General features: G+C 42.2%; 1 protein-coding gene across 1 annotated transcript; it reads left to right on the plus strand.

Moving 5' to 3' along the window:
* Positions 1-1,410: 1,410 nt before the first annotated feature.
* Positions 1,411-47,890, plus strand: KDR (kinase insert domain receptor). Its single transcript, XM_027056992.2, has 30 exons — positions 1,411-1,787; positions 6,004-6,097; positions 8,089-8,285; positions 11,519-11,649; positions 11,875-12,043; positions 12,632-12,771; positions 13,460-13,637; positions 15,066-15,180; positions 15,272-15,435; positions 17,573-17,729; positions 18,599-18,722; positions 19,256-19,364; positions 20,447-20,788; positions 22,871-23,017; positions 23,344-23,475; positions 27,164-27,270; positions 27,704-27,839; positions 28,211-28,315; positions 29,636-29,749; positions 30,326-30,414; positions 31,471-31,624; positions 33,525-33,622; positions 36,018-36,140; positions 36,292-36,403; positions 36,570-36,669; positions 37,070-37,175; positions 38,276-38,427; positions 43,484-43,583; positions 44,314-44,399; positions 46,214-47,890. Exons 1-30 carry the CDS (start codon positions 1,721-1,723, stop codon positions 46,434-46,436), a joined length of 4,071 nt encoding a protein of 1,356 aa, XP_026912793.1. The 5' UTR covers positions 1,411-1,720; the 3' UTR covers positions 46,437-47,890.
* Positions 47,891-72,089: the final 24,199 nt, after the last annotated feature.

The raw sequence follows: 72,089 nt of genomic DNA on the forward strand, positions 1-72,089 counted from the left end.
ACTTTTTCATATGATAAGAAATCTTAAGCATAGACATTCATTGTATTTCAGAGTTAAAGTGTTTCAGTTGTTGAGCCCGCAAAGCAGAAGAGTAACTACAGCAAATATAAACATAGAAGAAGAAAAGCAACACTTCACGGTGTATATTTCAGGAAGCAGGGTTTGGCCTAGATGCAGAAATAATAATTCTACCTCTCCATCTCTCCTGAAGGATGGTGCCTTAAGACAGAGGGATCTGCAAGATCCCTATTTAATGAAGTTAGGGGTTGTTCGATGTCACTTGCTAAGTATGGGGAGGCATGGAGAGAAAAGAAGGAAAAAAAATGTCTAAAGGAATCTGCCTTCTCCAAACAGCTCCACAAGGAGTCAACACATGCAGAGAGAGTCGTGTGAGGAGAGGTTTGGTAAGCTGTTCTGGATGCCCCTGGTCTGGGACCAGGGAGCATTCTCTTCATTGCTTCAGTGAAGCCGGCCTTCTTCTCCTGGGCCTATGGGTATCTTGGCTAGGAGCTCTGTTCTGGAAAGGGGCCTGCTTAAAAGCCCAGGAAGAGTCATGTAGTCCTTGTCAGGTAACACGGTGGACAAAAACCCTTTCTCAAGGAGAACGTCACTCACTCACTCACGGATGGGTGGCTCTCATGCCACGATGCTAGGGCCGTGGCTACTGACAGCTCCCTGGAGTCCTGATGCAGGTTTTTGGTGAAAGCCAGGGTCTCAAATTTAAATGCCTTTGGGGGCTAGGCTGGTAACTTAAAAACATTTGAAGCTGCCAGGTATAAGAGGAAATAAGGGGAACTTTGGAGAACTGAGCATGTGTATATTCTGACTACAGACATTCAGATTCAGATTTTTAAACTACAATTTTACTGGCCAAGCAAAACAGTACTGGCTGGAGTCACTGCCTGCCGGTTTGCGATCCTGCATTCGCCTGGGTTCTGTATCTGCTTTTCCCTGGTTGCTTCAACCTGCTGCTGCTGATCCACAGCCTGTCGCCCAGTCACTACGGGAACGCGCGGGCGCTGAAGACGGTCCCAAATTCTGGCGCGCCTCCTGAAGCTCGGTGTCCCTCGCCTGCGCTCACGGCGCTGTCCCCTCCGTCAGCACCCCTACCCTCATCTCGGAGGGCCTCAACCTACTGAAGCTTGGAGTTTCTCAGAAGCCGTTACGGGCTACATTTTATCTCTACGGAGATAAACAACGGAGTTGTTGCACCTGGGACGTTCTGCCTCGGGCGACCCGGGGGCAGATGCAGTCCCAGGCCAGCGGGGAGACGGGGAGATGCAGTGGGCAAGGGGAGCGGGGGATCCAGGCCCGGTACCCGGCTGAGAGGCGGGACCTGCGGCAGAGGGGAGCCCCGCCCCGGCCCCGCCCCTCAAGACCCCGCCTCCAAGCTCTAGAGTTTCGGCCTCCGCTCCCACCCGGCACTGAGTCCCGGGACCCCGGGAGAGCAGGCGGTGGATGGTTGTGTTTCCTCTGCCCGCGCGGGGCATCACTTGCGCGCAGAAAGCCCAGAGCTGTAGCGCAGCCGGGATTTCCTCTCCTCCTGGCACCCGCAGACGCCCCTGCAAGTCGTGGCCGGAGCCAGAGCACCCTCCCCTTTGCGCCTCACAGTCCTGCGCTGCGGCGCGCGTTCCACCTCCGCGCCTTCTTCGCCCGGCAGGCCCGGGGAGAAAGAACCGGCGCCCGAGTTCTGGGCAGGGCGCCCGGCGCGAGGTGCGGGATGGAGAGCAAGGCGCTGCTGGCCGTCGTTCTGTGGTTCTGCGTGGAGACCGGGGCTGCCTCTGTGGGTAAGGAGCCCACTCCCCAGAAGGAAGACGGAGAGGTCGGGTGCGGGCGGAGAGATGGGGATGCGGAGAGGTCCTGGAGGCCGGATCTAACTCAGACTCAGAGAGCTGGAGAGTTGGAAGTGACTTGACACTTTGTGGTGTTTCATTTACCAGTGAGGAAACTGAGGCTCTTTGGTGGGCCCAAGATGATCCAGAGAGCCGGTAGTCTCCGGAGCGCAGTTCCTTTTCCACGACTTTGGTCTGCGACAGGGGCCTCGGCTGGAGCAAGTCCTGCGGAGCCGACACACCCTCGGGCTTTCGAGAGGCGGGGGGTGGGAAGGCGGGCGCCCGGGGCTGGCAGGGGAGAGGTGTTCCCGCAGGCGGGAGCAGGCTCTGGAACGCTGTCCGGCTAGGCGCACCGCACTAGCCCGGACTCGGGGAAGGAAGCCTTGCAGGGAGCGCAAGCCGGTTCGCTCGGATCTAATCGTGCACTAGGCTCTGCCTCTGTAGGAGTCGAGCAGGGACCCCGGTGTGCCGTTCCCTTCTGGCTGGAACCCACAAACACACCCACTGTATGAGCTGCATTTCGGGGAGGGAAACTTTTTTTCCTTGCTTGGTGTGGGATGCCGCTCTCCTTGCAGAGAGAAGGTGAAATTGGGCTCGGACTCGGGATTGTGACAGCTTCCCAAAATGTCTTCAAGAAACACTCACCTTCTTATGTAAAAGAGTGACATCTTTTAAAGCTTTGGTCTTTGGGATAAGCGCATGATCAGAAGTTCACGATCTGAAAACTTACTCTGCGGGACTCCGTACCTGGATACATCGCCACTCGCCACTTTCCTTGCCACCTAAAATTTCAGTCCCCTTCAGGATTAGGAACACACATGCTCTTGGTGCAGTGAATGTCTGTCTTTCTCTCTTCGCGCTCCTCGTCACCCCTGCCCGCTCTCTTCTCGTATCTCTTTTCTGTAGCCACAGTTTGCGGATTTCCAGATTTCCACTCTTTGGAGGGTGAGAAAGGAGAGAGGGTGGAGAAAAGGAAAAAAAAAAAAAAAAAAGAAAAAGGTCAAATGATTCAGGGAAAGTTCCTTATATTGAAATAAAAGAGTCTTAAAAAAGACACACTCGTACACTGTTAAGATCATCTGTCTATAGTTATTGAATTTTCTTGATAATGACTTGGTTCATCAGGGCCAGCTTCGCCTTGGACACTCATTTGTCCCTGACAAGACGTCTCTCTCCCCCTTTACAGTGTGGAACATGTGGTTGTTCTGTATCCCACAAAGAAGTGAGTTGCTTCTAAGCCTGGGGTGTTTCATAGCGCAGCAGTGTAACTGTAATCGGGTTGCCCTGAATATAATGATGAGGTTGCCCTTTTGGAGTGTGTGACTTACTTAATTGGATTGGACTATAATTGGTGCCATCAAATTCTAGAGACAGAGGCACTGTTGTTTTTCCTTCCTGTCTTTGAGCTGGAAGGGTAATAGCACACACATGAATTAATTTTGGTTAGGGGATTTGAACATAGAAGGGCTTTTTATGGACTAGCAACATATGCGCTTCTTACAGTTATTTCTTCAGAATTTCTGAAGAGTGGAACTTAAACCTGCCAATGAAAATGAATGAAGCTTAAAGGAGCAAAACAAAATTGAATGTTGGTTGGTCTACGGATATGAATTTGAAATTATCATTATTGATACAGTCTTGCTGAAAAAGATTTTTGTTGTGTGCATGTCTCTAGAATAGCGTGGTGTTGTCTTAGCTTCCTATGAATGGAGAACATATCTTTAATGAATTTTTTTAACATAAGAAAGTGTGGCTAGAGTGTGAGATAATCTGGGACGATAATTTATGAGAGATCTCCAAGAACTCTTGTTTTGGCTGTAGGGTGAACATAACTATTTAGAACTTTGCCTTTACTACCATTTTTTTTCCCTCACATAAATGTGTCCAAATAATGGGCTCTTTCTCATTTGGATCATTGTACAAATTGTCTTAAGTTACTGTTTTCAACACGTTTCTCAACCTAGTGCTTCCCAGTCATGTTTGATATTTGTACGCATCCAACTAAGTTGTTTTCATTTTCCTTTTCTTAAACAAAGTGAGACTCCATTGTTGGGAGGCTTTTCTGTTGCTTTTAAACACGTTGCTTTACTGTTTGTCTACTTTGGGGCAATTATTTCCTTCCATATTGGAAAATGCTGTGCTGATTAACTGATCCTGATATCCCAGATCAATAGCTGTCCAAGAGGGTCCCGTAGACCATGTATGATCAAGTCACCTGAAATACTTGTTAAAATGCCGATTTGTAGGGCTAGGGATATCTTACACATCCTAAAGTTTAAGAATTACTACCCCAAACACAAGGCAGTACCAATACCAATTAGTTTCTGAGATTTATTGATATAACTTAATTTCTGGTTGTTTTTTTTTTTAAAACAAGGATATGGATCAACAAATCTACAATTATATCAGCAACTATTTTGCACATCTGGGTGAGTGTGTAGAAATATGTGTGATCAGTTGTTCATTTTACCTGTAGCTGTTCACACTGGGGTCCGCAGATTCAGTATATTGGGTATTTGCACTCAGTATGTGCTCATTCTGTTTACTCATACTTTTTCATATTTGCTAATACTGTCTTATTTACCCAACAAGATCAGTGCCAGTTTAGGCTTAGAGAATCACTGGTTCTCTTTTGAAAATTATTTATTTATTTATTTTGAAAATTCTAGTGTAATTAACATACAGTGATATATTAATTTCAGGTGTACAATATAGTGATTCAGTAATTCTATACATTACTCAGTGCTCATCATGATAAGTGTATTCTTAATCCCCTTTGCCTATTTCATCTACCCCCTACCAACCATCAGTTTGTTCTCCATATTTAAGAGTGTATGTTTATTTGTCTCTTTTGATTTTCCTTGTTCATTTGTTTTGTTTCTTAAATTCTACATATGGGTGAAATCTTTGGTACTTGTCTTTCTCTGACTTAGTTCACTTAGAATAATACTCTGTAACTCCATCCATGTCCTTGCGCATGGCAAGATTTCATTCTTTTTTTATGGCTGAGTAATATTCCTTTGTATATATACCACATCTTCTTTGTCCATTCATCTATTGATGGACACTTGGGTTATTTCCATATCTTGGCTAGTGTCAATAATGCTGCAATAAGCATAAGGGTGCATGGATCTTGTTGAATTAGTGTTTTCATTTTCTTTGGGTAGAGAGTCATTTGTTCTTAGTTGATATGACTTAAGGACCATATTAAGATTGGTGCTTACCCAGCATCCATCACTTTTTAAGGTGGTGTTTTGGAGATCTGGATATTAGTTAAGGCCCTATCATGGTGGACGGTTTTTCTTTCTCTGACAGTTTTTCAATACTTACTAGCTCTTTGCATTTTGTTCACAGAGAACTCTGTTTTTTCTTGTTGTGGAGTGACCCATGGTGAGAATCTGTCCCGTTGTATTTGTAGGTAAAGACAGCTTTCTTGTGTTACAAGCTTGGTATCAGAAAGCTCAAAGTTTTGTTTAATAAGTTGAGATTCCTCAATTGTAATTCATTAGCATCATACTTTTTTAGTCTCATTCTCTGAGGAAAAGTATATTAATGGGCATATTACATGGACACTGGCAAATGTTTTCTTTTCCTCAGTTCTTCTCATCTAGTTTTAATGTACCTACCATCTTCCAACTCTGGCAGTTCATTTACCAGAGGAAGTGCACTAGAAAATTGATAAAGGAAAATGAGACAATGTCAGGGGCACTCCTCCCCCCTCCAGGGTACATAGACGAACTGTATAGAAATCTCTCCAAGTAGTATTCATTAATCAGCAATTTAGTCAAATGTGTGCATCCTATGCTTTATAAGAAATGTCAGTGGGTCCTTTCCCAAGGGAGTGAGATCATCAGATGAAGGTTCATTTGGTTTCAATGTCCTATATCCTTTTGTAAGACCTTGAAGTTGGCAATGCAGGAAAACAGGAACTCCACCCTAGCTCCGTGAATTGCAGAACTTTTGTGTTGGTTTATGACCATCTGCCCATTCTTCCTGTTATGACACAGCTTGTGAACTTTTACTGGGAATGGTGAAAAGTAAATTCACAGTTTTACACAATGAATTGCTGAAGAGGCCTTTTAAAGTATAGAGTGTGCATTGTTTATAGAAGGTGTTTCCTATTGGGTCTGACTCAATGGCAACTACATTCATTTATTTAATTTGTTTCTAGGTTTGCCTAGTGTTTCCCTTGATCCACCCAGACTCAGCATACAAAAAGACATACTTACAATTATGGCTAATACAACTCTTCAGATTACTTGCAGGTAAGGATTAATTTTAGATTCAGATTTCCTGTGTTAAGTAACTCAGTGTTTATTGAGGGAAAATAATTTCCTTAAGCAGAATTATAATAGAGATGTAATTATACATGATGAGGTCTCTAATAAATGATTTAATAATGAAAAAATGAGAACGCACTTCTCCCAAAATTTTTGTATGATTTTGCTGGCATTTTTTTCTGCTGCCTTCTGCCAACACACACGCGCGTGCGCACGCACACACACACACACACACATAATAGCACCTGGAATATAGTATATAATAGATGTTCATTAAATATTGGATAAACAAGTGGAATTGAGGACTTATCCTTAAGGGATGCAATTGAAGGAATTTGGGCCCTATTTATTATATTCAGGATGGCTCTTGGACATTTTATTTTATGGTTTTCCGAGAATTTTATTTTATGATAAAATTATGACGGGTAGCAATTTAATATTCAGCCATTAATATTACTGAGTATGTGTTCTGCACAAGTAATGGACTTCATGCTTTGACTTGATGTTGTGGAATGCCTCTCTTCTCATTTGGTAGCAAGAAGTCTTGCGCTTGATTTTTGCTAACTGGGGAAGCAGGCTTCTTTGAAAAGAAGAAGAAGCATTTAAGTTTGTCTTACAGCCCCTACCCCGGAAGGAAAGGTAGAAGACTTTGGTGTTTAATGTAGCGACCCAGAGGCTTTGCAGGAACCTCTCAGTGTGTCTTTGGCAGAGACAAACAGGTGGAGAGATGGCTGGAGGTGATGTTGCCCTCTGAGAAGAGAGCTGGGGATCCACAAAGAATCTTGGGCAGCTTACCGCCATTGAGAATGCTTGATGAACACCAGGTGTTCACCACAATGACACAGATCTATTTTAGACTGCAGAGGTGTAAAGGATACCCTTGTCCCCTTATCAAGGGTGGGTCACCAATACCCAGCCCTCGAGGAAAAAACACGGTAACAGTGCTATTTCTCTAGCTTTGCTATTTGAAGACATATTTCTTAGTAGATTTTCCTCGCAACCATCCTCAATAACAGAGGTTATTTAAAATCCCCACAGATCCCACGTTCCCTTTTAAAAGTCATTCAAAAAATTTTTCTTGTGTCCTAAAAAAGCTATGGGGTGTGTTAAAGTAACTTCATTAATGTAGCTGCAACTTCATGGAAATTTCAGATTCTTTGAAAGAAGAGTCAATGATGTTGCATTCTTCTTTATGTGGACTGTCTTTCATAGGGCTTTGCCGGGAGGTGCTGCAGTGAAAATAACCTTTGTTTGAATGCAGCCTGCATAAGATCTACGAGGCTCTTAGAAAGTTGCACCCTCTTCCTTCAGAGCCTCACTTCTTACCGTCCTGTGTGCCCACTCTTATCTGACCACTCTGGCTTCCTTGCCATTCCCCTGATACTCCAGATACTCCTGCCCCAGTGTCTTTACATTTTCTGTTCCCTCTGCCTGGAACACTGTCCCTCCTTACATTCAAATGGCTTCATCAAGCCCCATCCCTCCAGAACTCTTTACTCTTTGCATATTCTATATTTGCTCCATAGTACTTATCACCGCCTTACATTTTATTTACGCCATATATTGTACTTACTTTTAAAGAATTTCGGCTTTAAAGAGGTTTACTCACTAAGTCATTGCCTGTTTCTTCTAACTACACTAAAGTTCCGTAACGGCATAGATTTTTGTCTGATTTGTTCACTGCTGTATCCCCAGACTTTGTCAACATTTGGCACGTAGCACATGTTGAATGAATATTTGTTGAGTGAATGAGTTAATTAATAGGAAACCCAGGAATTCTTATAAGTGATATCTGAAGCTGAGTTCATGGCTTTTTGTCATTGGTGGCTCCAGCCTGTCATTGTTGGTAAAAAAAAAGGCTGTGAATCTGTCTGTTGAGTTTATAGATGTTTGAGAACCAAAACCTTCTGTTTTCTTAGAAACCATCTCCTAGTGTGGCATTTCACATGAATACTTCCCTGGAATTAATTTTTCAGGGGACAGAGGGACTTGGACTGGCTCTGGCCCAACAATCAGAGTGGCTCTGAGAAGAGAGTGGAGGTGACGGACTGCAGTGACAGCTTCTTCTGTAAGACGCTCACAATTCCAAAAGTGATCGGAAATGATACTGGAGCCTACAAGTGCTTCTACCAGGACGCTGACGTAGCCTCGGTCATTTATGTCTATGTTCAAGGTAAGTGGGTAAATGGAATTCATTTCCCAAGTTTGATTTGCCAGTTATAAAACACAAGAGGCGCAAAGCAGAATTGAGTACAATGGAGTACAACAAAAGGCTCGCTCCAAAGGCTGTCTGCCAACAGGAATACACAAAATTCTCTCTCAAGGCTTCCCCCGAGGATAAGACTCATTGATTTGTTCTGGAACTTGGGCCCTGTTGACCTATCTGCTCCCCACTTGGTGTGGTTCTGATCTTTGTTTCTGAGGGAAATCTGTGTTCACAATTGGCTACGGGGATTTATACAAAGCCTTCTGATGTTTGAGAAAAAGAACCTGCAATCCTTGAAAAGGAAGATTCAGGAGTGAGTTATGGAGAGGTTTCAATGGAGAGATAGGTTATCTAAAACAGGGTAGGAGATTTTCCCAAGAATGCACCGGGAAACAGCCAAGGGCGCTGAAGCTTTTTTTCTACCTAAGAACTTTTCTTTTCCCACTTCTACTTTGTGAAAAACAATTTTCATCCTCTTGTGCAAATGAAGACACTACCTCAAAGAGCGTTTCGAGGACAGTGTTTCTTTCCTTCACTTGTGTGGTGTGAGATCTTGGATGATGTACCACATCTTTCTAGAGTTTGCAATTTGGGATTGACATCATGAAGGTCAATTTAACATCCATGTAGAATAAAACACAATGTTACATGTATTAAGTATTTATGATATAAATGATTTTTTCTTTTGTGTTTCAAAAATCTTACACTACCTTAATTTTCCTATGCAAACCTAGTTATAATCCTGTCAGATAATTTTGGGGAAGGTAAGTGTTATGTAGTATTTTGCTTGGATATACTAAGTATTTACAGTGAAAATGAGCTGTTAAGACATTTTATTTATACATTTATATATATTTTTTATATCCCAGAGGATTTGAGGCAGGTGAAGATGGTTTAGACTTATTTTCAGAAGCATCTTTTACAGAACAGGAATTTCATTAGCTTTGGGAAACACACTTGTGTCTCTCCATTTACATTTCCATAGTTCAATATGGTCAGTGCAATGGAAGACCGGAGACTACATCAAAATAACGTATGTCACTCCTGGACTGCACAATATTTGAGAATTATTTTTGCCCATTGTAGGCACAGTCCAAAGTAGATTTCTGTGACCTCCTCCTTCCTTTGCAGAATTTGAGAGAGACAAGGCTCAGATCTTCGAGAATTTCTGGCTCCTTTTGATCTGGCAGTCTTGGGAGATCAGGCTTTCTCAGAAGATTGCAAGGATTTCCTGCTTTTAGCCTGTCTGGAAGTACTACAAGATGAACCTCTCCCATAATATCTCGTTATTTCCTTCTCCCCGAGTCAGGAAACCTGGAGACATGTGAAAATTCATTTCATGAGTTACAGTAAATATTTTATTTTGAGAGGATGGGTGGTTGTTTGGGTTTCTTTTGTTTATTTCCTTTTTTTGGAATACTGAAATAGAATTGATTTACTGAATAGCTTTATTCTTACGTAAGGGGTTAACTTAGCTTCCAAAGACTTGTTCTGTAAGCAAGCTTGGTAATATTTCATAGCATGTGGCTAAAAGGTAGGTAATATTAAGAAGTAGCAATCTCTGGCACTGTTTATTTGTGCACTGCCTGTCTTTGAGTATACCATTAAATTCTGCTTCCTGTCTAAGTCTAATGTTCTAGGAGGTGAGCGGTCCAAGATTTTGGTCATGAGGTTTAACAATGAGAGAGAAAGGATTGAAGTATTCCCTATGGAAAGCCCTTTATTTAATGCCCCCCCTCCCCCCTGCCCCGGTCCCTACCTTACTTCCTTAGTCTTCTGACCCCATTCCCTCCAGCAATGGATGGAGCCAGGAAGTGGGTCTTGGCCTCATAAGATAATGGGTATGGCATGTGGTGGGCTGGATTGGCTGCCTTTCTGTGCTTTCCAGCTGGGAAGGAAATCAAACTTCTGCTGTTGCAGGGAATTAGCTGCCTTTCTCTCCTTGGTTTAATTAACTCTTTCTCTACTTGGACTAACCACCCTGAAGGGCCCCGTCAATGCTTGATCACGTTTGTTGGGCATAGCAGTATGAACCATTATCTCTGTGAGATTTCAAGTGCAGTTTCACACCACAGTGACTCCATCTCTGGGGAACGGAGTAGTTTCCCAGCAGTGTATTAACATTGTATGGACCGGGGCGCCTGGGTGGCCCAGTTGGTTAAGTATCCGACTTCGGCTCAGGCCATGATCTTGCAGTTTGGAGTTCAAACCCCGCGTCAGGCTCTGTGCTGACAGCTCAGAGCCTGGAGCCTGCTTCAGATTCTGTGTCTCCATCGCTCTATGCCCCTCCCCCACTTGTGCTCTGTTTCTCTGTCTCTCTCAAAAATGAATAAACATTAAAAAAAATCAAGAAAAGACCCCCATTGTATGAACAATGTTTGAATGACATGAAAATCTCCTTTGTTTTCTTCCCACTTTTTGCCACGGTGGCTTTTTGAGTTTTTGTCATTGAAGATATTAATGACTGCTGAAATCTAAGCTAAATTCAATAACCATTGAACATTATTTTATAACTAATCTTATATCTAGTCTTCACAGTCTTAAAATACTCACATAAATTTTTCTCTTGAGTAATTGAATCCAAAAATGGTTAGTTATTTTCTGCTTATTTTAAAGATCCTTTGGAAGCCATTAGTTTATTTTCATGGTACTTAGACATTATTCGCCTAAAGAGAGACTATGAATTCTTTTTAACATCAGTAAAACTCAGTAGGTAAAGTGTACACATTTAACTTTAAAATTACTTTAAAATTAAAAAAAAATTACTTTAAGATTTATGTACTTGAAAAATGTTTAGTGTATATGAGGAATGCATATGTGTATATGAAAGTATTTATGAAAAATGAAGTATGCTTCTTCATTTTGAAAAACATGGTAATGATCAATCTGTTTAAATGTGGAGCCTATAAAATATACTCCACTTGTTGACGATCCTAGGGAGAAGAGTCAATTTTATTCTGGGAGTTTTCTTTCAGATTTTTCACACACACACACACACACACACACACACACACACACACTCCGATAGCCACATATCCCTGGAGCTGGCTAGTTGCCAGCAGACCAACCTGTGGATTCCTTTGCCTGGTGTGAAATGTCATTATTAATCGTTCACTTCTCCGGTTAGAGTTTATGAACTTGAAACAAGACCAACTTTTCTAGTAAGTACCATTAACTAATGGAATTCGATTTTCTTTTAGATTACAGGTCTCCATTTATTGCTTCTGTTAGCGACCAACATGGTGTTGTGTACATCACTGAGAACAAAAACAAAACTGTCGTGATTCCATGTCTTGGGTCCATTTCCAACCTCAATGTGTCACTTTGTGCAGTAAGTTACATCTTCTTCAATCATCTCTCATATTGTCATAATAAGAAGGGCAGCCTCTATATATTATCAATCATGTGTGTTAAAGATCCTTTGGGAAGGGCCAACATGATAATAAATAAAGCTGATTTGTATTCTTTATTGATGAATTCTTTAGTGATCATTTTACATGGTTTTCACTTTTGGGTAGTGCTTCATTCAATATTTGGCATTTCTTTCTCTACCCAGAGGTATCCAGAAAAGAGGTTTGTCCCTGATGGTAACAGAATTTCCTGGGACAGTAAGAAAGGCTTTACTATCCCCAGCTACATGATCAGCTATGCTGGCATGGTCTTCTGTGAAGCAAAAATTAATGATGAAAGTTACCAGTCTATTATGTACATAGTTGTGGTTGTAGGTAAGTGGACAGTTTCTTTCTGTACCATTAATATTAGACATTAAAGATTGGCTTCCTATATTAAGATCCTGAAGATTAAAGTATAGGGGGAAGGACAAGGGATATTGAAAAAGATATTAATTCAAGATCTGGTATGGCGCAATTCATTATATCTGCTCTTCTCTACCAAATAAACCTCTGTGCAATTGAGTTTTTCGCCTCTCTTGCCAAGACCAGGGATGGAAAAGAGTGTTATTATCGGAGCGTATTTTATGGAAAATTCAATGTTCAAAGCATTGCTTGGCATCCGTTCTTTTAATTATACCTATTTTACGGAAAATTCAGTAATTTACTAAAGCTGGCTTCATTGGCTTTTGACTACTCAAATTTTACTGCTTTTCTATCCACCGGGCAACATCTTTGAGATTCCTGCAAGTCTGCTTTGTAAGCCTCTTTGGGTGATTTTGCTGGGAGTTACCAAGTATTGCTGAGGCCCCAGGGAAAAATGATGTGGCACGTTTTGAAGCTGCATCATTTTGAAAAAAAATCCATGCAAAGTTATATTTGTTTTCCCCCTCTTTCTCTGTGTTTTCAATTTACTTGCTCCAGGGTACAAGATTTATGATGTGGTTCTGAGCCCCCCTCATGGAGTTGAGCTGTCTGTTGGAGAGAGGCTCGTCTTAAACTGTACAGCGAGGACTGAACTAAATGTGGGGATTGACTTCAACTGGGAATACCCTTCTTTGAAGGTAACACTAACAGTTCAAAGCCAGACCTCTAAATACTTTGATAATAAGCTCCAATGGAGTTTGCTTGAGAGAGATAGGGACTTGTCTGGCCAGATAAAATGTAAGGGCCTTAACTCTCTCTTTCTGTCTGTCTGTCTCTCTCTCTCTCTCTCTCTCTCTCTCTCTCTCTCTCTCTCACACACACACACACACACACACACTTACTTTAAAAGAACTACAGAACGCATAGCACCCATGGAAAACAGATGCAATGCCAAAAACTCGGTTCCACTCTGCTATAATCAGGCAGTGAAGATTAGTTTTTTCTAGGTGATTACATCTTTCCAGGTTGCATTATTTCTCTGTGCTCCAGAGTCTTTGATCTATTTTCCCTTTAAGGGAATTTGTCTTTAAGAGGTGGCATGAGACATACTTCTCCTTAAACAGTGATCATACTTGCTTGTGTTTCTGTGGTACCTGTCCATCTCATTCCCACTATGTGAGGCTTTCAAAATCTTAATTCAGTTGGTTGCATTTATTTCTCTTGAAACCAAATATATTGGTAGCCTAGATGGCGTTAAAAGTTCTGAAGTACCTCTTATTAGCACGAATCGCATTCGCCAAGGGCCAAGACTTGGTCCTGTGGGTATCTAGAAGCTACCAGGGGATGTTATGCTGGACTTTGAAAGTTCAGTAAACTCTTTTTCAGCATCAGCATAAAAAGCTTGTTAACCGGGACCTAAAAACTCAATCTGGGAGTGAGATGAAGAAATTTTTGAGCACCTTGACCATAGATGGTGTAACCCGGAGTGACCAAGGGTGGTATACCTGTGCGGCTTCCAGTGGGCTGATGACCAAGCGGAACAGCACGTTCGTCAGGGTCCACGGTAAGCGACGCTGTCCTTTGGAATCATGCCATGCCTTGAAAAGCGAGATCATCTAAATGACATTAGGTCAGCTAGAGATTCCTGTTTTGTTCATTCAGAAGACATGGCTGAGCTCTTGCTAGGGAGGCCGCACGCCCTAGAGATCAAGAGCACGGCTTGGGTTCAAATCCCAACTTTAATAATGAGATGAGCCGAGGCAGCAAGTGCTCACTAACTTTTACTTGTTACAGTTTTTGTGGCTGCCGTTACTACAGTATACTAAGCAGAGTGTTGTTATCTACGATAGTTTTTACATTTTCGTTTTATTTCGAGGCTGAGGGGTCTGTGTGAATAAGCAAGGGCTTTGCAATTGAGAAAACCTGGGTTTAATTACTATCTGTGGGGCTTTGAGCAAAATAACTTCGTTTCTTTTTTATTCGCCTTCGCTGATAATCATGTCACATAATAACACGTCAGCGTCCCCGGTTAGGTGGTAATTCATTTGGCACTCAACCTTGGGCCCGGGTAATGATTTTTGGATTTTATAATACGGGCATTCATAGAAGGGCTCGAGCCGAGAGAGCCACGCTCTGGTTGACGTTTCTGTAGGATTGCTGCGTCTTTTATGTGATATACTTTAGGGAAGAAAGGGCAGAAGTAGGGAGACCAGATAGGAGGCTTAATTGCATTTATCCCGGTGAGAGCTGGTGAGTGGCTTGGACTGAGTGGTAGAGGCAGAGGTGGGGAGAAGTGATCTGGTTCTGGATATGGTTTTGAAGATAGAGCCAACAGGACCTACCCATTGACTCAACGGCTGAGGGGCCTAAGAGAAACAGAATGCAAGCTGACTTGAATCGTTAGCGTGAGGAGGTGAATGAGTGGTGGTTTTATCGACCGAGATGGGGAAGACTGGGAGGGAAGTAAGATTTGGGGCGACGGTGTTGGGTGTGTTTATTTGGACAGGCCCATCAAACGTCCGAGTGGAGATATTTGATATATAAGTCTGGAACCCGGAGAAGTCAGGGGTGAATGGCACTTTATGGCTGAGCCTGGAGGAAGGTGCAGATAAAGAGAAGGGGTCCGAGGACTGAGTCCCGGGGCAGATGGTGGGTAGGTATTGGGTGCAAGGGGAACGGAGGAGAAGGAGCACCCGAGATTCCTGGAGGACTTAGAGAAAACTTCCCAGGGGAGCAAACGCTTGAACTGAGACTGGAGCAACCAGTAGGCTTGCAGTGGCCACTCAGAGAGAGAGAAAGGTAAATCCAGAGGCCAGTTGATGGGGAGAAGCTGGACTGTGACCAAGGAAAGGCAGTGTGGGGAATCCCTGAATTGTGGCAACTCACACTCCCTAGATCACGGACTCTTCATTTGAAATGAGAAACTAAACCAAATGACCATTCACTGAAGAAGTTGACATTCGTAGGAGTAATTATTTTTACTGTTTTCCAGAAAAACCTTTTGTCGCTTTTGGTAGTGGCATGGAATCTTTGGTGGAAGCCATCGTGGGAGACCGTGTCAGAGTGCCTGTGAAGTACCTTGGTTACCCTCCCCCGGAAATAAAATGGTAACTATTAGAAATAAAGGCAAAGCATTGTTCCCCCTGAAAGCAAACCCTTAAATTATACTAATTCCCGAGAATTTTTTTTTCCCCACAGGTATAAAAATGGAAGACCCATTGAGTCCAATCACACAATAAAAGTGGGGCATGTACTGACTATTATGGAAGTGAGTGAAAAAGATACAGGAAATTACACTGTCATCCTTACCAACCCCATTTCGAAGGAGAAGCAGAGCCACGTGGTATCTCTGGTCGTGAATGGTGAGTTTGTTCCACTTTCCTTCTCGGCCCCAAACCGATTATAAAGGGTACGATTACGGCTTCCTACACAGCCAGGCCACGAGTCCTTTGTCACACCTGCTGCTTCACTCACATCGGGAACAGGCTTCTACGTATAAAAATGATCCAGGGGCTCCTGGGTGGCTCAGTGGGTTAAGCGTCCAACTTCGGCTCAGGTCAGGATCTCACAGTTCGTGAGTTCAAGCCCCGCGTTGGGCTCTGTGCTGACAGCTTGGAGCTTTGAGCCTGCTTTGGATTCTGTGTCTCCCTCTCTCTGCCCTCCCCTGCTCACTCTCTCTCTCTCTCTCTCTCTCTCTCAAAAAAAATAAACATTAAAAAAATTTTTTATAGAAATGATCCAGAGCAGTAGAGTTGAGATGAGGTGTAGGACAGCACGCTCTGGACATACGTGCTTAAGAGGCCACGCAACTGAACTGTTCAGTAGTCACATGCAGCATTGATGTAGATGATACATTCAATGGCTGTATGCTGTGAAATAAGCACCCCTCCGGGAACATTTGTTTTGTTGCCTTTGACCTTGTCTCATGGAAGTGTGCACCTGGCGTGCAAATGTTTAAGAGCATTTTTGAATTTTGTGGGAAGCTGCTACTTTGAGGCACAGGCAGATCCCAGCTCAGAAGGCTTTTGCAGGTTGACATGGGTTGGCTGGAAGTTAAAAAAAAATTTTTTTTTTAAAAAACAGGAGTCTAAGATCTATCTGACTCTGAGGCTCTAAAGGGAAGATAAAAAGTTTTTGATCTAAGGATGATTTGAACTTTGTTCTTTCAAGCTGAAAGTGTCCTGGATGGGGAATAAAATGGTATTCTAGTCAAGGAAGTGTTTGAGGTGCTAAGTCAATGGACAACAGGTGTCTATATAGCAGGACTTATCAGGACCTTTAATATGCTTATGTATGTTGCCATTCTCCAGAGGGAGAGACATAGAGTATTGAGGGCTTAACAAAATTATTTGAGCCAAGCATCCCCCTCCAACCCGAGAAATCCACTCATCTCTTGCTCTAGACACAGTTTGGGAAATGCTTCTCTGTTGGCATTCTTTGTTCTCCCTATGGGCGCAGCACATTACAACTTCAGGATCTTCTCTTGTAACGTTAGGGTGCTTCCCCACATATCCTGCTGCTGCTCTGTATGTCTGCTGAGCTTGACTTCATTTCTTTGCTGGGACATCAGCTTCAGGGAGTGTTTTAAAGAAAATAGGTTGCAAAAATGTCATTTAGAAGCCACTCAGGAGGAGGGGATTTGGGAAAGGTGAGAAGCTAGAAAGCTCATAAGTAGGGTAGGGAGAAGCAAATGGGCACAAAACAAAGATGTAAAAATGGATAGTGTATAAACCCATCTCGAGAATTCATGAAGCCACTAACCATTTGATTCACCTTAGCATTTACCCTGCCAGATAAAATGAACATAAAAAGTCAAAATTTGAGAGTATAATCCGAATCTTTAAGTTGATGATGATGGGAGAATAGTTTTGCATTAATGACTTTGGAGCCAAAAAAAGGAAAGAAAAAAGAAGGGTGAGAAAAAGGAAGGGGGGGGGGGAAGAAAAGGAAGGAAAGGAGGGAGAGAGGGAGGAAGGAAGGAGGGAAAGAAGTGGAAGAAGGAGACGGGGAGGGAGGAGGAAGAGAGGTAGGTGATCTTGGGTGAGTCATTCGACTTTTCTGTTTCATTCTTATGTGTAAAAGGGACAATGATAGTGGCTATGAGGATCGAATGGATTATTCTGGCTAGAGCACTTAGAACGATGCCTGGCACATAATAAGCGTATTTACTGCGTTAGTCACAATGATTTTATGCCTTTCCTGTCCTGATCTCTTGAGACTGGGAGCACAGGGAGAGCTATTCCCAACATGTAGGGATAACATGTAGGGATAACAAGGCAGAGAGAGGGTGGCCAGACTTGTGCAAAGTCCTCCGCTGGCGAGGAGGATGACTTTTGCTAGAAGTTCCGTGTCCTGTTTCCAAGTCTAGCTGCTCTTTGAGAAAGAAAATGGGAGTGGAATCATATGCTTATAGAAACATAGGCCTTGGTTGATGAAAGCTTCCCCCTTCTGCTCCTCCAAGCCGATTGACAATTCAAAAGTGACTTTTCCCGTCTCCAGTCCCACCCCAGATCGGCGAGAAATCCCTGATCTCTCCGGTGGATTCGTACCAGTACGGCACCACGCAAACGCTGACGTGCACGGTCTACGCGGTCCCTCCGCCACATCACATCCGCTGGTACTGGCAGCTGGAGGAGGAGTGTGCCTACAGGCCTGCGTGAGTAGGACCCCATCCTCTTTTGCCCTGCTGTTCTGCATTTCATGCAGCCACGCTGCGGTGTGATTCCATTCCCCCTGAGAAGGCCCTTCCTAAGAAAGTTCTGCCCCAAGCGGTGCTTTCCATCTTTCTCCACGTCTTAACATTTTAGGAGATGTCTTTCGTTGGTGTCCCACTTTGAGATCAGCTAGCTCTCTGTTCCTGGGTTGGCACACCTCTCCAAATGCAAGCCCTTCCCTCACATTGCCGATCGCCAATCTTTGTTTCTTTCCCTTACGCCAAGCAACTGGTGAATACCACATCTCTCCTTATCTGGGAGAAGGTCCATCTCAGAGGAAGAGCTGATGGATGAGAGCCTTTGGCTTCTCAGGCCCAGCTTATCAGGTTCTAACACGAGTCCAGACATCCTTAGGAAAAAAAACACAGGCCACCCACTATCACCCTGAGCCGTTCACTTCCTGTTGTTGTTTTTGAGACGGCCTCTACTAGTTTCTTCCTCAGATGCTGACCATTTCCTACACAAAGGCCACAGTCCCAGGGAGATTGCTTTAAGAAGCCCAATGACTTCTTAGTTTCCTTGTCTTCCTTTGAACTAAATTAACTTGAATTGTCTTGTCGATTCAATTTATGAATGGAGGTTTGTTCCCAGAATAGCTGTTTCCCTCCTGTATCCTGAATGAATCTACCTAGAACCTTTTCCTTCTTTGCTGAGGCCTATTTTTATTTGGCGCCAAGTCTTGTAACATGGCAGGGTGCGCTGAAAGTTATTTCTAAGAACGTAGTAACCAAAGTCTGACTCCTTTCCTTGCTATGGATTTGAACTAAAGGAAAGTTAAGTCCTAATAAGAGCTGTTATTTCTTCCTTATAGCCAAGCTGTCTTAATGACAAACCCATACACTTGTAAAGAATGGAGAAATGTGGATGACTTCCAGGGGGGAAATAAAATTGAAGTCAACAAAAATCAGTTTGCCCTAATTGAAGGAAAAAACAAAGTGAGTTTGAAGTTCTTTAAATTGAAAATCTCTCTCTCTCTCTCTCTCTCTCTCTCTTTGATGGAAGGGTGGGAGGATGGAGTGGAAGCATGGTGTAATCATATGTGAGGGATATTAGAGATTGATAGTCACATTAATTGTACGATAAAATACTAACATATTAAGTCAGTTTGAAAACACCATTGACTGTTAGAAGCACCATCGCCTTATTAGTATCTTATCAGAGGAAGATAAAACACATATGCTGTTAGCTCTGTACATCGCTTGTAAGGTGATTCTGATTTTACAAATATGGAAATGAGAAAATGTGTGCAGTGTTAGGCTAAAATACATGATTTCCCTTTTGGTTTCCAAAGTCTGTTTTGTGTAATGTGTGAGCCACACCAGCATAATGATAATTGTGTGGATTTGAGAGAGGGCAGTGCGGGAGTATGAATGGAGTAGGTGGGTCTTACAGGTTGAATTTGAGTCTGAATGCATGCGCATGAACACAGCCTCCATCGTTTACGGCCTGGGATTTGTTTTTTTCATAGACTGTAAGTACCCTTGTTATCCAAGCGGCAAATGTGTCAGCTTTGTACAAATGTGAAGCCGTCAACAAAGCTGGGAGAGGAGAGAGGGTTATCTCCTTCCACGTGACCAGTGAGTACTGCTCTCTGGGGGGGAGGGGGCGTTGGATCTCTTGCCAAGGGGGTGCTAAGCTGTCTGATAGTCTGTGGTCCTTGCCATTCTTTAGTGGCATGGTGGTTTTGGAAAAGGCCGTGGACTGACACTGGGGATGCTTTTGTTCATAAATGAAGACTTCTCAGGGAGCTCCTGGGCTCATGTGAAATCAGTACAACTGACTCCCGTTCACTCAGGGGAGAGAATGGTTTTACATATGTTTTTTTAATTTTTAAAAAACTTATTTTAGAGTGCGAGTGAGAGAGAGAGTAGGGGAGAGGGACAGAGGGAGAGGGAGGGAGGGAGAGAGAGAGAGAGAGAGAGAGAGAGAGAGAGAGAATCCCAAGCAGGCTCCATGCTCAGCACAGAGCCCAACACGGGGCTTGATCCCACGACCCAGGGATCCTGAAATCGAGTGTCGGATGCTCAACCGACTGAGCCCCCAGGTGCCCCTGTTTCACATATTTTTAGCCACTAGTCCTGGGTACTAGTTAATGTCTCCACCATCTGAGTCTAGCGTAGTGTGTGGCTTCTTGGGGTTCAGTCGGTGTTGGTGGGCTTGCTGCTGAGCAGTTGACAGCATTGACTGGAGGTAATTGTAATGACATAGGGACAGTTCCCTCCCAATGCTGCTGATTCTGCCTGTTCATCTTCGCTTTATGGATAAGCTTTAGCTGACTGGACTGGGTGAACTAGTTCAACGTGGGCTAATTCGTTGTCGTAATTATAGCCTTAATGTCATTGAGTGTGATGTGTCGATGAGGAACTCATTTTTAAAATTCCGTGTTATAATTATCTGCTGTAAATATGTCTTGGATTTTTTATTTTCATCTCCAAAACTGTGTTTAGGGCTCAAAGTGGAGATTTGATACATATCTGAGGACTACACCTTGGTAAAATAATCTATTTTGAGGCCCGAGCTGTCTCGTGCGGTTGTTTCCCTGTGTGACATTGTCTGGGATTGCGAGGGCCTCACTATTCTTGGTGCTTTATAGCACCAAGACAAAAGCGCGCTGCCCAAATTAAATCGCCACTTTCTAGCCATGGGTTTTGTATTTCAGGGGGCCCTGAAATCACTTTGCAGCCCGGCACCCAGCCGACCGAACAGGAACGGGTGTCTTTGTGGTGCACTGCAGACAGAACTACATTTGAGAACCTCACGTGGTACAAGGCTGGCTCTCAGGCTCTGCCAGTCCACGTGGGAGAGCTGCCTACACCCATCTGCAAGAACTTGGATGCCCTTTGGAAAATGAATGCCACCATGTTCTCCAATGGCACAAGCGACACTTTGATCCTGGAGCTCCAGAATGCATCCTTGCAGGACCAAGGAGATTATGTGTGCTTTGCTCAGGACAGGAAGACCAAGAAAAGACATTGTGTGGTCCGACAGCTCACGGTTTTAGGTAGGGAGGCAACTCTGGATCATCAAAGAGTCGGAATGCCTTTAGTGTAGGGCTTTTGGGGACTGTGAGAAAATATCGTGTAAGAGCCTATGAAGTAGACGGGTACACACTCAGCTTATTCACTGAAAGTCCTTGAGGCAGAAAGAGGCGGATAGTGGTGAAATGATGTATTAAAAAGAGAAAATAACATGGTTCCTGCCAGCTCTAATGATAGGGTTTCATTAGGATTTCCGAGGAATGAGCCTAAACTGGGGAAATTTCTACTTTATTCTTGGACATTTATTTATTTTAGTAGACACATGTTCATGGAATGCCTACTGTGAGCTAAGAAGGTTCCAGAAATTCAGAGTGGTGAGGAGGTAGATAAGATAAGAACACAGGCAACCACCAGGCGGTCGTAGCACATTGAGGTCTCGGTGTCCATGAGGAGAGGAATTGTTTTGTTTTACTCCTTGTAGTAGCTCGCGTCAGAGAGCACAGTGGCACATGCTAGGTGCTCAGTAAGATACCTACTGCATGAAGAGTGTGACAATGGGGTTGTTTAGGGCCTGTGAGAGCCCATGGGAGGGGTGCACCACTCACTGCTTGTCCCTCTGGGTCGTCCCGTGTAGTCCAGCATAAGATCAACGGGATGATAATTTTAGTGAGCAGATAGCTTTGTAAATTCCGCATGGAGCCACTCTCCACACCTTATCTAACCTTGTGTCTTGCGCAAAAGCTATGCAGCCATGCCTCTGTCTCTGGGGAAATCAGACAAACTTGGGAAAGTCTCTTTGTGCCGATTCCCTCCATTTTCTCCTCTCTTTAGTGTCCCTTTCCAGTTTCTGGGATGTGTGCGTTCTCTGATTTTACTGTTAAGATGGGGAACTGCCCAGGTGAATGAATCTATACTAAGGTTTTGGAGGAATAATGTCTTCTTCAGAGGCCTTGGCATATTTTAAGAGGTATCCTCAGATAGACACTAGGGTAGTGTTTGCTAGTGTTAAGACTTAGGTGTCAAAAGAAGGAATTTTTTGGGGTGAAGTCATTCCCAGGGCCCTTTGTATCTTATTACATATATGGCCATCTTGGGGACCGGTCCTGTTTCAAATTAAAGGAAGAATTCAGAAAGAGATATGAAAGAGACCATGCCCAGGAAATATGTGCTCACAATGACCTGGTTTGCTCCTCTAAGGACTCCTAAGTCGTTTTCCTAAAATTATTCTTAGAAATAGAATAGAGCCCAGGACATTTGCTTAAATCCCAGTGTAGTTCACCACTGAGGTGATCCCATTTTGCTAAATGTTGCAGTGGATTCTTTCAGCAAGATTGCTTTCAATTGCTTTGGACAAGATATTTCTATAATGCTTTGATGAAAGGGTACATTTGAAGTTTTGCTGTACATTGAAACAAATACCCATGAGCTTAATTTTTGAAATCTTTGACTTTCTTTAGGGATTATTGTCTTGCTTGTTTGTGTTTTAGTGGAAATGGCACTGGACTAGTCTTATAAGCTCATTAGTTCAAATGTTCACTGAGTTATAGGGACTTGGAGAAGTTGTTTAACCCCCTTAACTACAGTTATTTCATCTGCAAAAGAAGGTTAATATTCTTGTCCATCGTATGATTGATAATGAGCAACAGAAATAGTCTAAGTGAGTTTTGTAAAAAGTGCCAAATATACATAAGGCATTCTTTGTTGAATTACACTGAAGGTTCGCACTTACCAAGAGAAACATGCAGAATTCAAGGGTGTCACTGTCTAGAACTTTCATGGGAGGGAAAGTTTCCCCTTGGGGAAGCTGTGTCTAGTTAGAAGAAAACCCCATAAAGGTGACAACCTTTATTTTGTGATGTGACGACCAGCTAGAATCACTAACAAGGATGTCCAAAGTGATCTTTCTCAACTGTCCTGACTTATTTCTTCCATTAACTTTATTCAGTGGCCAAGAGTAATGTTATTAGCTTCTATGTATTTTCAGCTTAGTAAATCAGTGGTTTACTGTTTATTAAGTTTAAACTATAAGTTTACTGATGCTAAAACCATTTCAGAAGTTTTAACTACATGTCGTATGATTTTTGTGTGTGTGTGTGTGTGCACAGAGCGTGTGGCACCCATGATCACAGGAAACCTGGAGAATCAAACAACAAGTATTGGTGAAACCATCGAAGTTTCGTGCACCACGTCTGGGAATCCCCCTCCACAGATTACGTGGTTTAAAGATAATGAAACACTTGTTGAAGACTCAGGTGAATAGACTATGTCTATCTCTGGTTGGTTGCAGAATTCTCAGAGATAGGATCTAAAACCCACCTTATGCCTTGATTTGTTTTAGGTAGGAAAAAAGCAATATTAGTGTCCATGGTCTGGCTCATTTCATAGACTCAGAATTCAGAGCCTTGTTGAATTCTCATGGAAGCTGGGACTGGTGATGAGTCAGCAATGCATCCTGTATCACTCTTTAGAATTAGATACTCATCCAAAAAAAGACATCATTTATATTTTTAATTTTTTTCCTACACAACTCCACCACATCACATCATAAATGAAAACAACCATTTTTCTTTTCTTTTAGGTATTGTACTGAAAGATGGGAACCGGAACCTAACCATCCGCAGGGTGAGGAAGGAAGATGAAGGCCTGTATACCTGCCAGGCATGCAGTGTTCTTGGGTGTGCAAAAGTGGAGGCATTTTTCATCGTAGAAGGTCAGTGGAAATTCATGGACACATCGGGTGTTTTTAGAAAATTAGCTTGTGTTGTATATATACTCATACACTTTGGGTGGGAGGATTATAGGTGATTTTTTCAATGTTTATTTATTTTTTTTTGAGAGAGAGAGTGCACACACGTATGAGTGGGGGAGGGGAAGAGAGAGAATCCCAAGCAGGCTCTTCGCTATTAACATGAACCTGACTTGGGGCTTGATCCCATGAACCGTGAGATCATGACCTGAGCCGAAATCAAGAGTCAGATGTTCAACCGACTGAGCCACCCAGTGGGAGTATTTTGGTGATTTTTTATATTCTTTGTACTTTGTAAATTTTCTGCTCTAAGTATATATTATTTCAACTAGAAAAAATAATCGTGTTATTTTAATTCTGCTTGCATCGTATTTCCCATCCTGGCAGTACTCACTATGGGAAAATTCTTAGCCGGGCAGGTAGAATATCCTCCTTTCCCTTGTTTCTTTTTTTCATTTGAATGGATCGATTAACTTGTTGTAGAAGTGATACCTCTATATTTTCTTGGGAAAACACTGGAATTACTGCTTAATCGTCAAAAGCAGTGCTATCCAGACAATCACAAGGGTTCATAGTTTTCACTGGACTGCAGATAATTAAAATTGTGAACAATAGACCATTGCTCCAATGGCATGGAAATTTTAGGGTGTCTAAATGTGAAAGGAAACTCCTATGTGTGTGCAGGAGTGATGTGAAATCTGGCATTTTCCCAGATGGGAAAGGTAATTTGTGACAGAAAGAGGAAGAAAGAAGGATGGTGACAGAAGGAAAAACGGATGGATTTTTATGAACTCGTCCTCACTTGTCTCTCAAAGTCTAGATTTTAGTTCCCTCAATCTATCAAATCTTGCATCTTGATGACTTGTTTTCACATTTGTAGGCTTATCACCATTTTATAGATTGCACTTGCAAATAAAGATTTCAAGTGTGTGAAATAAATAAAAATTTCAAGTGGCATGGTGCTTTTGTCACTTCCAGAGGGCTTCATGTTAAGGGCAGGTCCTAGTGGGGGCTTCCAGCTCTTTCTCATGCCCTGCCGCATCTCCCTGAGCTGTTTGCAGCAGGTTACCCCTGCCTAAGTAGGAAACATTGGCACAGAACTTACATTTACTTAGTTCCCAAAAGAATAATACTAAGAAGGAGAGAAGTAGATATTTACTGTGTTGGTTAGTCTTCCTAATGTTAACATGGAGATAATATTAACATGGAAGTTATAATTACAGTAAAACCTTGAATTGCGAGTAACTTGTTCTGCGAGTGTCCTGCAAGGTGAACAAACATTTCTAATAAGTTATTCAATAAGTTATTGTTTAACTTGATAAACGAGTGATGTCTTGCAATATGAGTGTCACATGATCACAACTGAACCAATGGTTCTTGAAATTCTCTTTGAGATACGCATGCTTTGGATTACAAGCATGTTTCCAGAATGAATTATGCTTGCAAACCAAGGTTTTACAGTGTATTAATTATTAATTATATTAATATTAATTATATAGACAATTGAATCTTTGAACTTTTTACTAGGTATAATGGACTTTAAAATCTGTGTGTATGGGGCGCCTGGGTGGCTCAATCAGTTGAGCGACCAACTTCGGCTCAGGTCATGATCTCACAGTCTGTGAGTTCGAGCCCCATGTCGGGCTCTGTGCTGACAGCTCAGAGCCTGGAGCCTGCTTCTGATTCTGTGTCTCCCTCTCTCTCTGCCCCTCCCCTGCTCATGCTCTGTTTCTCTCTGTCTCAGAAATAAGTAAACATTAAAAAAAATTAAAAAAAAAATCCATGTGTATAAAAAGAAAGCCACGAGGTGCCTGTTTGCTGAGTCAGTTAAGGGTCTGACACTTGATTTTGGCTCAGGTCATGATCTCACAGTTGTGAGACTGAGCCCAGGTTGGGCCCTGTATTGGTCCCCACACTGGGCTCCACGTCAGGCTCCGTGCTGGGCATGGAGCCTGCTTGAGATTCTCTCTTCCTCCCTCTCCCCCTCCCCCTTCCCTGCTTGTGCTTACACTCTGTTTCTCAAAAAAAAAAAAAATTAATAGAAAAAATTAAATTAAAGAAGAAAGTTTCCTCAATAGAACCACCAGAGAAACAAAATCTACTTCCAGGCATAGTTGGTACTTGTCCCCAGACTGTTAACTCTTATTCGGCTAACTAGTTACTTACTTGGACTTCTGCCTTTTTCAGGCTGCCTTGGGCCACTTGAACGGCTTATTTGATTCACTCTGCACTCATCCAGCGGGAAGTCCCATGTGCTAATTGCTTCCTTATCACCTCTCTGCTAATCACTCCTAGCTGAAAAGCTCTGGCATTTAATTTCTCCCACTCAGAGCATCCTCTGGAGCCCCAAGCATCTGCCGCTTCCTTGCTGACCTCTACCTTTCCTTTCATGGGTGGTTTCAACTCATCTTGCCAGGCCATACAGGACGCCCTCATCTTGGATTTCTCTCATTTCTTCACTCAGACTCCTGCCATTCAAGGGCAGGGTAGTGTAATGGTTAGCTGGTGTTGGACAGACTTGTTTAATTCTTTGCCATTCCACCCACTTGCTGTGTGCCCTTGACGAAGTAGCTTAACCTCTTTGAGCTTGTTTCTCCATCTGAAGACTGAGAGTTGCTGAGAACATCAAGAGGGATGACATATTTAAAGGACTGAGCACCTAGGAGGTGCATGGTAGCCAGTAACTTGCTGACCACTTGTTTTCTTATATAATCCTTTCTCAAACTCCATTCAGATGAAAACTGAGACTCTCCGTGCAAAACCGGGTATTTATTCCACCCCCCGCCAAATAACTACTTTTCTCCCCTGTAGAATGGAATCTGCTTTCTTTCCATCAAAGACTGCTCTTCCTTAAACCCTTCTTATGATTTTTTTCTTTTAAGACATCAACATTTCTATCCTTGATATCCTTAATTCCTGTCTTTAACTTTAGAATTTTATCGTTGGAGGGGCGCCTGGGTGGCTCAGTCGGTTAAGCGTCTGATTTTGGCTCAGGTCATGATCTCACGGTTTGTGAGTTCAAGCCCTGTGTTGGACCCTGTGCTGACAGCTCAGAGCCTGGAGCCTGCTTCAGATTCTGTGTCTCCCCCTCTCTCTACCCCTTCCATGCTCATGCTCTGTCTCTCAATAATAAATAAATGTTAAAAAAATTTAAAAAAAAAGAATTTTACCGTTGGAGGTTTTCATGAGCAATGTTTTGCAAACTTTAAATTATCCATTAAGAATGTTATAGACTCAGGGCACCTGGGTAGCTCAGTCAGTTAAGCATCCAACTTCGGCTTGGTCATGATCCTCCCATTTGTGAGTTTGAACCCCACATCGGGCTCTGTGCTGACAGCTCAGATCCTGGAGCCTGCTTCAGATTCTGTGTCTCCCTCACTCTCTGCCCCTCTCCCTTCCATGCTCTCTCTCTCTCTCTCTCTCTTTCTCTCTTTCTCTTTCTCTTTTTCTCTCTGTCTCTCAAAAAAAAATAAACATTAAAAAAATTAAAAAAAAAAAAGAATGTTGTAGATCCCTTCAAGTTAGATGCTTGTGACTATTATTATCTAGGATTTTTTCCAAGTTGGTAAACTTGAGATCTTGCTTTATTGTTGAACTTTGTCGTCTTATATCAAAAGGTATGAGTTTTCAGCATTCCGTTGTGTCTTTCTAGGTGCCCAGGAGAAGACGAACTTGGAGGTCATTATTCTAGTAGGCACAGCAGTGATTGCCATGTTCTTCTGGTTATTACTTGTCATCGTTCTACGGACCGTTAAGCGGGTAACAAAATCATTTCCCTTCCATCCCATGTACGTTGGTTTTCATGATTAATGAAAGCTGACTGGGGCTCTTTGAGTTGTTTCTTCCCATTGTTATTGGCTCAATGGGCACAATTTTATTTCAATACAATAACATTCTTTCCCACTTTCTTTTGGCTGGACCACTGGGCTTTAATTGATAGAAGCCACTAGAGGAGAAAAGGGCTTGGACTGTCCAGTGTAATTAAGATTTAAGTACTTCATTTGGAGCTCATTTGGGGGTTGAGGGGACACTGGATGCAGGATTATAATAGGACTGACTCTCAAACTCCATGAATTTTATTTGAAAATGAGACATCAGGAATGGGGCTTCCATAAACAACAATAATAAGCACACAAAAAAACAACAGCCAGACAACAGAGTGTATGTGACTGGAAGGAATAATGATTTCCAGGCCAATGGAGGGGAACTGAAGACGGGCTACTTGTCCATCGTCATGGATCCAGATGAACTGCCCTTGGATGAACACTGTGAACGTTTGCCTTATGATGCCAGCAAGTGGGAATTTCCCAGAGACCGGCTGAAACTAGGTGTGTTTTCAAGTGATGTTAATTTGGTGTTGGGTTTACCAAGCCATCTCTTCCTCCTTTTGGACAATGACAGATATAGTCTATTCACATGTTGGATTCAGGTTCAGAATATTCATTCTGTCTGTGGAATTTGAGTCATCATCCTTTTGGTCACTTAGAAGTAGGGTCCCTCTACAATAATCCAAAGTAGGGCATTTGGAGAGTGAAGCGGGGGAGATATTATTCAATGATTAAGCCAAGACAAGGGAGTGAGCTGGAATCTCTGAGTTAAACTGGGGTGTGCAGGTGATCCGATCTAGTCGGAATCTCTGTGTCACTTTGATGCTGTAATAGTCCAAGTCTGTTTGGTTTGCTGTCGTTGTTGACTATAGGTAAGCCCCTTGGCCGTGGTGCCTTTGGCCAAGTGATCGAAGCAGATGCCTTTGGAATTGACAAGACAGCAACTTGCAAGACCGTGGCTGTCAAAATGTTAAAAGGTAAAAGCAAAATTACATGGTGATGTATCTCTCTATCTGTTTCATCTGGTCTGCAGACGTAATGCAAGGCTTGTATCAGCAGCCCTGCAGTTAGGTGAGCCCACTAGCCAAGCATGTAGCCAGCTTATGCCTTTGTGCAAATTGGGGACAAGTTCCTCTTTCATAGCGTCCTGCCAGGGTACATGGCCTTCCAGGCAAAGTTGAGGATGGGTTTCAGCTTCATCCACTTCCCCACTTTGCCTGGGAGCCCATGCACAGCTGTACTTTGTGGCCTGATTCTAGGAAAAAAAAAAAATACCTTGATTATGTAAAAATTGTTCTTTAATCTCTTATGATGCATTGGTAAGATAATTATAGACCATGTAGAGACATGGAAAGAAACTTAATATAATAAGTAAAAATAGTAGAGTGCAAAAATAGCATGTCTCCTAGGATTGGAGTATGTAAAAGATTTTCTCCTATAAAAGATAATGGTTGCACTAGGGACAAAAGGACCATGGGTGACATTTTAAACATTAAAAGCCTTGTAAACAATTGTTAATCCTAATGGTAATGGTGTTCTGGCCTTGTCGTTTTAATTTGGGGAGGTGGTGCATGTAAAGCTCTTAGCTCCAGTTGTGATGTGCTTTCGTTGCTGAGGCACACTGACCCTTGGCCCATAGGTCTTGTGCATTGCAAAGCCACCTCTCTCTCTCTCCCTCCGCCTCGTCGCCCTTGTGGCTAAGGGAGTGTGCCATTCTGAGGTGGCTCATCAGGGTCTGAGGTGTGGATCGCGTCTGTGAATTAGAGGGAAGTGTACAGGATCACTCTCACAGTTTTAGCCTCATCGGCCTCATGGGCCAACTGGCCTTGCCAGCTGGCCCTTGTTAAATTTCCTGCTTGGCACCGATTGGCGGGAACTTCAGCATAGCCCCTAATACATAAGGATATTTAATACATGGTGTTGCTTCCTTACCAGGAAACACTGAAATAATCAGGCCCTAAGAAGCATAGTCAACCTGATACATGAAAGTCCAATTTTGTAAAGGAAAGAAAATCTGGGCGTGATTCCATTTGCAGATGTATTCTCTGCTTTGCAAAAGACTTCACAATGGATTCCTTTAAATATCAAACATTCTGGGTGCACTTACAGTAAGAATTTGATTTAGAATTGGAAAATATAACTTATATTTGACTTTTAATGCACTTAATCTGTAAATTGGGTTGGTTACAGCTGTGTTGTCCCTGGAGGGTAAGTTGTACACATGCATGCAGTGGGGCACTGATCCTCTTAAGCTAATGCCCACATTTACGATTTCCCTGTTTGCTGTGTATTTGTAGAAGGAGCCACACACAGTGAACACCGAGCCCTCATGTCTGAACTCAAGATCCTCATTCATATTGGCCACCATCTCAATGTGGTCAATCTTCTAGGTGCCTGTACCAAGCCAGGAGGTGAGTATCTGTGGAGGGTTTTGGTTGCCTGATGATTCTGGCATTTAGTTCTCTGCTGGTGTTTCAGGGAAACCACTCAACTCCCATGGCCTTGATTTCCTTAACTTAGGATACTATGCCAGATTCCTAGATACGAATATATTTCATGGAGGTTTAATGGGCTCTATAAGTTCTTCTGGAACTTCCTGTGAGTTAAAAAATGCTGCCTCACTCTACTGCAGTTTGCTACTTGTGTAATAGATGTTCAGATGAAAAAAGTAAACCTCTCAAAAAACTTGAAAGCAAAGACCTTAAGAGTAGTTCCCCCTGAAATGGAGTCCTCTTAGGTGATTGTGTTGAAAAGCAAGAGGGTGGATTTTCTTCTGAAATTTTGGTTGATCAGGTTGTGGGATTGCCTTTTGGAAAAAGAAAAGCTACGCTGTAAGGGCATTGTGACCCACTGATTTCTGTGATCCTGTCCCCAGTGAAAGGTTGTAGCATCTTCTATGGTATTTTCTTGTTCATCAGTGTATTAAACACTTGATGAGATACATGAGCGGAAACATTTTCCTCTCTGACATGCTGTGCTGTCTGCAGGGCCACTCATGGTGATTGTGGAATTTTGCAAGTTTGGAAACCTGTCAACTTACTTAAGGAGCAAGAGAAATGAATTTGTCCCCTACAAGGTATGTCATTTCTTAACTCAGCTCTGGTCACATTGTAAAACGGAAGAAAACACAAAGTGATACAGGTTAATCTTCTTTTGTTAAAACCCCGTGAAGAACTTGTGAGGGGGTGCCTGGGTGGTTCAGTCAATTAAGTGTCTGACTCTTGATTTTGGTTCAGGTCATGATCTCAACAGTTCATAAGATCGAGCCCTGACTCGGGCTCTGGGTTGATAGCACGGAACCTGCTTAGGATTTTTTCTCTCTCTCTCTGCCCCTCCCCTCTTTGCACGTGCGCTTCCTCTCTCTCTCTCTCTCTCTCTCTCTCTCTCTCTCTCTCTCTCTCAAAATAAATAAATAAATAAACTTAAAAAAAAATAAGAACTTGTGAGGAATCTTCTTGGCTGTTGTAACCTCTTTTACCTACTGGGGAACATATCTTCTCATGTTTTTTTTTTGTGACTCTAATTTACTGAGCCATTATAGATGGTGCTTGAGGGGGCAGGAGGAGGAGGACAGGGAAGGATGGAGAGAAGGATGGCTTTGGATTATTTTCTCTCTCTCCTAGCAGTATTTGGCCCCATGGAATATCAGCCCCTCTGTAAAGAGCACCCTAATGTTGGAAGTGTATCTGGGATAGACTTGAAACAGGCATTTATCTCTAAGCTAAAGAAGGAGCAGGGTGCCTGGGTGGCTTAGTTGGTTAAGCGTCTGACTCTTGATTTTGGTTCTGGTCATGGTCTCGTAGTCCGTAAGTTCGAGCCACGTGTTGTGCTCTGCCCTGATGGTGCAGAGCCTGCTTGGGATTCTGTCTTCCTCTCTGTCCCTCCCTGCTTGCTCTCTCTTTCAAGACAGGTAAAAAATAAACTTAAAAAATAAAACAAAGAAGGAGCTAGGCTTCATGGAAGAAAATTTATTATGTAGAACATTTGCCCAAAATTTCAGCCCAGAGATTCCATATTCTTGCAATTGATGTCCTTCTTGTCTGCTTTTAATAGTTACAATTATTTTTATAGTTTACTACATTTTAGACATCTTGTTTGTATTCAAAGAATTTGTTCATTTGCTTCATTGTAGACCAAAGGGGCACGATTTCGTCAAGGGAAGGAATACGTTGGGGAAATCACTATGGATCCGAAACGCCGTTTGGATAGTATCACGAGTAGTCAGAGCTCAGCCAGCTCTGGATTTGTTGAGGAGAAATCCCTCAGTGATGTGGAGGAAGAGGAAGGTACCTGTCATTGCTTTCTTCATACGTAACGCATGCTTTTGCAGAAAAGAGAAGGTGATAAGTGTTATGAGGAATTTTGTCATGGGAAAAGTTCAATACTCCCTAAAACTTGAAAGAGACCTGAATTTTGAGACTCCCACCATTCAGTCTTTCAAAAGTGAAGTGTGGAAGCCCTGAATAAGCAGCTGACTAGGTTGTGAGGCAAAGCACAGAGAGCCTGAGAAATCTCAGGACCCCACGAGGGCTAAGCAGTCGACCATTAAACCAGTGCTTTGAAACTATTGGTTCAACATGGAGTAGCGGGAGGGGCTCAGCGCTCTGTTCCTGAGGGACAAAGGAGGCTCTCTGGTGGTTGATTAGCCTCCCCATTACCCTCAGCAGTTCAGCCCCATCCTGCCTAAGTCACCAGCACAACACAAGACTTTCCATTAAGTATACCCAACCTCTCTGAGGTGGTGTAGGGGTCACCTGCTGTTTCTACCCCAGTCCAGGTGACTTATCAACCATACTTCCTCAGAGGAGTCTTGGTAAACATATTTTTCTTTATCCAGTTATGCTTCCAATGATATTTTACTGCTCTCTGGGAGTAGAGCTGTATTCCCAAACTTCCAAGACTTCTTTCAGCTCCAGGATACACTATCTGCTTCCCTCAGAAGGAGCAGAGACATCTCCATAGATATAGAGATGGGGCTTCCTGACATCTGGCTCCTCTTGAGGCACGAGCTTAAAAGAACCCAGTCGTGAAATAGTGGAAGAAACCTGCTTCCATTTCCCTTGACGCGAGGCTACAGATAGACCTTAAATCTGGCTTCTTCCTCTTAGAAGCCAAATGGGCTGTGCCAAGCTGGAACTTGGCCTAGAGGAATGTGGAGAGGCTATCTGGACCTCATGCAACCTCTGTCCCATCTTTCTTACAAAATGGTGGTCAGGGCACAGGAAACCCAAAGGATTGAGGAATTAAGTTGGAGTAGAAAGGGTGATGGCCTGGAATGTGTCCTCCCATTTCTTCATTTGGAAAATGGAAGGGTTTCACTAATTGTTCACTGAGCGCCCTCTAGCCCTAAGCATAAAGAAATCCTTGAGAAAATGATTTACAGTCTTTTTAATACTTACAAGAATATTATTTCATGGAGTTTTCATTAACTCCGGTATTTGTCTCTAGGAGAGAAACCATGTCTTATCTTATCTGACCAAAGTCAAGAGATCATGTCGAAACACCCATTAATGTCTTCGTGTTTATTTGTACCAGTTGCACGGAAGTAAATACCACCAGTTTACGCAAATCCATCTTTCCCTCGAAGTTCCTGTCATCTCTCATTCATATCCTTGGAGGGAGAAAAAGCATCCTCTCAGCCCTGTTTTAAAGTGTTTACAGCACTTTCTCAGCTTGAAAGTGAGAGAAGTAAATATATTTCTGGTATTTTTAGTTATCTGTTGTCGATTATAATCCGACCTTTGGCCTTTGTCCCAGGACAAAGCCTGGAGAGAACAGATTCAATGACCCTGAATATTGTTGTTTTATTTTTAGAGTTCTTGATAGGAAACTATTGTTTATCCCTCTGGGTACATGAAAAAAAAACAACAGTTTGAAACAGCAAACTTGAAAAAGTCCTCTCTCACCCCCTGCTATCTTTGCCAAATTTACCTCCCTTCTGCCTCCTGGATTTGCTGGTTCCATTTGACTAAGATGGAAAAACCAACATTTTTTTGCTAAGGAGTATGATGCAAGCTAATAATACTGGGATTCAGCAACCTTGCAGAAGATACAGGCATTTTCTGTCTGCTTCTGTTTCCAGAAGCTTAACTCCCAAGTTTTCAAATGAAGATTATTCTCACAAACTTAGAAACGCATAGTTTCTGGTGGCAATACTGATCTCTGTCCTTCTGCATCTTCCAACAGTTTCTGAAGATCTGTACAAGAACTTCCTGACCTTGGAGCATCTCATCTGTTACAGCTTCCAAGTGGCTAAGGGCATGGAGTTTTTGGCGTCACGGAAGGTAAGACTGCTCAGGGGGAAGCAAAGCGTGTCTTCAGATCACAGATTCGGAAGTAAGGTGTTCAGTGCCAGCCGCTGGTGTGTGTTTCAAACTATAATTCATCGTCCACTCCTGGGCCTATTGGATGAGTTCTGTTGGGGAGACCCCACTTCTGCTAACTTCAGGAGGTGTAGGGATTTCATGACATCAGTTCATGTGATCAACACTTACTGAACATCTACAAAGGGCAGGCGGTCTTGTAAGTACTAAGAAGACTGTGTGAACAAACAGGCAAGATAGGAGTTCACGTCCTATCGGGTGGAGCAAACGGTGAACAATGTAAACAAGTCAAATACATAGTAGGTTGGATGGGAATAAGCACTGTGGGGAAAAATAAGCAGGAAAGGGCTATAGAGTATACAGGACTGGTATGTTTGTGTGTGCATAGGCTTCTGTGTTTGTGTACATCAATTTTAAACAAAGTGAACAAGGAAGGCTTTATAAGAACGTGACATCTGAGCAGTGACCTGGAAGAGGTGAGGGACTGAGCCTTGCAGATATCTTAGCGTAGGAGAGTGTATTTTTAATTTATTTTACATTCATCACCATCCATCAAAAAGTATTTGTTAGTGGTATAATTAGAAACCAGGAAGGACAGGCCTTAGATGTGAGCGATTAAAAAAGCTAAAATTAGAAAAGTAGGCCAAACAAAGACTGAGGTGGGGACGTGACAAGTTACAAATATTCCAAAGGTTGTAAACACCACGGATTCCAGCCTCTGGAAAGGGTAGAATGGATGGTTTTATATTAAGCAAGAAAAATTCAAATTAAGTTTCAGGAAAAGGGATCAGTTGACAAAATGCATTTGCTGCACCCTCCTGGTGGGGGAAGAAAGACTTAACGTTTTTGCTTTTGTTTCTAAATTAGAGTGAAATCTCTAACCCATTTTTCTCTGAATCTGAAAGCTTGTCACAGCTTTTCCAGCCTCCAGACCTCAGATGTTTCTGTGGGGGGGAGGTCTTGTCTCCTTTTTCCCAAAGGGAAGGATTTTCCTATGGAGAAAGGCCCTTTGCCTTTCTTGGAGATTCTGATTTTATTTCACTATTTTTTTTTTAAAGGCCAGAGCCTGCCATTTGGTCAGGATATCTTTCGACTGGGAAGGGAATCGGGCAGAGGACCTTTAACTTTTCTCACAGCTGTCGGCTGGTTTCTTGAACACCACCTGATTGTTAGACTAAAAAAAGGAAGCTCTTTGGTTGGGGGAAAAGTAGGGAGGACTGCCTGTTTTTTGGAATCTCCTGTCTTGCTCGGTCATGCTTGCCAGTGTGCTTTTGAATATGCCTCTTTCATTAAAAAAAATTTTTTTTTAATTATCAGTTTTTGAGAAAGAGAGAGAGAGTGAGTGTGAGTGAGTGCACAAGCGGGGGAGGGGCAGAGAGCAAGGGAGACACAGAATCCAAAGCAGGCTCCAGGCTCTGAGAGGGTCAGCACAGAGCCCAATGTGGGGCTCAAATTTACAATCGGGTGACCAATTGAGTCACCCAGGTGCCCCTGAATATGCCCTTTTCAGAGGGAAGTACTATACAGACTCAAGGTGTGGGTGTTCAGCAATGCCTGGCTCCCATGGTCACTCCTGCATGGACTTCAGAATCCTCTGAGCCTTTCATTCATTTATAAGTGTTCCCTGAGACTCTATTTCCTCATGAATCTACCAGGTGGAGCTAAAGTTGCTCAGTAGTAGGAGGCCACATGACGATGTGGGATATCGGGAAGGGAGAAACTGAGCAAAGGAAAAGAGTAGAGAGAAAGCAAGAGGAACTCACTTTTCTTCTTTGGTGCGCCTGAGAGCTAACTTGACCATCGAGAGGCTGAAATGTCTTTTGTAGACCTTTATGATGATCCAACAATTTGAAAACAGGATGAGCCCCACGGGGCATGGTTTATCAGAGCTGCTCAGCTTCAGTTCCATGTGGAATGGGGAAACCAACAAAGGGCACCAAACCGATGAGAGCCCCTTGTTCCTGGTTTCCGTGCATTCATTCGAAATAACTTCCATTCTAGGGCCTCCTTAGAATAACAGGTTTTAACCGTATATGGTGCCAGGCCAAAGGGATATGTGGATGTGACCAGAAACACATTCTTAATTGTGTCCAAGAGAAGTCTATTTATGACTCCATGATCATACTATAACTTAATTATTTAATTCCAGAGTCTGGGGCTGTTTATGGAATAAGCAGATGTGTGTGTCTCAGCGAAAGTCAGACTTTTTTCCTGAAGTGTTGATGAAAGACATTAGCCCAGTGCTTGTTAATCAGTTAGTTTTCTGATGTGGATTTTTTTGAGCATGAGGTCACAACAGATGCAGAAGAGATCAGCTGTTCTGAGACCTAACACACACACACGATTCTTTTTGCAGTGTATCCACAGGGACCTGGCGGCACGAAATATCCTCTTGTCGGAGAAGAACGTGGTTAAAATCTGTGACTTTGGCTTGGCCCGGGATATTTATAAAGATCCAGATTATGTCAGAAAAGGAGATGTAAGTTTCAAAGATGAACCCATTGATCTGTTAAATTGCAGGATCCAAATTCCTCTTTGCAAGCTTCAGGACCTGTGTTGGGAACAAAGGAAGTTTTTTCTTCAGATATGTGCTAAGTTGGGTTCTGATTCCTTGTCTTCTACCCTCTTAGGCTCGCCTCCCTTTGAAATGGATGGCCCCAGAAACAATTTTTGACCGAGTGTACACAATTCAGAGTGATGTGTGGTCTTTTGGTGTTTTGCTCTGGGAAATATTTTCCTTAGGTAAGTCACTTCGTTTTGTCCCTCCATCCATATTCCAAATAGAATGATATAAGTCAGTGGCCTGACACATATATATATATATATATATGATGTTCAAGAATTAGGCTGAGGGCTTTCTATAAAAGAAAATCAAATCAAATAATGTCCTATTCCTATTTTATTCTAGGTGCTTCTCCATATCCTGGAGTAAAGATTGATGAGGAATTTTGTAGGCGATTGAAAGAAGGCACTAGAATGAGGGCCCCTGATTATACCACACCAGAAATGTAAGACTTTGGAAGTGTCTTTCTATCCTTTCTTTTCTTATAAAAATTGTCCCTGCCCAGAAGACTTTTCATGATACAGACCTCTTCTATGACCCAGTCTGTGTCCTACTTCTCTCTGGAAGTCTTCCTTGATAATCTGAAGTAGAGAGTCATCTCTTCTTGAAACAACAACCCTATATCAATACCAACCAGTTAGCTCCTATTAGATGTTGATTTATAGCATTTTCTGTACATGATACTCCAAGTGTAGGACTCTGTGTTTTATACAGTACGGTGTTACTGTTTAGCATCTGGGCTCATGGTGGACGTTTCATAGATGTTTACTCCTTCAAGTGTTTATTTTCAACATCAGATGGGGAAGACGGAGGCAGTTAATGACATTAGTGTTTTGCTTCTCTAGGTACCAGACCATGCTTGACTGCTGGCATGGGGAGCCCAGTCAGAGACCCACGTTTTCAGAGTTGGTGGAACATTTGGGAAATCTGTTACAAGCTAATGCTCAGCAGGTTCGTGACCTCCACCCAAGAAGCGTATACAAGGGTTCCTCTCCTCCCTAGATCTCACGGCCACCACGCTGTCCTCTCAGCCACTGAAAAAGGAGCCATATTCTTGCAGATCTGAGCAGCAATGCTTTTTTAAAATCTATAATTTCTCTTTTAGATAGATGAGATCCTAATGAGGTCCTAATCCATAACCTGGGAGCAGACCACTCGTTCTTCCTGATGTATCTTTTTGTTGTCTTCAGATGCTCTCCTAAAGTTAAAAAAAAAAAAAAAAAAATCGTTGACCCACAGAATATCAACAATGGGTGGGATTTCAAGGAATTTAATACACTGTGCAGGCAAAACTGCATCTGAACCCTGCAAAATACAAGGCATTTTTCTTAGTAAAATCCCAGGCCCCCATAACTTTCATTGGAGAATTTTAGAATTGTTAACCTTTACCATTAGAAAGTTATTTAATCTCCAGTCAGTGCCTCTTACCACCAGGAATGGAAGCCAATTTCCTCCTGCTTTTCTTTTGAACAGGTAGGGAACAATGGGTCAAATCTGTTTTTATCAGTAAACCTTTTGAACGTTTAAAGGTATCAAATTGCCCTTTATTTCTTTCTCTTGATGAAATAATGTTAAATTGTGCAACCTTTTCTCAGAAGACCCATTTTGCTGCACATTATTGCTTTTCTCTAGCCTGTCATCAGATTTTCCATTGCCTTGAAATGTAGAGGCTAACATTGGATGATCTGCCCTTTAAAAGACCTGGCTCGCGTAGGTAGGGCTTTGTGAAGAAATGATTCCTCAGCTCTCCATGCTTTGCCGCTACGCGTATGGCCCCAGCCTGCTTTGTCTTCCTTGGAACCACAGTCCTCTGTGGCTCCCTTACTCATCTTGTTTTTACATTACCTTTTTCACCGTACTTTCATATACGTGTCCCTTTCAAGTGCCCTTTTGTTTTTGACAAACCATTTAATGTTGTCTTAAAGTTCTACATTCAGGTATGAAAGCGACCTGCCCGCTAACCTAGAAGCCCCCTTGGCCTTTGTTTCTCATGAAAAGGCTCTTGAGGGGCTGAAGCCATAACAATAGCCTCGCTGTGTTTGTTGTTTCAGGATGGCAAAGACTATATTGTTCTCCCGATATCAGAGACTTTGAGCATGGAAGAGGATTCTGGACTCTCCCTGCCTACCTCACCTGTTTCCTGTATGGAGGAAGAGGAAGTGTGTGACCCCAAATTCCATTATGACAACACAGCAGGAATCAGGTACTGTATATGGTCAACATCCCCTAGGGGAGCTGGCATGTCAAGGTTCTTTGGGGAGGGGATGGAAGGAAGGCGTTTTCTAAAGCTGCTGCACCCCACTTCCACATTTAACCTTAGCCCCAAGGCTGCTATAAAGGGAAGTGCTCCTTGAAGAGGGCCGGGGTAGGTGAGTTTCTTCCCATCTGTGGTCCACATTGCTGCCATAGCTCTTCCGTTAGAATTCTAAGCCCTGCAGCTGCAAATAGCTGGAATGCCATAGTTTGTTAATCTCCAGAAAAAGAGGCCAGTTTTATATAGACATCTGTATTTAAATTATCCCCATGTACTCTTTTATTAATGTGAATTAAACGGCTTAGGAAAGATTCAGGAAGGAAGAGTTTTATGCATATATGAAAACACACTTGTGCCTCTCTGGCTAGGGTGCAGTCTGCCAGGGGGATGTGTCCTGAATTTGACTGGACAGCACATCTTCCGAAGCCCCTCCCTAGTCTGATTTTCAGCATTTTATTTGCATAATGGGACTTCTGGGCTTATTTGAAACACATGCACTGCAGTCCTCGCCTGATTTGTAAAGGGGTTCTGAAGGCAGCTTCCTTTCTTCTCTCTCCCAGCACCTGTGCATGAGGCAAGAGTCGGTATGGTTTCTGCCATATAATAGTCAAATTGTCTTTTACTAAGCCTGGGATGTCGTGTCTTTGCTTTGTTTCTTTTCCCACTCTTGTGGGTGTTTTCTTCCTGTCACTGGACCCCCTGACAGCACAGTCCAGCCTGCCCTCTTGAGTGTGCTGTGGCTGCAGGGAGGGGCGCGGAGCTCTAGGTCCGCCAGGCTGCCAGGGGGTGGGGGAGGAGGCCCCCTGGACCCCTTGACCCGTGGGATCCCACAGGGTGGTGGGAACACTGCCGGAGTGGGTAGAAGCTGACAGGCGAGCTGCCCGTTGAATCTGTGTCAAGAACTTTCAGCATTTCTTGAAGAACTTTTCCTTACATTATCGGATTTTGCTCACGGGATAACTCTCAGCGTTAGGCAAGGTAGAAACTATGATCTTTTCTTGATGTAGATGTTGAATGTGAGGCTCAGGGCAATCGCTTGGTGGAAAGAAAACTTGGTGGTTAAAGATCCAGATTTTAGAGGCAGGTAGAACTGGTTGGACCCCAAGTATGCCTCTTAGTGACCTGTCGCACATCTTCACTGGGACCCAGGTGAAGACACTGGTGTTCAAAAATTATGTTGAGAATTACATGGTATATTGTATTTCTAAGTGGCTGGCACTCAGAGCACTCAATGCACGATAGCGATTAAGCAAGCTGCTTAAAATCGCATCTCCCAGACAAATCCAGTTCCTCTGATACCTGTCCGAGTCCTATTGTCTGCCACACCCAGTGGGACCCTCAGAGAGAAAAATTAATGAACTGAAAACCAGTAATTCCACTCTCAGGCTTAAAAACCTTTAGTTCAAAGAGCTTGGGTGGCTCAGTCGATTAAGCGTCTGACTCTTGGTTTCAGCCCAGGTCACGATCTCACAGGTGATGGGATCGAGCCCTCTGTGCTGACAACGTGGAGAGACCGTCTGTTTCTCCCTGTCTCTCTGCCCCTCCTGCCTCCCCCCCCCCAAAATAAATAAACTTAAAAAACAAAACAAAACAACACCAAAACCCTCTAGTTCAAGCTTGGCTGGCCTTCTGGGGGTGGTAGTTATTCCTGCAACATCACTGCCTTCTGCCCGATCAGAAAGCCATTTGATCATCAGCCATATTCCTTGGGTTTTTTGTGACCAGGTGGAGTGAGGACCTGAGCCGGCAGCCTCTTGGCTCGCTTGGACGCTTTGCACATGGTGCCAAGAGTCGATGAGGTCACGTTGGTGTAATGGAAGTGCCGAACAAACGCAATGCTGGATCTAAGTCAGGGCTGCTAACACTTATCCCCAGAAGCATGGACAAATGTGACACCACACCCTGAGCATAGGCCTGGCTCCTATTTTCTGTCTGTGATTTTCGAATTGGTCTTTTCCAGTCCAGTTTCTCTTTTAGCCAGCCATAATTTGAAAAATAAAATGGAAATTGGAATCTTTTGTCTGCACCCCCTCGCAACTGCCTCCACCTTTTTTCCTTTTGTAAAAACAAGACTCCACAGTCACAGTCGAATTATCGGGGTTAAAAGAAACCCAGAATGGAGGCATCTGCACATGGCACACCTCATGCTGAGGCTCTCTTTGGGTTCTGCTTCCCCGGGGGAAGACCAGAGATGAGGTTGGGGTGCTTCTCGGTGGACTTGTTCTCTCTCCTTTTTCACATTTCCAGTCAGGTCGGAAAGCTGAGGAGTCTTTCTCATTCGTTTCCTCTTTATAGTTTTCAGTCTCCTTGCATTATAAATAGAGCTGGACAGAGGCACTGCTGTGGGCACCGACCTCCTGATCCGTGGCCCCTTTAAATTATTTAAAAATATTTGTTCAACATTTATTTGGGGAAGAGGCTGAGAGGTGTGGGGGGGAGGGGGGAGCGGGACGGATCGCTGGTGTCTAGACTCAGCTTTGCCTCTAATTTCCCGTGTGGATCAGCTCTGGCCCCAAGTTTGCATGCCTTCTGCAAGAAAACACATATTAATTGGACTCATCTTTCCATGAGGGCAGTTTGGGGACCATCTGTGCTTGCTCCATCATTTCCCCAGGGAGTTTCACCTCCTACTCCAAGCAGCTTATCAAAGATTTCTTTTCTCTCCCAGAGAAAGGTTTTGGCACATAACCATTTTTCTGCATTTTGGTTAATTGCTGGTGATGATTAAGTGCTCCTGTGGATTGATGTCTGGGACTGCCTCCTGGCTAGATGTTCCTGAATTTGGCTGTGAGATCAGATTGCTTGAAATGAAACTGTCCTTTCTTCACCTTCTCTCTGTCCGCTCCCCCGCCCTGTTCCCACCGCGTGGTCAGTGGGTGCGTGGGAGAGAGCAGTGCTGTGCACATAGTAGGTGCTCAACAAAGACTCGAACAATCACGTCCATTGTTCTTTTCTACTTTTTCCTTCCTGCTACTTTTCCAAGGGAGTCAGTGTGGAGTAGGGTAGCAAAACAAAACGAAACAATGGGCTTTAGAATCTGAAGGCCAATTTCATATCCCAATTCTAGCCATTTCCTCCCTAAGTCTCAGCTTCCTCGACTTTTTTCCAAGACAGCTGCATTATTGCCCAAGCTTACCCTCTCTAGTTGATTCTATATCCTGAATATCTCTGGGATATGTCTACTTCTCCAAACCCTGTCGGCATCACCTTTCTTAGGCTGCCCTACTTTCTCCTAGATACGTGGAAAAGAGCCCCCTAATTGGTCTCATGGCCTCTGTTTTCACCTTCCTGTACCCAGAGCCATCTTTCTAAAGGGCGCATCTGACTTTGTTAGCCTCAGGCTTTAAATCTTTCAGTGGCTGCTTATAACCCTCAAAATAATAATCCAGATATTTTAGTTTTGTGATTTTGGACAAGTTCCTTAACCTTTTGATGCTTCGGTTTCCTCATCTGAACTTGGGATAATAATACCCACCCCTGACAGGTACCATTTATGAAGGTGCTATGAGATAACAGTTGAGGAGCATTTTAGCGCAGTGCCTGGCATGTGGTAGATTCTCAGTAAAGGATTCCTGGATCAGGGAATGAGCAAATGAATGATTAACTATATGGTACCAATAGTTTTTGGCAATAGTCCGGACTGGACTCAGGAGAGGTGGGCTTTTCTCTCTCTCCTTATTTATTAGGTCCTCCTTTAGGTGGAGTTTCCTGAGGGAAGATGTCATTGGTGAACCTCATCCTCTTCCCTCCGTAAGGGGAGGAACCAGCCTCCTGGGGCAGGGGAGGGAGACTCGATTTCCATTCTCCTCCTTTGGCTCAAGCAAGTCCTCACTCCACTTGGTCACAGAAGACACAAAGAATACGTAACATGTCCAGGAGCCTGCCTGGCGGGGGGTGGGGGGGGTGGTGGGCAGTATGCAGGGACGAGCGTGAAGAGTGAATTTGCTGTCCCTTGCTGTGAAACAGACGGACTTCCTTTCTCTCCACTTGGGCCATCGGTGATCTTAACAGGATCACTCAAGACTCACCCAAAGCCACATGGTAGGGAAGGAGCACCCCCAGAAAACAGGTGATATGGTGTCTGACAAGTCCCATTCTTTGAACTCCTGAAGGAAGCTGGTATCCTTTGGAATTCAAGGAGGAAAACAAGCTTTGGCTGATAGAGCGTCGTTCCTTCTGAGAACATTTGCCACCCACCTCATCAGCCCTCCAGATATCTTTGTGAGTGAGGGAGAGAAAGCTATTACCCACACATTTTAGAGGCAGAGCCACCGAGGCAGAGAAATATTCACGACTTTCCCAAGCATGTGTAGTCAGTGGTAGACTTTGAAATAGACACAATATCTCATGACTCTTAAACCACACTGCCTTTTCCCAAGACCAACAATTCTGTGGGCTGAAAATAGGGGATTGTGAGACAGCCCGCCATCCCATCTACGCACTAAGCCTCAATTACATGCAGAAGGAGGAGGTTGTCTCCAGATCCTGCTGGGTTCAGTGTCCTTTCCAGAACCCAGGTGAGATTCAGTAAGATCTTCAGGTGTCTCCTCTGCCCATCTTTCACTGAATGGTTGCTCTGTGAGCGTTACCTAGAAAAACGTTTCTGGAGATGGCCAGAAAGATGTGTAACACTCGGCAGTGTGTTGAGAGCCCGGTGGAGGAACCTCAGGCCATCAGGAAGCCAAGCAGAAGGCAGTTGATCACTTGCTTTGCTGATGTTGTCTTTAGTCCAGCCCTGGTCCTCAGAAATATGATTCAAAGGAACGGGAGCTCATCTAGGCCCCTCACTTATATTATACTTTTAAATAGGCTTTTACAGGAAATTAAGCCTTCAATGTGCGCTAGCAGAGAAAGATTTTTGTTTTGTTTTGTGTTTCTTTTTCCAAAGGATGTTTTGAAGGTTGCTATTAAACTTGTGGTTGAAAGATAATGAACTTAGGTATCACTTTTGGTATCTGCAGCCAAATATACCACCACTAAAATATAAATATTTGTTCTTTTGCAGTCAGTATCTGCAGAACAGTAAGCGAAAGAGCCGGCCCGTGAGTGTAAAAACATTTGAAGATATCCCGTTGGAAGAACCAGAAGTAAAAGTAATCCCAGATGTAAGTACATCTTTTAAAAATAGTCTTAAAAACAATACAAAGGATGAAATGTTAGCTAGATAAATATTAGCCTAAGCGTTAGAGTCTTGGGGCCTCATTATAAGGCTGTCCTTGAGGGTATGTGTCATGGGCTCATTATGGAGGTGGCACTGATCAGCGCCCCCCTTGTTTTTTACATAAGTACAGTCCCTGGCCCAAGTTTCTAGACAGTCTAGCGCCATGCACAATTCCACTCAAGTGTAAATAGTATCGTTGAGAAAAGAGGGATGGAAACAGGTTTCCTCAGCTGCTTCTTCCTAAATTCTTTTCTTCCGGGCCTGGGTTTACTACTAGGAAGTGGTTGTGCTCCTTGTAGCTTGTACAGTTTCGGGCTATGATATCTTCACCTCCCTCTGTTGAACCCTGGAGAGTATTGTCTGATAGATGGGTTAAGAAATCAATTTAATTGGAGCTCCTGGGTGGCTCAGTCGGTTAAGCGTCTGGCTTCAGCCCAGGTCATGGTCACACGCTTCGTGGGTTCGAGCCTCGCATCGGGCTCTGTGCTGACAGCTCAGAGCCTGGAGCCTGCTTCGGATTCTGTGTCTCCCTCTCTCCCTGCCCCGCCCCTGCTTGCACTCTGTCTCTCTCCCAAAAATAAATAAATATTAAAAAAATAAATAAATAAATCAGTTTAATTAATTGGTCAGTGTGCACACTCATCAATTGTGCCATCTCATTGTCTCTTAAAAAGGACAACCAGACGGACAGTGGTATGGTTCTTGCATCAGAAGAGCTGAAAACCTTGGAAGACAGAACCAAATTAGCTCCATCTTTTAGGTAAGGCTCAGCCACATAGAAAAGACAAAGCTCAACAGGAATTTTTGGGAGGAACTTAGGACTTTTTGTAGAGACAGTTTTCCCTTTTTGTGTCTTTGGTAGGTAGTCAGATTTGCATCAGCTGAACCAATAAAGAACTGAAACTAATCAAACAAATAAATTACCTGGCATACCTAAAAAAGAATCTGAAATTCATTAGGGTATTTGGTCAGTTTTTATGAGAATTTATGAATACCAGGGTATTTTTATATTTATATGGTCAGTGGTTTGTATGGTACTGGCTAAATAACAAAGATCATTGGATGCAATCCATCAAATTGAGATGATAAAAATCTTTGTGGACTCCGAAGAATTTTCAAACCTGTACATAAGTGAGTGCATCTGTCTTCAGAAGTATGATGTATATAAAAAAGAAAAAAAAATAAAATTAAATTAAAAAAAAAGTATGATGTATAAAAAATAAGCCAGTATCTATTTGTTTGAGATACTTAAATATTATTGGCTGGCTTATTTGGCTTATTGTTATTATTGGCTAATTTGTGGGGAAAATACAAAATTTCATTTTGAATATGATTTCCCCCGTGTGGTTTTGTAGGAATTTGTAGTTGTTTTGAATAGACGTATCTGCTTTTAACCTAACAAATCAATGAAAATCTGTGTAAAAATAGCGAGATGAAGAGCAGTTACCTATTTGTGAATGAGCTCACTCTAGGTAAGAGTAGAGAAGACTTTTATCTACTTGTAATAGAACCATTTTATAAAATGGGAATACCTACGGGTTATGAGGGATGTTCACTTAAAGAAAACAAAAATAAAATGAGCCACTGTGCAATTTTTTGTTGGCTTTAGGCCCAAGGTAAGAAATTGTTCGAACCAATCATGTGTTTCACTCATTGATTTAAAATGTGTTTATTCAGCAGTGACTATGTGCCAGATACGATGCCATTGTTTGAGGCATTAACCTCATTTGACTGAGGTTGGATTGAAAGAGAAATTGTATTTCTAGTTATTTGAAATAACTTTCAAACCATATATGAACATAGAGTGAATGAAATATTTTTTTGGTAGTTTTTGACACGGATAATTTGGTAAAAACACGTATTCAGGGGGGAAAAGACCCGTACCTCAGAATGGTTTGAGAAAATGTAAATCCTGAAGTTTTACGCTTTTAGGCTTGGACGTGATTATGGTTTGTCGTGATGCCATGCCACTGAAAACATTCTCTAGTTGCTGCTGAGTGATCCGGGCCCCCAGTCCTTCCAAAGAATGTGGTTTTGAGGAGTAAAAAGCAGGTTTTGACAGTCTGGCTTGATTGCACACACACACTTCGACGTATTCAAGTTTAAAGTTGCTCAAGAACTTTATTAACACCGTGCACATGCCTTGTAATCCCTAATTGACAGTGTGAGGAAAGCAGAAGTGGACTTTCAGAACCTCCCAATTTCCTTTCCCATCATGAAAGAGTCCCTTTGGCTCCTATCATTGTATACAAACCTGTCAATCTGCAAGGCCATAAAAACGTTCCGTTGGTTGGAGCCTTTGCATAACTCAGGAAAACTGCCTTTCATCTCCTCGCAGCCTTGAAAGACTTGGACCTGAATAGGAGGACTTATCTGAAACTACTAGCTCATGCTAGTACCTGAAAATAGACATTGTCCGAGTGAACCTGATACGCTGATTAGCAAGTGGGAAAGATAGGGGTCGGTGTCTCCAGGGAGATTACAGCCCCCCCGGGGTCGAGAACGGGGTTAGGATGCGAGGGGCAAGGACTGCCTTCTCTCCACCAACTCATTTGGTTTCCATGTCTTCCACAGTGGACTGATGCCCAGCAAAAGCAAGGAGTCCGTGGCATCCGAAGGCTCAAACCACACGAGTGGCTACCAGTCTGGGTATCACTCGGACGACACAGACACCACTGTGTACTCCAGCGAGGAGGCAGAACTTTTAAAGCTGGTGGAGATTGGACCACAAGCTGGCAGTGCAGCCCAGATTCTCCAGCCTGACTCTGGACCCGCGTTGGGCTCTCCTCCTGTTTAAAAGGAGGCACCCACGTCCCCCACTCCTGGAAATCACATGAGAGGTGCTGCTCAGATCTTCAAGTGTTGTTCTTTCCACCACCAGGAAGTAGCCACATTTGATTTTCATTTCTTAAAAAAGGACCTCAGACTGCAGGGAGCCAGTCCCCTAGGCATTTCCTAAGAAGATGTTTGTGACTCAAGAATGTGTTTGTGTTTTCTCCCAGTGTTGACTTTCTGTTTATGCGTTGAGAAAGCATGTCTGATGCCTCTTACTCTGGGTCTCTCCGTGGGTTATAACAAAAGGAGTTCAAGGAGTGGCTGCATCTTTCATGAAGTGGCAGGACCCGTCTCTGTAAAACCAGAAGATAAACCAGGTGATGCAAGTGCTTTAGGTGTTGAAGATGGGAAAGACCTTGAGGGCTGAGTCCATCCGAGAAGCTCTGTTTGGGACACGTATGGGTCCTCAGCCAAGTCTTACGTGTGGGGTTTGGGTTGGCAGAAAGGAAGATGTTGGCTTGCTCTGAGAGCGGACCGGAGCTTTCAGATGCATTGTGTCGGCCCTGGTGGAGGTGGGCACGGGGTCTGTTAGGAAATGTAAAGGCTTCAGACGAGGTTACTGGTTTTAGAAGGTTGCGTGCTCTTCCCCGTTGGGCTAAATGAGAGCTCCTTGGGCTGTTTCCGACTCCTAATGAGAGTTCCTTCCGGACTCTTACGTGTCTCCTGGCCGAGCTCCAGGAAGGAAATGACGCAGCTCTGGCTCCTTGTCTCCCAGGCCGATCCTTTATTCAGAATGCCACAAAGAAAGGACATTCAGACGGAGGCTCCCTGTCGTGTGGAAGCGTTCTGACTGTATAAACCAGCTTCTGGTTTCTTCTGGATGAATACCCACCTATCTGTCCTGATGCGATATGTCTGAGCCTGAATGCAGTAGGTTCCGTATCAAGCTGTGGTGTCAAAGCTTCAGGAAGGATTTTACTCTTTTGTTCCTTCTCCCCTCCCTGACCCTTCCCTCTCTTCGCACCCCTGATCGGTCAGCATTTTAGTAATTTGGCCTCTACACTCTAGTCAAAGCTGATTTGGTTTGTTCACTCTCTGAATGACTGTTAGCCAGATTTCAAAATTATTTTATCACCAAAGGTTTAACCCCATCTCTTGTATTATTTAGGCTTCTAACATGTAAAGCTATTTCTACTGGTTTCTGCCCTTGTTCTTTCCTTTTTAAAAAAGAAAATGTATTTTTCATTTGGTATCATAGTGTGAGATGCTGGAACCATGACTGTAAAACATGCTGTGGCACATATATTTATAGTCTGTTTATGTAGAAACAAATGTAATATATTAAAACCGTATATTATATATGAGGAACTTTGTACTATTCACATTTTATATCAGTATTATGTAGCATAACAAAGGCCATAATGCTTTCAGCAATAGATGCCATTTTATTAAAAAAAAAAAACTGAAAAACTCCAATGAGTCCCTTTGCAAGGTTGTGTTTCTGTTCTTCTCATTTTGCTCACTTCTAAAGTGGAGGAGGGGGCGTCAGAGATAGTTGCCGTGTGGTTTTTCATTTTTGCTTGTTTCCTTATTCTTATAAAGGATATTTTCGTAAAGTAGTTTATATTTTTGAAACCAATAAATGTATTCTCAGTAAAAAAATAACACAACAGTGTAATATGATCGCAGCTATTTGGAAGGAAAGTACTTCTGCCTTTACCCCTTCCTCTTTCATTGCACAAATAATTCACGCACATGTGAACTCTCATTATATTCTGAGCATTTTTGAGATTCTTAAAACATGGATGGAGAGATATGTTCTAAGCACTCTAACAGTATTTGTGGCCTTCCAGTAAACCCTGTGCCTGTCACTAAAGCCAACCATGAAAATCAGAGAGTGAGAGATCCTGAGACAGGTGGCCAGACCCAGGCACTGGCAGGAAGTGTGGAGCCTACCTGTTGTTTTCAGGGGTGTTTTACTCTATACTTAAAGTGTCAGGACATCAGACCCAACGCCGCCATTCTGAGTGATTATTTTACCTGAATTCGTTGTGTGATTATCTAAAAATCACTGGCATCCATGAGTGTCCCTACTCTTTGAGGTATTTTTTAATACAAGAGTTACAATGTTTAGATAGTCAAATACACCTATCATTTTTTGTGGCTTCTGGGTTTTTTAATCTTAGTGCAGAAGTTTTTCTCAATGCTAAAATAAGTTCTCAATGTTCTCCTGTCACACCTATGTCCGTGTGGCATTCATTTTTGTATATGGAGTGAGGTAGGAATCTAGCTCTGTTTTCTTCAAGCGGTCAACAATCATGGCAGGACCACATTAAATATACCTCTTGATTAAATAACCTCTTTTCCTCCATGGTTGGGGAAATACACGTTGTACCATTTTCAAACCCTATCATCTCATGGAGGCATTCTGTACAGCTTTATGGTGGAGAAGAGGGTGGCCATGGGTGTCTGTGACTCCCAGGGCAGAGCTTACAGATGTGGGCTGTTGGCCGGGATTAGTGGGTTAGGGTCTCTGACAGACTTTGTTTCACTATCCATCAGGCCTGACCTCGTCTTTCCCGTTAGGACGGTGTCATCCAGTAATGGAATGGAAGAAGAGTCTAGGCGGTTCAAGATAGAGACGACCTCATAGGAAAAGAGAATTTTCTTCATTTTAGGAAAAAAAGAGATTCTGTTTCTCATAAGCAGCCCCTGGCGCTGTCTCCAATGCCTGGAATTTGGATGCAGCTGAAACTTCACACTTTATAAAGAAATGCTTTCAGCACCTCAGGCAGAATGATTAGGAGGTGAGGTTTGGCGCTCTCCTTCCTCTCTCTGTCTTCCGAGACCCTTGTTCTCAGCTCCTTTTCTCTCCTCATTTGCCCCTGTATTGAAGAGAACCTTGTTGCCTTTTAAAGTGCTTCCTTCATGGTCTTATTTTCAGAGCTTGAATTGGGAGACATTTGGTGTATTTTAGGTGCGGCTCCGTCCCCGCTTGGCTCCTGGCCCCTCGCCTTCTCTCCCTTTTCTTGCTTTGTTCTTCTGCCTCCTTTCAAACTCCTCTGGCCCTTCACCTTCTGTTTCTCTCTTTCCACTAACCTTCCTCTGCTCTGCTCCCTCCGGCTCCACCCCCTGCAGCCTTTCTCTTACATCATGGCAAGACAGAGAGAGCTGTGGGGGATTTAAGTTCATTACCCCACTAAGTTTTCCTATGAAGGCACATTCCTTTGTCTTCTTCACTGAAAGAAAAGAAAAGTAAAAGTCCCAAACCCACAACTTCGTAGTTAACCCTATTTTCCTGTTTCCCCCAGCAAGTCTTTTTACCTCTCGCTCACGTATCAGTCTCCAAGATGATACAATGTAGGCAAACCCAGAAAACTAAAGCCTTTGAGAGACTGGCTTTTCAGATACATCTTTGCACATTTGCATGCCCTTTTCCTGTAGGGGCAGTAGGCATATAATGTCTATGCTTTCTCCCATACGTAGTAAGCACCACTCAAAGGGGGTTCTAATCTGTTTTTATAACATTGCATTTTCTTTTTTTTCCCTCTCTTTTTTTAAAATTTAAATTCAAGTTATTTAACATGCAGTGCAGTCTTGGCTTCAGGAGTAGAACCCCGTGATTCATCTCTTACATATGACACCCAGTGCTCATCCTGAAAAGTGCCCTTCTTAATGCCTATCACCTATTTAACCCACCCCCCACCCACCCTCCTTCCAGCAACCCTGAGTTTGTTCTCAGTATTTAAGAGTCTCTTATATGATTTCACTCATATGTGGAATTTGAGAAATATAACAGATGAACACAGGGGAAGGAAAGGAAAAATAAGACAAAAACAGAGAGGGAGGGAAACATTGCATTTTCTACATGAATTTCTTCCACATAAGGGCTTATACATAAGTGAAAATCTGGGAAGTCCTTTTTTTTCAATTTTTTAATGTGTATTTAATTTTGAGAGAGAGAGGAACAGAGTGGGAGCGGGGGAGGGGCAGAGAAAAAGAGAGAGAGAGAGAGAGACATAATCCAAAGCAGTCTCCAGGCTCTGAGCTGTCAGCACAGAGCCCAAAGCGGGTCTTGAACTCATGAACTGTGAGATCATGACCTGAGCCGAAGTCGGATGCTTAACTGACAGCCACCCAGGCACCCCTGGGCAGTCTTTTTTTTTTTTTTTTTTTTTAATTTTTTTTTTTCAACGTTTATTTATTTTTGGGACAGAGAGAGACAGCGCATGAACGGGGGAGGGGCAGAGAGAGAGGGAGACACAGAATCGGAAAGAGGCTCCAGGCTCCAAGCCATCAGCCCAGAGCCCGATGCGGGGCTCGAACTCACAGACCGCGAGATTGTGACCTGGCTGAAGTCGGATGCTTAACCGACTGCGCCACCCAGGCGCCCCCTGGGCAGTCTTTTTGAAAGCAGTTTTAAGTCCAGTTGTTTTGGAATATGTTACAGAATTCTCTTAGGTGATAAAGAAATTAAAAAAGGCAAAAAAAAAAAAAAAAGTCTTTCACTCTGGGTTTGATGAGCATACAGAGAAGTGGAAGAATCTAGGAGGAGGACCCAGAGAGAAGTCAACAGCCAGGATGGCCAGAAGCTCTGGAGCGACCCTAGTAGAACATACCAGTCCCAGCAGAGGTCTGCTCAGAGATAAGGGCTCTGAGTTAGAAAAAAGTAGTCTAGGGACGACCACGGAGAAGGCAACTATTACGGTAAACTGATTCATATCGAACAAATATTAGTGAGAAGACATCAAACTGTGCCTTAGATTTTATTTTCTTCACAATACTACGGGTGACCTCTGGGTAACTTCTTGGCACCATTAAATTGAGTAGTTTCACTCAAATGTGTTTGGTTAAAAATAGGAATGAAAATCTGTGATTTGGTTTTTTTAACTTTGACTTCATTGGTTTATTTCAAGGACTTTAGAACCTAGGACCAGAGTACTTAACCGATAACAGACGTGCTTACTAACACCAATGAGCGCATACCCTCATACCTTAATTGTTTGAAGCTCAACTTTCAGATACATTGCAGCAGAAAAAGGGCAGGGAAGAAGAAAACCGGACTTTGCTCCAGTATTGTTCCATTCTTTGCTGTGTTCGTCCTCTCCCTTCTTCAGGAAGTGACATTTAGGGAGAATAACCTCAGGAACGTGGGTGGCTTCTTCAGCGTTACAGGTTCTCTCAACTGCCTGAGCCCATGTGGAGCTCACAGGATATGGGGCACAGAAGGACTCATCCAGAACCCTCTGTGCTATCATGGAGCATCTCTGAAGCTGACATGCCTTATCCCGACAAAGGAGGTTGAAAACATTCCATTCGTTGCCACAGAGAGAACTTGAATGGAAATGAAAACCCAGATGCAGAATAGGGAATTCTGACTAGATATAGGGTGAGCTATGATATCTCACCTTTGTCCCCTCTCGCTGACAAGAAAATTAGCAGATGGTATCTTGCAGCACATGTTGGGGGCAAGCAAATCGAACCCTTGCATAGAAATCAAGTACCAAGATTCAAGTCCCTTGCCACTAAATTTTTAAAGCGAGTAATATTTTATTTATTTGTTTGTATTTAACTATACTTACAAGAAGCTTACAATGCGTCCGATACTCTTTTTTTTAAAGTTTATTAATATTAACTCGTGTATTTCAAAAGGACCTTAAAGAAAGATGGAGGCATCACAAGGGAGACTGGGTAGGATACATAAAGGGATCCTCACTGATGGTTTCCAGGAACATTTGGTAGGCATTTGTGATGTGCAGATCACCTAAGTCCTAACTATTCCCTTAGCTACATGGGTCAAGAGTTATCAACAGGACCATTGAGAGGAGGAACCCCAATCTTATTCCACAGCTCTCTGCATATCCCTATGATCTCGCCTTAAATTGAGTACAGTTCTCATTATTGGCACATTCTTTATTCAGTCCTTCTTGAGTAAAGACCTGAGTTCAAAAACCTTTGTAGGTATTATAATACATTGATTCCACCATGGTGGCGGAGGGGGAACTCAACCTGACTTTAGAGTCAGGGTATGCAAGAGAAAAACCAGGTAAGAAGCCATCACAGAAGGCTGAAGAAATTAGGTTTATATTTGTCTGGTTCGCCTCATGTTGCAAAATTTGCATTTGGCTTGTAAAGCGAGATGAGATTCTGATAGGGCTCCAGAATTCCATGTTGGCAGGCATTGTATAGCAACACAGAAGGAATCTTTGGTTTCATCATAAGTAACATTGCATTGTCCTTTATACTACTGCTCTACATTATAAACTTTTCCAGTAGGTGAAAATGCAAAGTACAGAGAGAATACATTCCATCACTGTTGTTAGTTTTACTAGGAATTCTTCAAGAGGGATTATTTTATATAATGACTTCTTCTTGGGCATTTCAAACTATTATCAGGTAACATGCAACATTTCATAAGCACATCTGTTTCACAGATCAAAGTGTACTCCTGTATAAACTGCCCCGAGAAGCTTTTAAGTAGCCTGTGCTTGAAGTCAATAGAAGTGAATTTTCTTTTTATTCAATCATCGAATAGATGATTGTGCCTTTTCCCCCCTCTCTCCTGTGTGGTATGGTTGGCAAATTGCCTTGAGGATCTGTCACGAAGACAGAAAAAAAGATCCTCATTCTTCTCTTATCACCTTATTCATCAGTGAATTTCTGTGTTCTGCCCAGCTTTCGTTCTCGTAGTCGTTTGCACCAGAGGAGAGCTTTTCTTCTTTGACTGAAGACCAAGGCACCAGGATGTCATGCCAGAAAACATTCCTGAGTCAGATCTGACAGAATTAGTTACTAATGTTAACTTAAAGTACAGTGAGAATTAATTTTGGATGACATAGGTATTACAGTAAGTTTAGTCATGACGGAACAGAATTTCTAGATAAATATATATTAATGGATTTAACTCTCATTATGCTTCTCTGCTTCATGGTGATAGATACTTCAAGTAGCCCTGCAGTCACTCAGACCCGAGTAGCTGGAAGAACAGAGAACTAACCTTTATCATCTACCGTGGGCCCAGCATGGAGCAATACACTCCTCAGATATTACCTCATTAAATCCTTGCCATAGGCCCTTGTGTTAGGTGCTATTATCAACATGTCACAATCGAAGACTGGCAGTTAAGATGTGAAGCCCCAGCAGGCAAGGTCATGCCAGGATTAAATCCAGGCTACTTATACCTTGGGGACATGTTCACATTTGAGATAGAAACTAGGATGGAATCTTCTATCTTGACGGAAGGCGGTGAGCTGACTCATCCTCTGATAAATCAACTGACCAAATGAAAGGTACATGTTAAGGTGACATGGTACCTTTAAATGTCTTAGTTAATATGTGCTGACTTCAATATTCCCATCTTTCAGGCAGCTTTATCTATAAGATAAATCCAGGAGACAATGACTAAATGTAAAAGCTTAGTGTTGCAATAAACTTCTAACTGCCAGAGGAAGAGGAAAGAAAGTGTGTTACTTAGTAGCTGTATGGCCTTGGGTGATTTACTTCACCTCTTTAGCCTTACTTTCTTCATCTGGATGAGGCTTGAAGGAGATACGTGTGCAAAGCACCTATCACCCTACCTGATAGGTGGAAGGCATTCAATAAAAGTTACCATTATTTTATTCTTACGATGATGCTGGTGATAGGTAAGTTAGGTAGATTGATAACTTGCTGAATGACATTTCTCAAAAACTTTTAGTTAATTTGCCATCGACAAACTCGATGAGGGTCTAATGGTACTCACTGCTCTCCCTGGTACGTTATGTTTTAAAGCTTGCATAAGGATTCTCATAGCATGACGAACAAATCGCTGGATGACAAGCCTGGGAAGACTGTAATGTGATAGAGTCAGGATTCGGAAAGAAGTCACTGGTCAGAATTGAAAGGCTGAGTCAAATAAGTCAATTTGATTTTTCTGCACCATGTTTGGGCTGGGGCACCATAGCTCAGTGACAGCTTTAAATTGGTTAACAAATATCAGTTTGGCAAAATTGGTTAGACAATGAATGACCAATATGCTAAAACTCAGTTTGTCAAATGATCGGTTTGCCCAACGATTAACTCATCAAGCTATATGTACCATTAAACGCAAATCTTTCAATGTTACTTATAAAGTTGACAACAATTTATATTGAAGATTTGTATAGGTGATTTCTGTGACGCTGTAATGGACTGGTTGTTACTCTGTCTTCATAGCAGAATTTTGTAGAATGCTCAATTTTTGAAAAGTTGATGGGCATAGGCTTAAATTTCCCATGGATATATTTAACTGTTTTTCAATTATTAATTCAAACTCACCGATTTCAGCAAAGATTCTATTATATATTGCCATTAATATGAAAATTCTGTGAAGGGATCCAAGCTAATCATATCGGTAGGAAGTGATGAGATTTTCTTACCAATTGCTAGAAATTCCAAATTAAGGTTTATATGCCAGTTGAAGCATTGTTGAAATGACATTCAAAAGGAACCAGAAGAACTCAAAAGTGGCTGGCGTGATTCCATTATATTAAGAATGTTACTTCCATCCAGACAGACATTTTTGTCTATTTTGTTCACGGCTTTATCTCCAGGGCCTTGAAAAGTGCCTGACAATAGTAGATTCAATATTTGGAATGCAAAGATAACATCAGTCATTTGGTAAATAGAATTTCAGCCAACTGGTCCTCAGCAAATTGATTTTTAGCACTTTAGCTCACACACCTAGGCACCAGCAGGGGCAAAAAAATGCAGGGCTTTTTATTGACTGTGTTTTCAGGGTATGTTGGGATTTTCAAAGAGGTGAGGAAAATTTTAAGCTGTGTAACTAAGCAAATACGTGGAGACCAAGGGAGGGAGTCATCCCGCTGTCTCCAAGCTGGTCAGATCCACTTGGATTCTGATGCTCCATTCATGTAACCACATTTAAGAGGTAACTTGACAAGTGGTAGCCTACCCAGAGGAAGATTACCGGGATAATCTTATATAGAGAATCGTTGGGAAACTGGATATAATTAGATTGCAAAAGATTTAAGGAATATGCTCTCTTTTAATATATGAAGAGGCTTTCGTGGAAAGTACTCTTTCTTTGGTCTTCCCAAAGGGCAAATTCACTCAATGGATAGAAACCATGAGAGGCAGGCACTGTGTTAGCAGATTCCCAGTCATATGCCCCTTCCTTTGTGCTTCATGGATTCTCCCTTCCCTGGAGTAAGTAGATATTGTTCTGTTCTGTAAGGTTGTCGGAGAGGGGTTAAGAAGTTGTAAGGAGTTAAGGGATCAGAGCACCAGTTGGACAAGGTGACCTCCAAGTTTCCTTTCACCCCAGTGTATCAGAGACCAAGAAGCAGTGCTCTCAAGTAATACAGCATCAGTTTCCTGGTTCATAAAATAGAGATAATAACACTGCATATCTCATAGGGTTATTGTAAATATTAAATGATGTAATGGATGTAAAGCACTTGGTTCAGTGTCTGGCACATAGTAAGCACTCAACAAACGGCTGACCTATTATTCTGAATCAACGAGAAGGAATGTACTATATCTCTACCTTTCTTTTTTCAAGGGGTGATAACCAAGGTTTTAGTCTCAAATGGTTAAGGTGGACGCTTCTAAGAGCTCGCAAAGTTCTTCTGAGGGCAGGGAAGTTATTTTTTTGTTTTCAAAATAGCTGCTTCCACAGATGACGCCAAATATATACACAACACTTCAGTCTTTGCCGTGGACTCCAGACTTCTGCTTTGTTCAGTGGTCTGGGCGGGATGGAGACAGGAAGAGGCACTGAGACACAGTGGCCAAGGAGTTGCAATCCAGGCTGGGTTAAGCAGGGAAGCAGTCCCGTGAGTCACAGGCTGGAAAGCTCCGGCAGGGCCCCTCTGGCTCCTGAGCTCTTCACGCTGGGAGACATTTCCTGCTCTTTGCACTCCCAGGCCCTCCCCTCACCCAAGAGTTCCTTAAGACAAGGTCTTTAACAGAATCGTTACAACCCAAGGGAAGGAGTGTTTTTAGCATCTGCCAAGGCTGGGAATCTCCCAGGCCTTGAGAAAACTGTGTGAGGCCAGATGATTCTCCTATTGGGGCCTGCATTGCCATCTTGGCCAAAGGAAGATGGTAGCATTCCCTTGTTTCCTCAGGGGTTGGAGAGGCTTAGCTAGCCTGTAAGTCAAAAAGCCAAGTGTTACTACCAAAGTAGTCCTTCCACAGCACCCTTGGAAAGGGCAAAGACTTCACTTTGACTTTGGGTAAGGTACCCCATAATCCCCTGGGATTTGTACACTCCACCTCCGTGTTGCATGAAGGTCAAAATAGGAAGCCCATGTCACCTGGGGAGAGGTGCTAATGTGGTCCTCTTGGTCCAGACTCAACCTTTGACAGGTTTATGGAGGGTGGAAGGCTTTGGCCTCCCAGCTGGTTCAGGGGACTCTGTTCAGTCCCCTCTTTAGGCCTGCAGACGGATTAGGCTCCAGACTTTCCTGTGGTCATTTGGAAACTGCACAGGACCTCTAACATATGGCCCTGATAAGGATCTCCCTCTCAGAGATAAGGAACTGTTTAAGGGAATCTGGGGAAGCCTGGGGACTTGTTTCCATAAAGCTGGACAATGTAAAGTGTAATCCCTACACAGATGTAATTAGCTGTTAAGCATATTAAGTAGTGAGGAAGGGGTGCTTTTCTGGTTTACAAATTCATGCGAGTCCACACTATCCACACTGGGGGAACTGAGGGCAGGTATCTTTTCCTGCCAGATCATTAGAACTGCAACCTGATGATGGACCAAGAGGCTGAGCTGCTGGTAGCTGCAGGCGACCGCGAGACTCCGTCAGACCTGGGGAGCCACAGCCAAGAAACATGTTTCTGTAATTTATAATACATGCAACATAATACGTGTAATTTATAAAACATGTAATATTACATGTTCCTGTAACATTGGGGGTCCAGAGAGCCATCTTTGAAGGATGTTTCCAATAAGTCATACCAGGGTTCACTATGGTGGCCAGCTCACTTAGTGTTTTCTGCTCACCCAAGAGCGGTGGCCCTGTGGTTATGTTGCCAGATGGTTGCGGTGAAGGCTGAGAGCCCTACCAGAATTGTCAGTTGGACGAAGCTGCAGCCTGTCAGATGGAAGTCTCATTTGTGGCCAGTTAGCTCCAAAATGACCCTCGCTGCATGTCCTGATGGCACCTCCATGTTCCTTCTGTTGATTCAATATAAATAATAACACCAGCAACACTAACAACGGATAATTATCAAGAGCTGGCTCTGTGCTGGGCAGAGTACTTAGCAGTTCTATATCTTATCTGCTGTATTTCTCATAACAACCCTCTGAGTTAGGTACTAATATTATCACCTCTTTACAGATGAGGACACTGAGGTTTAGGTAAGCTAAACTTATTTGTACAAAGCTCTACAGGTAGTAAGTCGTGGATGCAGGTTTTAATCCCAGAAGCAGATTAATTTTAGCAGAGCTAAAATTCATAACAAATACTTTAAGTCTCATTCGAAACCTCTCTCTGTAAGCCTTGCAGAGAAATCTGCCATTTTTCAGACTCCAGTTGATATCAAGTTCCACCAAAAATAAAATGTACTAGAAAAATATGTTGGTAGAGTCTATGACGATACGCTCTTCTGTATCGCCTCCTTGTCTGCCTGGTCTAGCCTGATCTTTGGAAATTCCTTTGGGGATTTTCTGTCATAGTTGACCGAATGTTGTTTGGGACCTTTTTGAGATGATGAGAGAGCAAAGTGATCAGTGAAAAGCAATTGTAATCGTGTCTGTTGAGTGTCATCAAATTTTATAGAGAGAGGGCATTTTAGGCAAATAACCAGCAGCTGGAGCGGGATGCTAGGGAGAGCCCTGCAAGCTAGAATTTGGGACTGGTAAGCAAAATCCAGAGAAAGTCTCTTTCCTTTGAAATGGCCCACTAGCACTCCAATGGTCAGGCTCTCCGGAGGTCGTGTGCCTGGGGAGGATAAGATGCTTAAGGGTGGTGGTTGGCAGGCTACCTTTTTCGAGTTGACATTCTCTTTCTCTTCAGGCCTCCTTTATGCACCTTGCAATGAGAAATATTCGAACACTAAAATTGTCCAATCTGAGAATCCAATTTGTATTCACTGCAGAGGCAAAGTGCAATGTGACTGCTTAGTGACACAATTGCTCTCTTTAAGATGTTGGCTGGATCTTTGATCCCCTGACTTGTGTCGGGAAATTCCTAGGGACCGAATCACTCTAAGGGGAATGATTTCTCTGAAATGTCAGGAGATTTTTCCCACCAGGCACTTAATTACAGTTTAGTCCCAGGCTACTTCTGACCTCCGCCACAACCTGCGGGGGTTCTCAGTCCACGGTCTTGCTCCGGCCCTGCACTGTAAAGCACTGAGTTCACACAAGGGGACAGTGGGCTATCCTGAGCCTTTAGCACAACAGGTAACAGACTTGGGATGGAGAGGAAGTGGCTTTGTGGACAGCAAGAACCAGGTGGGCCCGGAGTAGAGTGACCAGGTCAGCTAGGCCATGCCGAGACGAAAACACAGCTTACTCCGTATCTTATCAATTGCCATTTTGCGTGATTTAAGACAGCCCAGTATTAAACGTAAGAAGTGCGTGTGGGGGCGAGGTAGGGCAGGCATGGAGGGAAATCTAAATGCCGAGGTACTCATTTCCAGAGCCTTCAGGAGATAACGTCCCACCAGGCGCTGTGTGGGGCACTTATGGTAGCCTTGCCCTAAGGTGGAGTAATAATCACAGAGCGATCTTAACATTTTCTGATAAAGCTCTCCCTCTTGCCTACTGGCAGAAGCTGATGAACATTACATTTGAGTTAAGCGCTAAAAGCAGCAGGGAGCCTTGAGATAAACCACTGCAATTATTAACTCGCTTGCTGTTTAATGGCACGAAAACCATCAGTAGTGTGGTAAGCCCGACCGGGTTCCCACAGTGATCCTGCCTTCTTGTGGGCCTGGCTTATTATGTTTTATTGGCAACCCACAGCTTGTGTTAATTGTGCGGCCATCTCCATGAACAGTCAGTCGCTGACAGGGGCAGGGTTGTCTCTACTCAGACCACTTTGCTTCCTGGTTAGAGAGAGCGGTGGGTCAGTCGGAAAGCTGCCATTCTCACTTGAGGCTCTTCGATTCTTCCACCCCCTTCCCTCCTGTACCCACCAACTGTTGGCACACACATGGTGCTTTGGATAACCTGTGCTGAGATTGGATGCCGTGGCAGATTTTATCTCTGAGAGCTTGTGGAACTCCTCTCTTAAGCAGGCACTGTGTGTAACAGCCTTCTCGCTAAGAGTGATTTTACGAATATTCTTGCGTGAGACAAGCTTGTTGAAGCTTGTTGGCAATTTATAAAAACAGAATGTGTGAAGATTCCAGAGCCCTGTACCTACCACAATGTACCAACCAAACACATATTTAAATATTGTATTCACTTGATAGTTATAACTAAACTCGATAGCCACTAAATACAGTGACATCGCTGTGCGAAAGAGAACTCTAAACAAAATAATTTTTGAAAACAAACACTTTCATAAAATGAGCAGATTTAGCCACATCCTTGATCCTTCATGTGTTACAAGTAGGCAGTCACATGGACAGGCTCTGGGTGGGTTTTCTTAGACCCCGCCCCCCCAACAAAAAACAAAAAAACAAACAACAAAAAAAACAAAAACCAGACGTCAGTAATAGTTTATTTTAGAAGCAAAGTCCTCAGTCTCAGGAGAAACCTGTATGGGAAAACCCCCAAGCAAATCCTTGCCTCGAAGGTTTAAGGAAAACAACGATGGAGATGTCCGCGAAGGTGTCTTTATCAGTCAAAATACGTTCAGGTGACACTAACAGAAAACTCTGATGCTGCTGGGTTTGCCCCTGAAGACCCTGACTTGACTTTAGAATAATCTGGGGATCAGTAGTTTTTAAAATCTCCCTAGAGATTCTGCCACACAGTGAAAGATAAGAACCACCGGTTTAAACCACAAGAAATTGATTACCTCACATGACAAGTCTAGAGAAAGAGGGGGCTTCGGCAGCACTACGATGCCCCCCACTCCAAAGGACCCAGATTGTCTCCATTTCTCTGCCTTCCCATCTTCAGCGGCTGGTTCAGCGTTTACAGGAAGCAAGATGGCTGCAGCTGGCCCAGAGGAGTGTAAGACAGTGCTAGTGTAAGAAAAAGTGCTACTGTTAAGACAGTGCTAGTGTAAGAAAGGAGAGGAGAAACCATCTCATCCTGGGAGTCCCTCTTAGCAGTAAGCAAATGTTCCCCAGTGGTTCCCCACTCCCAGCAAGACTTTACCTGACAGCTCATTGGTCAGAGTTGGCCCATTTCTGAATCAATCACTGGCAAGGACCAATCAGGATCCAGCCCCCTTGGAACGGGAGGCGGGATGGTGAAGCCCGGAGCTTTGCCGGGAAGCCCCATTGTCCCTGTAAACCCGGTTTGTTACCAGGGAAAACGAAGTATGGATGAGGTAGGAAAATCAGACTATACTCACTACGGTATATTTCTCTCTGAGTGATGAGGTGAACTAGAGTGACATGTTTGGCTTTATTTTTCATTTTACTACTTTGTTTTCCCGTCACAAAAGTAATATATGTTCTTGGTGCAAACATTTTAAAATTCAGAAAATTGAAACCACATTGTTTTCTACCTGGTAACATTATTAAATTTTGATTTCTATCCATGTATGTATTCTAAATACATGTATTTAAAATATATACATATGGTACCTGTATATATAGTGTGTGTATATATATATGTATACATGTATATATGGTACATGTATATATATACATGTATATATATGTATATAGGATACATATATATTCAGAGTACACATATGATTAGAAGCCAAATATATATATATGGTTGCAAGTCAAATGTTAATATTGATAGCACACACATGTATTTTTTGTGTATATGTGTGTATGTGTATTTTATATATTTACACATATATATGTGTGGATATAATGGAATTATAATAAGCACGGTGTTTTGTAAATCTGCTTTTACACTAAAAACATACTGTGAACATTTCCTCATTTTATTAAATACTCTTATAAATTCTGATTTTTGATGGTCACAATATTCCATTGTTAAATGTACCATAACAACCTATTATGATACTCGTTTTTTGACATTCGTTTCCCTTCCACATTTTCTTTATTATAAATAGTAATTCGATAAACATCATCATGCTGCTCTTTCTTTCTTTGGGGGGTCTATTCCCAGAGGTGGAGTGGCAGACTTCATTCAGATTCAGAACATTGTTTAAAACCTTTAATAACTATTGCCAATTTATCAACTGATATGATTGGTACAATCTAGGAAAGCAATTTAAAGAATGTATTCGGTCAATTGTATCGAAAGCCTTAAAAATGTTTACATCTATTAATCCTGTTCCTGGGAATCTGTCCTGAAGAAGTAATCTGAATTAAGCAAAAGTAGGGGGAGGCTATCCGTACAAAGATGTTACCGGCAGGATCCTTTATAACAGTAAACTTTTGGAAACACTCTAAATGCTTTAGAAACACATTACTGGAAGAATTCTTGAAATCGTATGGCTCTTATCTTCCTGATGTGGAAAAGTAACATCCAAAGAATTAGAGTGAGTTTCCTAAGGTCACACCCAAATTTAAGGTGTTCTGACTTCCATTTTGGATTGTAGCAGACTTCTACAACTTATACTTTTCAAAAAGTTACAACCTTTTCCATAATGAATACTCAGCCCTCATTGACCGAATCTCTTTTTGGGGGGAATTTGAGAGAGCTTTACCAAAAGTTTACCAATTTTTTTTTGTTTGCCATTACTATACACATTCATTTCTTATTTCTGGTTTCAATTTCTTCTTGCATCCGTTCTTTCCTGTGAGGATTTAGGCATTAAAAATTTCCTCAAACATTGTTAGTCTGAACATGTCTATCTCACCGTCAGTCTTGAATGATAGCCAGTTATAGAATTTTCTTCACAGTTTTTCATAACTATGAACATATTATTCCATTATCTTCTGGTACTTATTGTTGCTGATGAGGCTTTGCTGTCTAATAGCCATTTCTTGGGAGGTAATTGGTTTTTATCCCATGCAGCTTCAACGCTTTTGTTTTTTGAATTTAATATTTGTAGCTTCACTACAAAGAGCCTAGGTCTATAAATTTAGATTTATCTATACTCTCAGGACCTAGGGTGCTCCTTCAGTGTGAGGTCTCATTTATTTCTTCATTTCCAGAAAATTCTCAGTTATAATCTCTTTGGATATTGCCTCTCTTCCACTCTCTCTGTTCTTTCTGGGATTTTTTATAGATGCTTTGGAGATTGGAGATTTTCATTCTATCTTCCAAATTTCCCAGATTTTTCTTTCAGGTCTCTGATCTCTTGGCTGTCTGTATTGCATTAAGGCAATTAACATTTCTGTGCTTTAGTTTCCTCATCTGCAGCTTGTGGATCAAATAGTTCTCACATATGATGGGTTTGTGGGAGGATAAAATAAGTTGCAGTAGGCAGCCTGGAAAATGGTCTCCTGTGATCTTTCAGGAGGAACGGAAGGAGAAGGGGATGAAGGAGAAAAAGGACAAGAAGGGAGAGAGAGAGAGAAAATAAAATTATTACTCCCAACATTTTCTTTTTAAAGACATTCCTACAAGTCAAAGATGCAACAAAAATGTTCAAAACAGTGTGTAGCAATAAAGAATACCCATGCTTACTATTTGGAGATTTACCCACAAAGATGAGGTCTTCAGTCCATCTATGCCAACATAGGAAGAAAAAAATATGGAAGGGAACATTTACAAAATAGCTCAACATTAATATTTTAAAGCATTATTTGAGCCACAACACAGGTGAATTCCATCTGTAGATATAATGAGAGGCAGGCCCAAGTGACAAAAGGCTACCTATGGTGAGAATTCTTTTTGGGTGGCTCAGTTGGTTAAGCATCTGACTTTGGCTCAGGTCATGATCTCGTGGTTCATGGATTTGAGCCCCATGTAGGGCTCTATGCTGACAGCTTAGATCCTGGAGTCTACTTTGGGCTCTGTGTCTCCCTCTCTCTACCTGCTCTCTCTCTCTCTCTCTCTCTCTCTCTCTCAAAAATAAATAAACATAAAAAAAGATTTCTTTTGGTTCAAGTCCATTTATATAAAGTTCAAAACCAGTCCAACCCAAATTCATTGATTTGGGACATATACATACATACTAAAACTGTGAAGAACAACCAGGAATTTTTATCACTAAAGATTGTATAAAGATTATCTCTGATGAGGAAACAGGAGAATGTGACTGGGGAGAACCATGTTGGGGACTTTGGGGCACTGGATATACTCAATTTCTTGAATTGGGTAATTGTCCTCAGAAGTGGATCTCTTTGGGGATTTGGGTCCTAAGACAGGTATTAATTTTATAATGATTATTTTAGCTACATGTAAGTCTTGTGCAGTATTCTGGATTATGAGAGATCTCATATTAAGAAGAAAATATATATAAATTTTATTTTATATTTATTTTTTGAGCAATTTTCCTATCTAGTGATATGATATGTGTTTTCAGAAGTAGAACCCCGATTTATGATATTAAATCTGTACTTATAATAGCTTGACAGCATTTTCACTGTGGCCTAGAAATGGCTTGTCCTACCTCAGACCCATGTATTAGTAGGTATTCATTTCTAAACAAGGTCCAGTTGGATAGGAAGGGTTTTCAACATGGAGACCATGATGAGGAGTAGTGGATTGCTCTAGATACTTCTTGATTCTCTGCAGGATGAGCTTCTTCACCTGTTCTATGGTTCTTATGTCCCCATAGGGTACTATCTTAGGCTGTTGCTTGGGGGTGGGTATGAGCAGAGCAGGACCATTTATACCTGTCCAGTGTTCAAAATGACCTTCAGTGGGGAGAGACACAGGGCTCTAGAGTGGCTGTGAAGGGAGTGAAGAATCAACAAATCCCAGGAGCAATTCTTTCATGAGAACAGATATCCAAAACAAAACAAAACAACAACAACAACAACAAAAACCGTAAAACTGTGCTGGGTGGAGAATAATAATGCTGGAGCAACTATGTCTTTTATGGGTAGGAAGAGCTTTCTGGTTTGGACAGGCTCATATTTACTAGAGGGTGAGGAAGGGAGAGGCCAAAGGCCAGGGAGGATGTGCTTCCTTCCTCCTTTTAATTGTTCAGGCAGTTACTACACACACACACACACACACACACACACACACACACACACACACCATGGTCAAAAGTATGTGCTTGCCAAGGGTAGACTCTCCATATATGTACATGGGGAAAAGCAAGCTAACTAGATACTACTCTTTCTACTTATATTTATATGTTGTATTGCACAGAACACGTTTGCCTGTGCTAGGCGCTGCTGCTGATAAGCTTTGGTGTTAGGCATCTTATGTTTGAGTGGTTTGGGTCTTACTAGCAGTGTATACTTTGGTAAATTATTTATCTTGGCTCAGCACTGTTTTTCTCATCTCATTCTTAGTTTCTAAAATTATTGCAAGGATCTGCAATAAGGAAAGGTACTTAACACAGTCCCTAGCTTTATAGTACTTGCTCAATAAATGGTGAGCAACTAAATCATTTTAGTTGTTCTCTTATCGGCAGAACATACTAACCATTTAGACAAAGATATAAAATTGTAAATTTAATCAAGACCTTCCTGGGAAGTCCCCTCCCCCCCCCCCAGCCACCATCACTGGAGCTGAGTAGAGAGGGCGGTTGAAATGCACGGATCATTTATTTTGAAAGTTACCCCAAGATTTCCAATAGGAGGGATCATCATTCATTTGTTGTTAAACAAATATTTAACAAGACTTTATTTTGTGCTAGACATTATACTAAGCGCTAGAGATAAAATGGTGGACAAGACAGATACATTTCTCCCCTCATGGGGCTTATAGTATAGGAGATTTTTTTTCTTCTTGTATCCTTTTTAGGGACATATAGGAAACAGTCTCTGGGCTATATTAGAATAACAGATCTTTTGAGATGCCCATTTATAGACCTTTTCCTTTCAATAGATCTCTTAGTCTGAGGATTTGGGGAATCTAATGCTTGCTGCATTTGGGGGTCCCTAGTTCAATCCCAAACAGGCCACCAGCCATGAACTGGCCATGGCAAATTCAGGCAAGGAAATCTACAACCTCAGGAACCTGGACATTTCCGACCAATTCTGGAAGGATTCGAAAACCACTTAATATAGATATCCTGTAAAATTCTGTTCTCCTGGGATCTCCTTTTAGTCAGTTTTTATTGAAGCATTTTCTTCTCTGTGTAAAGCAAGAGTCCCAGCAAAGGAGTGACTCCCTAACTACTCCCTCCCTGCCTGCCTGCCCCCTTCCCATTTTCTAAAGAATTTCTTGGGCTTCTTTTTTCCTTTTTTAAATTTCCAGGATTTGAACTATGAATATTTCATAGTTCAATTAAATATAATATTTAATTATATTTGCTTTCTTGTGTATCTATCCATCTGTTTATTTCTCAATCTATCCATTAATCCATTTTTCTATATTGCAAAGTAAATTACAGCAACTGTAGGCTTCCCTATAAATATTTCAGTTTGCCTAACATTAAGTAGAGTTCAGTGTTCGTTTGTAGTTTCTCTTCTGACGCCAAATATACAAATAAATCTTAATAAGTGTTTAGTATATATTTGCCAATTTTGACAATTCATGAACCTGTATAACCCAAACGTCTTTCAGGGAAAAAGGCAATACTATCAGGCCCAGGAAATTAGTTTATACCCTTCCCAGTCAATTTCTGCCAACTCCTGCTCCCACCAAAGTCAACCCTAGTTCTTATTTTTTCCTACCATAGAATACTTTTTTCCCTATTCTAGAATTTTGGATGAATGGATTTGTATAGAATATGCTCTTTGTGTAAGGCTTTTTCCCACTAAGCATAATATCTTTAAGATTCATCACATTGATGCGTGTATCGGTTCATTTCTTTATATTACTGTGTCGTATTTATTTTATTAACATGTCATGATCTATCTCTTTTCCTTTTATTTTTTTAAGTTTCTTTCATTCATTTGTTTATTTATGTAATGCTTATTTGATTTTTGAGATAGAGACAGAGCATAAACACGGGAGGGGCAGGGAGAGAGGGAGACACAGAATCCGAAGCAGGCTCCAGGCTCTGAGCTGTCAGCACAGAGCCTGATGTGGGGCTTGAACTCATGGACCAGGAGATCATGACCTGAGAGAAAGTTGGATGCTCAACCGACTGAGAGAGAGAGAGAGAGAGAGAGAGAGAGAGAGGGAAAGGGAGAGGGAGGGGCAGAGAGGAGGAGGGAGAGAGAGAATCCCAAGCAAGCTCTGCGCTGTCAGAGCAGAGTCCAATGCAGAGCTTGATCCCATGGACCGTGAGATCATGACCTAAGGCAAAATCAAGAGTCAGGCACTGAACCGACTGAGCCACCCAGGCATCCTTCCATCCTCCTGTTGATGAGCACTTGGACTGTTTCCAGTTTGGGGCTATTTTAAATAAAGCCCCTGTGAACATTCTTGCACAAGTCCTTTGCAAACATGTTATTTCTTTTGGGTAAATACCTAGGAATAGAATTGTCACATCAAAGACAAGTTTATGTTTCACTTTACTAGACATTGCCAAACTGTTTTCCATAGTGGATGTACAATTTTACCCTCCATCAATAAATGCATGGGAGTGTAGCTGATTTACATTGGGGGTCGGCACGTTTTTTTTGTTAAAGGCCAGAGAGTAAATATTTTAGGCTTCGTGAGCTATATGGGCTCTGTTGCAACCAATCAACTCTGCTGTTGACAGTTTATGAACATATGAGTTTGCTTGCGTTATAGTAAAGTTTATTTCCAAAAACAGGGTGCGCTGGCTTTGACCTGCTAGCAGGAGTTTACCAATCCACCTTCAGATCTTCACTAGCACTGGTGTCAGTATTTTTAATTGTAGCCATTCTAATTGGTGTGAAATGGTACCTCAGTTTAGTCTCAGTTTTAATTTGCATTTTCCTAATGATTAATGATATATTTAATGAAGTGTCTGTTTCAGTCTTTTGCCCACTTTTTAACCATACTATTTATTATCGAGTTGTATGAGTTCTTTATATTCTAGATGCAGTCCTTTGTTAGATCAGTGAACTAAAAATATTTTCTACAAGTCTGAGCATTGCCTGTTTATTTGCTTGATCGTTCTACTTGGCATGTAGTAGTGTCTCATTGATGTTTTAATTTGTATTTCTCTGATGAAATTTGATGTGAAATATCTGTATATCTTCTTTGGTGAGGTGTCTGTTAAGATATTTGGCCCATTTTGGGGAGGCACCTGTGTGGCTCAGTCGGTTACGCATTTGACTTCAGCTCAGGTCATGATCTCACGGTTCCTGAATTTGAGCCCCACATTGGCTCTGTGCTGACAGCTCAGAGTCTGGAGCCTTCGGATTTTGTGTCTCCGTCTCTCTGCCCTTCCCCTCCTTGCTCTCTGTCTGTCTCTCAAAGATAAAAATTAAAAACAATTAAAAAAAGATATATGGCCCATTCTTAATCATGTTTTTTTTTTCTTGTTGAATATCAGAGTTCTTTGTATATTTTGGGTAATAGTCCTTTATCAGGTGTTTCTTTTGCAAATAAATTCTTTCAGTCTGTGGATTGTCTTCTCATTCTTTGACATTGTTTTTCACAGAGCAGAAGTTTTTAATTTTAATGGAGTTCAGCTTCTCAATTCTTTCTTTCATGCATCACGCCTTGGTGCTGTATCTAAAATGTCACTGCCATAACCAATGCGATCAAGGTTTTCTCCTGTGTTCTCTTCAAGGAACTTTATAAGTTTTGCATTTTACATTTAGGTCTGTAATCAATTATGTTGAGTTAATTTTTGTGAAGGGTGGAAGCTCTGTGTCTAGGGGTCTTTTCTGAGGGTGGATATTCAGTTGTTTCCACACCAGTTGTCAAAGAGACTATCTTTTTCTGTTGTAGTGTGTCAAAGATCAGTTGAGTAGAGTTGGGGCTTTATTTCTGGGCTCTTTGTTCTGTTCCATTGATCTACTGTCTACTCTTGCCAGTGCTACACTGTCATGATTGTTGTTGCTTGTTTTTTTATTTTTTAATGTTTATTTTTGAGAGAGAGAGAGAGAGCAGGGGAGGGGTAGAGAGAGAGGGAGACACAGAATCTGAAGCAGGCTCCAGGCTCTGAGCTGTCAGCACAGAGCCTGATGTGGGACTCAAACCCAAGAACTGGGAGATCATGACCTGAGCTGAAGTCAGAAGCTCAACTGACTGAGCCACCCAGGTGCCCCTATTGTTGCTTTATAGTAAGTCTTTTTTTAAAAAAAAAATGTTAATTTATTTTTGAGAGAGAGAGGGAGAGGGAGAGAGAGAGAAAGGACAGGACAGAGAGAGAGAGAGAGAGAGAGAGAGAGAGAGAGAGAATTCCAAGCAGGCTCCATGCTGTCAGCACAGAGCCTGATGTGGGACTCCATCTCACAAATCATGAGATCATGACCTGAGCTGAAACCAGGAGTCGGACACTTAACTGACTGAGCCACCAGTGTCTCTATAGTAGGTCTGGAAGTTGAGTAGTTTTGGTCCTCCAACTTTGTTCTTCTCCTTTAATATTGCATTGGCTATTCTGTTTCTTCTGCCTCTCCATGTAAACTTTAGATTCCGTTTGTTGATATCTGTAAAATAACTTGCTGAGATTTTAATTGGGATTGCATTGAATGTATAGTTCAAGGTGGGAATAACTAACATCTTGACAATATTAAGTCTTCCTACATATTAACATGGAATATCTCTCCATTTGTAGTTCTTTGATTTTGTTAATCAGTTTTTCAGTTTTCCCCAATATAGATCTTGTACATATTTTGTTACATTTGTAGGTATTTCATTTTTGGAGGCGATAATGTAAATAATATATTTTAAGGAAGTATGCACAACTTCGAAGAGAATCTTCTGAGATGTTCTTGGTCACCTGATGGAAGCAAGGTAGCAGCTGGCTTAGCTGACTGGTTTGTGTATGTGTGGGATACCACAAGCAGGAGGATTTTATATAAGCTGCCTGACCACACTAGCTGCATCAATGGAGTGGCTCTCCCCCAAGCCCCATGAGCCCATCACTCTCTCTGCTTCCAGTGATAAGAAACTGCATATGGGGGAGAGTCAGTGAAGATATGAAATGGAAGACTGTAAGCCTGCTGGACCGTGAGACCTCAGAATGCATAAGCAGCATCAAATGGTGCCCAGGGCAGCATCCTCCCTTTGGACAAAGAGCATTACTAGCAAGAAACAAAGGGTGGCCATATTCCAATGGCCACATGTATCCCATTTCATCAAGTTGGTTAAAGCAAGCTTCCAGTGGCCTCTAACAACCACCTGCCATATTTCACGGACTGTTTTTTTTTCCTTTTCTTTTTTTTTAAGTAAGATTTTTTCAAAGGAACAAACATTGGCTGGTTCCTGTTTTCTAATCCAGGCTGAAGACAAGGAATTTGACTGAAATTTATTTGTTGGGAATTTTTTTTTCATTAACTGGCTTGTATGATATTTTCTTTCTATGCCTCTCTGACTTTGTATTAAAAGCCAATTAGATCCCATTTACAAGGTGAAAAAATGTGTTTTCAATTTCAAGTTTCATTTACTCATTGTTGGTTTATAGGAAAGCAATTGACTTTTGTTTTTAACCTTATATTCTGCAAACCTTCAATGATTGCTTATTAGTTACAGGAGTGTTTTTGTCAATTCTTTCGGATTTTATGCATAGAAAAACATGTCATCTGAGAACAAAGGAAGTTTTATGTCTCCTTGTCAATCTGTGTAGCTTTTATTTCTTTTTCTTGCCTTATTGCATTAGTAGGACTTCCAGTAAGATGTTGAAAGGGAGTGGTGGAAAAGGCCATCCTTGCCTTGTACCTGATCTTAATGGGAAAGCTTTGAGTTTCCTACCGTTAAGTATGATGTTAGCTATAACGTTTTTGTAGATAGCTTTTGTCAAGTTGAGAAAGTTCTCCTTTATTCTTATTTTATCAAACATTTAAAACATTCCTTTCTCGTGAATAGAGGTTGGATTTTGTCAAATGTTTTTCTGCACCTGTTGATATGATCTTGGGATTTTTCTTTTTTAGTCTGTTGAGGTGTTGAATTACAGTAATTGATTTTTGAATGCTGATCTAGCCTTGAGCGCCTGGGACCCCTGGAGTTTTTAACTCTCAGAGTTGTCCACACTCAGCCTCCAGCAATTCACCAATTACACAGTTCAGGTGTTTTTACCTTGCCACCAGTTCCCCAGGAGGCTTCTGCTTTGTGAGTAGCTGGCCCGATAAGTTATGATTCTCTGTATTCACCTGTTTCTCCACTTGAAGGGGGCAGTGTTTTGCCTGTGACCTCAATTCTCTGACAGATCTGAAAAGAGTTGTTAATTTTTCAGTTTGTTCAGCTTTTAACTTGGTAGGACAGAGTGACAACCTCTAAGCCCCTTGCTGGAATAGAAACTGGAAATATGTTACCTACTTTCCTCTTTTTTTCTTCTTTCTTTTTTCTTATCCAAGTTCGTATCTAGTATCTTTAGTTTGAATTTTTTTTTTAGCATTTATTGTAATATATGTGTGCTTGCAGCAAATTATCTCAGTCTTCTTTCATCTGAAAATGTCTTGAGGTTATCTTCATCTTTGAAGAATCTTTTAGTTGAGTATAGACTTTTATGGTAATAGTTTTATTCCCTTTAAAAATGCTGTTCCATTATCTTCTGATACATTTTCTGTCTTGCATAATTGCTAATGAAAAATCAGCCACTGTTCATATTACTGTTCCTGGTATGTATGTCTTTACATTTCCGCTTATTTTTAAGATGTTATCTTTCTCTTTATGTTTCAACAATTTGATTATCATGTGTCCAGGAAGGGTATCATGTGTCATGCAAGAGTATTCATCTTGCGTGAGACTTGTTGAACTTCACAGATCCATGGTTTGATGTTTTCATCAAATTTGGAAAGTTTCAGTTATTATTTCTTCAAGTATTTTGTCTGCCCAATTCTCTTTCTTCTCACCTTCAGGGACTCCAATTACATATATGGTAGAATTTTGGTATTCTTCCATGCTTATCAATAACCTGTCTACTTTCCTTTTTTCTTCTCTTTCCTCTTGTTTGAATAATTTCTATTGATTTTTCTTCCCATTCACTGATCTTTTCTTCTCCAGTGTCCACTTGCTACTTGTAGGCTCCCAAATATCTTAGATATATATTTTCAGTTCTATATTTGTAATTTTTTTTACTGTTTGAATTATTTAATTTCTTTACATATTATATCCATATTTTCTATAAATTATTTAACATATTTATAATAGTCGTTTTAAAGTCTTGGTCTGAGGGGCTCCTGGGTAGCTCAGTTGGTTAAGCGTCCAATTTTAGCTCAGGTTACGGTCTTGTGGTTCGTAGCCCCACATCAGGCTCTGTGCTGACAGCTCAGAGCCTGGAGCCTGCTTTGGATTCTTTGTCTCCCTCTCTCTCAAAAATAAATAAACATTAAAGTCTTGGTCCGACAATTCTCATAATTTGGCCATCTTTGGATCTGCTTCTGTTGACTGCTTCTCCATCCTAACCTGAAGTATAAGCTCCCTCATGCCATTTTAAAAAATGCCAATTCTGCTAAAATGAAGCCTTTTCATTGGTGTCAGGAAGACTCCAACATGATCTGAAATGTCAATGAAGTTATGGCCCAGAACTTA

The sequence above is a fragment of the Acinonyx jubatus genome, chromosome B1 (genome assembly GCF_027475565.1).
Source record: "Acinonyx jubatus isolate Ajub_Pintada_27869175 chromosome B1, VMU_Ajub_asm_v1.0, whole genome shotgun sequence".
NCBI classification, from domain to species: Eukaryota; Metazoa; Chordata; class Mammalia; order Carnivora; family Felidae; genus Acinonyx; species Acinonyx jubatus.

Bases quoted from the DNA above. Each gene is read 5' to 3' on its own strand.
- KDR (XM_027056992.2), top strand. From the start codon at position 1,721: ATGGAGAGCAAGGCGCTGCTGGCCGTCGTTCTGTGGTTCTGCGTGGAG. The intron at 11,650-11,874 runs GTAAGTTACATC...TTCTCTACCCAG, and splicing joins TCAATGTGTCACTTTGTGCA to AGGTATCCAGAAAAGAGGTT. The intron at 27,840-28,210 runs GTGTGTTTTCAA...TGTTGACTATAG, and splicing joins CAGAGACCGGCTGAAACTAG to GTAAGCCCCTTGGCCGTGGT.